Source organism: Oryx dammah, unplaced genomic scaffold, assembly GCF_014754425.2.
Source record: "Oryx dammah isolate SB20612 unplaced genomic scaffold, SCBI_Odam_1.1 HiC_scaffold_29, whole genome shotgun sequence".
NCBI lineage: Eukaryota > Metazoa > Chordata > Mammalia > Artiodactyla > Bovidae > Oryx > Oryx dammah.
The window spans coordinates 14565372-14628064 of NW_024070213.1; the positions used below are offsets into that span (position 1 = coordinate 14565372).

General features: G+C 49.5%; 1 protein-coding gene across 2 annotated transcripts; it reads left to right on the forward strand.

Moving 5' to 3' along the window:
- The first annotated feature begins 10916 nt into the window (after nt 1-10916).
- On the forward strand, nt 10917-49183 carry KCNA6 (potassium voltage-gated channel subfamily A member 6). Of its 2 annotated transcripts, none has more exons than XM_040233761.1 (2): nt 10917-16802; nt 48775-49183. In XM_040233761.1, exon 1 carries the CDS (start codon nt 12089-12091, stop codon nt 13679-13681), a length of 1593 nt encoding a protein of 530 aa, XP_040089695.1. In that variant the 5' UTR covers nt 10917-12088; the 3' UTR covers nt 13682-16802; nt 48775-49183. The 2 variants fall into 2 exon arrangements, with proteins under 2 accessions (XP_040089695.1, XP_040089696.1); XM_040233762.1 differs by having other exon boundaries at nt 10917-14754.
- The last annotated feature ends 13510 nt before the right edge of the window (nt 49184-62693 follow it).

Consider the following 62693-nt stretch of genomic DNA (forward strand, 5'->3'; position numbering starts at 1 on the left):
CCTTGTTTTTGACAAGAGAGCAGGAACCTGTTTTGTAAGGATGCGAGGCTCTTTCCTAGCACAGGGCCCCTTCCTGGCTTCGGGAAGGACCAGAGGATTCTGTTGGACGTGTTTTTCATGGAAATGGAATTCAAATTGGAACCTTATGTGTTGCAGAGCAGGGCTAGAGTGTGGCCTGCACCAGCCAGACTCGGATTCCACCGGTCTGCTGACTCGGCTTAGCTGAGCTGCAGCTTTCTCTCTAAAGGAGGGGCTTTCTGCCGGTGCTTTTCCGGCATGGACTCCCTTCTGGTGATGAGATGGTGAAATGTGATGCCTAGGGGTGAGTGAGTACGTGTGTGTGCGTGCGTGCACGCGTGTGCATGTGTGTGTGCACGTATGTTTGTGTGTGCATGCGTGTGTGTGAGTGTGTGTGTGAAGAGAAAGTGCAGAGGGCTAGTCCCACTTTGAGGAAAGTTCTGGGCTCCCCTGGACTCTACCACCCCCCCTCACTCCCCAGGAGGCAATCTATTGTCACAACTCAGCTGGGTTGGAACCTCCGCAGTAAAACCTAATAGCTGAGCAACTCTCTGCAGGTGACGTGGCTTCTCTGAGGGGTTCTCAGTTATCTCTGTCAGCATCACAAGGCAGCTGACACCTAGTGTCTTCAAATATTGATTTGTTGTCATTATAGCTCATGATTCTGGGGCTCAGGAATCCAGAAAAGTCAGAGTGGGGATGTTCTGTATCTCTTCTGTGGTGTCTGGGGTCTCAGCTGGGATGAAATGAATTACTGAGTCCCGAAACAGCTAGCACTGCTTGAGGAGTCTCTCAGTCTCTGTAAACGTGTGTGTGTGTGTGTGTGTGCACCTGTGTCTATACACTTATGTCTGTACACGCATGCGTGCTTAGTTGCTAAGTCGTGTCCAACTCTTTGTGACCACGTGGACTGCAGCATGCCAGACTTCCTCTGTCCATGGAATTCTCCAGGCAGGAATACTGGAGTGGGTTGCCCTGCCCTCCTCCAGGGGATCTTCCTGATCCAAGAATCGAACTGGTGACTCCTGTGTCTGCTGCATTGCTTCTCATTTACCCACTGAGCCATCTGGGAAGCCTGTACACCTGTATGTATACACTTCCCCCTCCCCAGTTAGGTAGATTGTCCTGGGGTTTAGAATCATGCTTATGACTATTTCATTCAACACTCTCAACCCAGCATGTAACACAGTGCTGGTATACAGGAGACGCTCAATGATTATTTGTTGAATAGATGAATGACTGCCTCTTGGGTTACCAGTGTGTGTGCCCAAGACAGCGGGTGATGAAGAGACAAGTGAACATGGTGACAGCCCTCTCAGGAGCCACTTGTCCCCTCCCCACACAGAAACCCTGCTCAGGTCACCCTGGACTAGGAGAATTCTACTTGACAGCTGGTACAGCTTGAGGAGTCCAGGACTCACACATTCTCATCCATACTCTGTCTCATATAATTGAAAATGTGCACATTAACTAATCTAGTCTTTTCACATGAATAGGTTCTGGGAATAACTGAGAGACACAGAGTGCTTTGAGATCTCGAGATGACAAATCAGTTGGGAAACATCCTCTACTGTAATTTGCTGTTAGTGTCGGAGCCTTCATCTTGTCCTCATGAGCATGTCCCCAAGCGGAGTGGTCCAGGCTTGCTCGGGAAGATGGGGGGAAGTGGCCTCTGGGTGTTGGGGGTGTCTGCCTTTTCTCTCGCTGCCTCTGAGCGCTGCAGCTGGTGATACACATCCTCCTGGGCACCACCTCCAAGAATCAGGTTCCGGGCCAGCTGCGGGGGCCGGGGGGGCGGGTGTGTGCCTAGAGTCTACCTCTCCCCCTACTAAGGGAAGGACCTAGGGGTCATGACGTGAGACTGGCGTTGGGAAACCTCTCTCTACTGACATTGTTGCTTTGGAAGAAAATGCAGTTCTTTCTACCTTCAGTGAACAAATCCCCAGAGACCCTCTGAAATGGTAACAGCCTAGGATTAGGAGCTCACAAGACAGAGAGTGAGGGTTGTAGAACGAGGGTTAGAATTTACCTTAGACCCCAAAGACCTCTCATATAAACCTCTCACTGTGCAAGCGAGGAAACTGAGGCCTGGGAAAGTGCAACGTGGGCTGAACACGGACACCCCAGATCTGGAAGTCAAGCTCCCCAACTTTGACTTCAGGGCTCAAGGCTTTAAACGTGACTGTTCTTTGCCAACTGTAAAGCACTGTGAACAAGTGAGGGCCTTATTCATGATATTATGAACACGTGTCCGCTGGTCATTGGATGGGAAACATACATGGAGAGAAAGCAGCCATCACTCCTCCCTTTTCTCCCCTAAATTTCCCCTGCCACCTCCACCCCACCCCCACCCCTTCTCTGGACTCTGACCCCCTTGCTGGTGACCTGGCCTGGGTGGGAACAACATGTACATTTTGGAAAAGAGGGTGTGGAGAACAAAGAACTTGTGTGAAGGCTGCTTGGCTGGGCTTCCAGGTCTTCAGAAGAAATTCACGAATGCTGGGGAAACTAGGCGAGCGTCATGACTCCCCTTCACTCTCCTCCTATATGGCCCTTGAGGCCCCTGAAGCCCCCGAGGCCCCCAAGGCCCCCAACTTCCAGGTGTCCCGGAAGACCAGCGCTATGGAGCAGGATTCTGGAATCCCTGCTCCCAGGATGCAGCCAGCATCCTGCCTCCACTGCGGTCAGAGCCCGGCTGCCTCTGGGAACTGTATGTGGGTGGAAATGAGGTCCTCCCTACCCCAGGCCATCTCCAGGCTTCCTGAACCACTGAGAGCAGTGGGAGGAGGGATGAATAATTTAGTAAATGGCCATCAAATATAATTTGTTCCTGGGAGTGAATTAGAGGCTGTAGTTAAAAAAAGAGAGAGGCTACCGTCGGTGGACCGGGAGTGTTGCATTATTCAGCCCCAGCTATTTCATTCCCTTGGGGAAGTGGATGAGCCAGAACATGAAAATCACACTCTTAGCTCCTCAGAAAAGGAAGCAGCGCCTTGGAGGCCCAACTACATCTGACTTAGACTCACTGGGCAAGGGACAGTGGCTCTCTGCCTGCAGGGTGCTTGGGGCTTTGTTGTTGTTCAGTCCCTAAGTTGCATCCAACTCTTTTCGACCCCATGGACTGCAGCACACCAGGCTTCCCTGTCCTTTACCATCTCCCAGAGTGTGCTCAAATTCATGTCCATTGAGTCAGGGGTGCCATCCAACCATCTCATACTCTGTCACCCTCTTCTCCTCCTGCCTTCAATCTTTCCGAACATCAGGGTCTTTTCCAATGAATCAGTTCTTCGCATCAGGTGGCCAAAGTATTGGAGCTTCTTCAGCATCAGTCTTTCCAATGAATATTCAGGGTTGATTTCCTTTAGGACTGACTGGTTTGATCTCCTTGCAGTCCATGGGACTCTCAAGAGTCTTTTCCAGGACAATTCAAAAGTATCAATGCTTTGGCACTCTCTGGCACTCAGCCTTCTTTATGGTCCAGCTCTCACATCCATACATCCTTACACTTAGGGGTGGGAAGCATATGTGCTTTGGAGGGAACCAGGCACCAGCTGTCTGGCCTCCCCCACTGCTTCCATCTATTTGTATCTGAAAGAAAGAGAGGGGAGTGGTGGATGCTAGTGGGGTCTCCTCTTTCTGTAGAGTCCTCCCTAACTTCCTCCATCTCTTTCTCCAAAGCAGCTCTGTCATTATCCAAGGGGAAGCCAAGCCCAGAAGAGATAACAGGCTAAACGTGCACACCAGACATCTCTGTTTCAACCTCTGCATCTGACAGGCTGCCTCTCAAAGTCTTTGTGACCTTGCCTCCCCACCCTGTTTGGGGACCTGTCCTCCTTGATAGACAGCCTTCTCTAATTTCTTGCTTTTTATTTTATTCTCTTTCTTTCCTCTTCCTTTAATTTTTTTTTTTTTTTTTTGGTGGTGCTGCATAGCTTGTGGAATCTTAGTTCTCCGACCAAGGATCAAACCCATGCCCTGGGCAATGAAAGTGTCAAATCCTAACCCCTAGCCCAACAGGGAAGTCCCAATTTGTTCCTTTTTAGTTTCCTGCAAGTTCCTGACCCTGGGAAGACAATCAAAAATCATTTTACTTCTGTTTTGATGCAAAGCAATTGAATTTCCTTTGCCTTAAGCTCCCATCACAAACCTGCTCAGTTTCACCACTCTTAATTATAAAAATCCTTTCATTTGTCCTCAGAACTAAAAGAACTTTTTACTCCATGGAGTCCCCAGCTAGCAAAATCAACTAGACAAACAACTCCTTTAACTGTGTCAAGGCTTCCAGATCTATCTCTTCATGAACTTGCACTTCACTCCAGTGGAGGAAGAAGCAGGGAAATGTTTTCTCCATCTTTTCTGAGCATCCCTTCTGCAGGATGATACGGTAGAGGAAGAAATAACTAACAGCAAGAACACCAAGAACAAAAGAGTTGGCCAAAATTATGCTTTTGAAATGAATTTCCTGATTTATGTTCAATGTTTTCTTGTGGCAACAGAAAATAGAACGTTAATGATCTCTGTTGGGCTTCCCTTGTGGCTCAGTGGTGAAGAGTCCACCTGCCAATTCCGGGGGCATAGGTTTGGTCCCTGGTCCAAGAAGATTTCACATGCCATGGGACAACTGAGCCTAGGTGCTCCAACTATTAAGCCTGTGCTCTGGAGCATGGGAACTGGAACTTCTGAGGCCACGAGCCACAACTACTGAAGTGTGCTTGCCTAGATCCCCTGCTTTGCAACAAGAGACACCACCACGATGAGCAGCTGGTGAACCATGGCTAGAGAAAAGCCTGTGTAGCAATGAAGACCCAGCACAGCCAAAAAATAAAAATGACGTCTGTTGTATGTATCTCGAAGCAGGAAAACACGTAGGTGAATTAGTCAGGCGAGGCTAGGTTAAGCTGTAGTAATCAACATCCCACACCTCTCATTGGGTTCCATTGAAGGATTATTTATTTCTCAGACTATGCATACCTCATTGCATTCTTGGGGCCCAGGTTGATGGAGCGGCCACCTTCTCAAGCACTCAGGATTATTATGGCAGAGGAGGAGACTCTCAGTATTTCAGTGCTGCAGGCCAGATAGGACACAGTCAGTTCAGTTGCTTAGTCGTGTCCGACTCTGCAACCCCATGGACTGCAGCGTCCCAGGCCTCCCTGTCCATCCCCAACTCCTGGAGTTTACTCAAACTCATGTTCATTGAGTCAGTGATGCCATAGATGGAACACAAATCACAGTGAATTGGCTGGAAGTAGTCATGTGACCCCACCCCACCGAACATGGACCAGGAAGGACACAGTCCTACCACGCACTCAGAAGGTAGGAAGATGGAAATATTTGGTAAATAGCAGCAATGACTACCATTGTCTGCACTCCTGATCAAAAATGTTTGACCATCACAGGCAAAATACATGTATTTTCTAAGGGAAACAACCCAAAAGTCCTATCCAGTCCAGATATCAAGCTCAAAGTACAGGACCTCCAGTGATGGGCAGTAGTCTTTGTGTTCAAAGGGACATGTTTGATAGTAGCACATATATATGGAATCTAGAAAGATGATACTGCTGAACCTATTTTCAGGGCAGCAATGGAGATGCAGACATAGAGAACAGACTTGTGAACACAGCGGGGGAAGGAGAAAGAGGGAAAAATTGAGAGAGAAGCGTAAAACATATACATTACCATATGTAAAATAGATAGCCAGTGGGAATTTGCTGCATGATGCAGGGCGCTCAAAGCAGGTGCCCTGGGACAACCTAGAGGGGTGGGAGACGGGGTGGGAGGTGGGAGGGAGGTTCAGTAGGGAGGGGACATGTGTATACCTATGGCTGATTCATGTTGATGAGAGGCAGAGACCAACACAATATTGTAAAGCAATTATCCTCCAATTAAAAATAAATGCATTTAGAAAAGGGACATGTTCTGGTCTCTAAATCATGGATGTGGCTCCTCCTCGTTCAAAACCTCAGGGAAACAAAAAGATAGATTATCTTTCCCTCGTCTAGAGCACAACAGACAAAGGTTGATTTGGGGCTTCCCTGGTAGCTCAGATGGTAAAGAATCTGCCTGTAGTGCAGGAGACCTGGGTTTGATTCCCTGAGTTGGGAAGATCCCCTGGAGAAGGAAATGGCAACCCACTCCAGTATTTTATCAGGGAAATCCTATGGACAGAGGAGCCTGATGAGCTATAGTCAACGGGGTCACAAGGAGTCGGACACGACTGAGTGACTCACACACACACACACAACCTTAATAAATATTCCCATTCAGAAAGGGGAGAGATGGAAGCAGTGCAGCCATCCCTGGACTGTGATCATGATGGTTCTGAACAGCTCTTCACAGAATGAGGTCCTCATGTGGCTGCTTGGGAGGGATTCCCAGGTCACTGTTCTTTGTCCCCCGACTTCTCCCCCGCCTTTTTCTCTGTCATCTTCCTTGGTCCTACTTGAGATGGGTGTTGCAAGTGATATGCTCCTTGGAGACAGAGCAGCTTTCTCTGCCTGCTTCTTGAACATAAAGATTTAGGACCCTGAAGATTGTTGCACATGAATCATTGAAAAACAAATAAATATAGTTTTTAAAAAAGGTTGTTGCAGGCCTTGAACAGTCCTGCATAGGTTAGTCCAGATGGCACTTCCCTTGGTGGCGTGACTGCTGTAAATCATCTTAGACTTTCTCCTCTCTGTCCAGCCAGCTCTCTGGAAATATAGCCATACATCCTGGAGCCAATAACCACATCCACAGTTTTTCCTGAGATCAACCGAACAGTGGATAATTTGAGCCTCTTAGTTTCCTTTTTTTAACAATTAAAAAGAAATTATGTCTTTATTGAATTTGTACAATATTGCTTATGTTGTTTATGTCCTGGTTTCTTGGCCATAGGGCATATGGGATCTTAGCTCCCCGACCAGGGATCGAACCTACACCCTCTGCATTGGAAGGTGAGGTGTTAACCACTGGACCAGCAGGGAAGTCCCAAGTTTATTGGTTTTCAGTTGGAGCTTATACACCTCTAGCTTCTCCCCTCTATCCCACAAGTCACTTTGTCTAATTCAAATACTTATTTTTTGAAAGCCACAACTTTAATTAGGCTTTTGTAAAACACCTTATTTTCTTCAGAGTATTAGCAAGGGGCATAATTGTCTTATGTTTGACTTGTTCCATGAAGCAAGCCTGAATCCTAGTCAGCCCTTCTGGCACAGAGGTCTTTTAATTTTTATTTATTTCTGATTGACAAGCAGTTGCCTCCACCAACCCTGAAAATCCCCATGTTTCCAGACTCTTCTCTTGTCCATCTCATCTCTGCTGGCCAAAGTAGCCACCATGTGATATTAACAATCTGGTTTCCAACTTCTTCACAGACGTGCGAGGTTTTAGGTACATTATCTGCCTTCTAAGTTATCACCAGCAATGATTTTTCAAATATTTTGCCACTCATAACATAAATGGCCCATAACAGCCTCCAGTAAAGTGTCTTTATTGCCCATAACTTGGCCCCTGATTGTTGTTGTGGTAGTTGTTCAGTTGTGTCCAGTTCTTTGTGATACCATGGATTATAGCCCACTGGGTTCCTCTGTCCCTGGGATTCTCCAGGCAAGAACACTGGAGTGGATAAACATTCTGTTCTCCAGGGGATCTTCCTGACCCAGGGGTCAAACCCGGGTCTCCTGGATTGCAGACAATTTCTTTACTGTCTGAACCACCTGCTGCTGCTGCTAAGTCGCTTCAGTCATGTCCATCTCTGTGTGACCCCATAGACGGCAGCCCGCCAGGCTCCCCCATCCCTGGGATTCTCCAGGCAAGAACAGTGGAGTGGGTTGCCATTTCCTTCTCCAATGCATGAAAGCGAAAAGTGAAAGTGAAGTTGCTCAGTTGTGTTCGACCCTTCTCGACCCCATGGACTGCAGCCCACCAGGCTCCTCCGTCCATGGGATTTTCCAGGCAACGTACCAGGTCACAAATTTTAGGTTTTGGTTATAGTAGTTTCTCACTTCTGGGTATTACAGTGAGTCAGTGTGGGTAGACTACATTTGGCCATGGTAACAAGTCCATCCCCAGATATCAGATAATTAGAACAACAAAAGATTTTTTCTTACTTACGCTTCTTCCCTATTGCTTTGTCTGGGGGCCCTGTCTCAGGTCACCTCACTCTGGGGCTCATCTCACTCTGCCAGAGCAGTCACCATCATGGATGATGCTGACCACTGCGGCTATGATAAAGCAAGCTCTGGAGGCTTTAATTAAAGATTTTGGTTCAGAAATGGCACACATCACTTCTGCTTACAGCTCATTGGTTAGAACTATTGGCCTGGTCCAACCATAAGTGAGGTAGAGTGTACAATTCCTCACCTTCCTGAAATGAAGAGTTGGAGACATTTGGAAAATATCACTGATGATGCCACAGTAGGGAAATGGGATGAAGAAGAAGGCTGCAAACTTGCAGAACTAACAAGTGCTCTTGGGATCCTCCCTGCATGATAAAATGCTCTTTATAGATTTATTTCTTGGCAGGGTTAGTCATCTCCTAGGGCTGTTGATTTGCACGACTCAGATGTCTAATGCATTTCTTTTCCAATATTCCTTTTCCACTCAACTGAAAACTGTTAGATTTTTCTCTGGTGGATTCTGGAGCATCATTATCTCCATCACCAGTCTGTAGCTGATATCATCACCATCATCGTCAAAAACTTCAGCTAAGCAGCTAATTATAAATGATCCTTATCTATAAGGTGTATTTGCGTTTGTCCTTCCTCTTGTCATTTTGGTCCCAAGGAAGGCCCACAGGGAGGGAAATGGTCATGGGACACTGTGTCAGGCTTATTATTCCTGTCCTCAACAATCTGCGGTGAAAAGCTAGAGAGAGAGGTGATTCTTCTTACCGAGAGTGTGTGTATACATACCTATAGACGGGTAGGAACTGAGGGAGCTGACCCCTTACCACTCTTTCCTTCCACGGAGGTCTGGCTGAAAGGGCAGTGGAAAGGACCATTCACAGAGATTACTCAGAGAAACAAGGCTAAGTCTCCCCAGAGGAAAACCATGAAGATCCCACTGTTGGGGTAATGACAAGCACACACGCTTGTACACACATGCGTGCGAGCGCGCGCGCACACACACACACACACACACACACCCACACCCATGACCTGTCTAGCTCATGGCTTTGGAACTTGTCTGCCCAGAATGATCTTCCCTGCTTGTAGCCAAGTCTGGCTCATTCTCTTCTTTGAATTCTCAGTTAAATCAGTACCTCTTCAGAAGGAACTTTCCCAACCACCTGAGGCTTCCAAGCAGAATTCCCAGGTTTGTGCCTAACTCAGCATCCAGTTTATTTTCTTCAGAGCCTTCAGTACAATATGTAAATATCTTCTTTATTGTTTACTGTGAAAATTTTCCATCTAGAATGTCATATATTTATTGCAAGAAATAAAAGTAGATGGTCTGTCCAGGTTACTCCTAAAACCCCAGTACCTGGCACATGATAGGCACCCAATAACTTCTCAGTGCAAGAGTATTAAATAAATGAATGATAGAGACCATCAGTGAAAATGTCTGGCTTTAGATAGAATCAGGAAAGCCTATGCTGTCATGAAACTGGGGCTCCATGAATTCTGGAGAAATGTTCACTTGTGCAGTCTGAGGATGGGGTTATTCCTCTTGTCTTCCTTCACATAGGAACTGGCACTTCTAAAGGTGTGATTTTACTCACCCTTTAATATTGGCTTGAGAGGAATGATCTAGAGAAAAGGGCTTTTCTGTGGCTAAGAAGTGAGTCTCTTTCACACAAGAACTAAAAACAGAACTCTGATTCATGAACTTGCTAATGGGTTTTCCCTCGGGGGGGAAACTTTCTGTGCACAGTGAAACCTCTCTTGGGGTAGAGCCTTATGCCGCATGTCAAGGTAACTATGGAGCTTCTCTCTGCCTGTAGCTTGGAAGCCTTAACCCAGGCGATGTTCAAAGGTCTGTTCCCATCACCATTTTAGACAGAATTCAGGTTCCTCCCCACGTTTCTCCAAGGTTTGCTTGGAAGAATGACTGGCCTAGGGGACAACCTCGTGCATAAAAATGGCAGTGACGAAAACAAACACACCAATGACTATTTCGTGGTAAAAACTGATCACCAAAAACAAAAGGACTCATGAGTAAGTCAGTTTACCACTTAGAAAAGAATTACAGGTAATTGGACAGGGGTAAAAACAAACAAAAAACCCAGGACTTTCTGTGGTATACTTGTACCTTTCCTTTTTTTTTCTTGAAAGAAAAGGGGAAAACTGAGGCAGCGAGAAGCCAGCATCAGCCCTGCTGGGTAGGTAAGCAGTGTGAAACGATCAGACCTTAACCTGTCTGATCTAGTGATGGTCTCTGGCTGAAATGTGTGGCGAACCATTCTTACCTCCTCCCTCCTGGAAGACTCCCTACAACCAAATCGGGTCCCTCCCCAAATACTTCCAGGTGGGTCTTCCTTGTAACATTGCACGTCTGTGCACAGGAGCACAGGCCATCTTTCTCACAAGATTGTAGGGGTGCAGGTGAGGCACCCAGAGGTGGTTGGCACATATTAGTTGCCCAGGAAGCACAGCTCTTAGTTTAATTAACACGCCCTTCTCAGACACTCCAGATTCGTTCCCAGGGAGGCTGGGAGCTTATGAATTTCAGGATGTATAATACTTCCTTAGATTATGCTACCTGTGAGATGCCACCATCTTCTGGTTCTTTTTTCCCTGGGACTGCTGCCCAAGCTCCCTTGGAAAACCTCTGTTGGAAAAGGCAACAGGCTACCTCCCACCCTTTTCACTTTGCAATCCTAGAAGGGTAGCCTCACCTGCCTTCCTAGGTTTGCAAAAAGACCCATGGGATTCTCTGGGGAGTGACACTCAAGTACAGTTTAAATCGGGAGCTCTCAGAACATCAAACCTGCTTCCTTTATTTTTTAAGTACAGATTGAAGAAACTGGCAAATGAGTCTTTGTAAATTCAGAAGGAGAAAAGATGACTTTTTTTTTTTTTTTTTTGGTCATTCAGTTTCGGGGTGAGTGGAGGCACGGAGCTCTGTGCAGGATGGCAGGGCCGAGTGTTTTCTTATTGATGAAATGTACTGCGCAGGTCAACTCCGCAAACCGAAAAGGGAGAAGCGGATTGCGGGGGCGGGGGGGTGTGGCAGAGGGGTAAGTGCCTGTTCAGAGGGCGGTGGATGCGGACGCGCTTAAGGGAGAGGCGTGCCAGGAGAGCGCGGGAAAGACTGCCGGAGAGGCTAGGGTGCTTCTGCTCGCCGCGCCCGGGCTTGCGCAGCCCCTGGCCGGGCGAGGGGTGTCATGCGGGAGTGGGGTGGGAGGGGGCAGCAGGCGGGGCCTGCCACGTCACTTGGAGAGAGTGTGTTGGGAAGGAAGGGCAGAGCGGAGAGCCGAGCCGCTGCAGTTGCGGCGGCTGCAGCAAAGGCTTGAGCGCTGGGAAGGTGGGTCCGCGCGCCCCGGCCCCCGGGGCGGCCCCAGGGCCCCTCTCGCAGGCTGGCGGCGCGGCTCGGAGGGAGGCGGTGGCTGCCGTGGCGGCGGGAACGGCGACCTTGGCCAGCGGAACGCGCGGTGGCCGTTGGGCGGAGGCCGAGCCCCGCCGGGCGTCTTGGCCGAGTAGGAGGGAGGCGCATCTGGGGCTCGGGTCCCGGCGGCGGCAGGGGGTCTGGAGCCGTGGGAGCTGGGACGTGCTGACACCCAGGGCGGACCCTCGCGTCGCGGAGCCCAGTCTGGGGCGGGGCGAGAGGGGCCAAGCCACGCGTCTTTTTCGGGCGTCCGGCTGCACACGCGCCAGGCTGCGGTTCCAGGTACTCCAAGCTCCATCTGGCATCCGGCGCGGATACCTGGAGGCGCGAGGCCGAACCCTCCGCGCCCTGGTCGCCTCCCCAGACCTAGCCCGGCAGAGACCAGGGCTTCGGAACTCAGGGACCCGCCGCCGGCTCGGACTGCGAGCCCCACCCTGCAAAGAGGGCGCCGCCGAGAGCTGGGAGGCGCCGCGGCGCCCGGGTGGTGGTCGTGTCGTGGGCGCCGTCCTAGCGGCGGGGAGCGCAGCGCGGAGGGGACATGCGATCGGAGAAATCCCTGACGCTGGCGGCGCCGGGGGAGGTCCGCGGGCCGGAGGGCGAGCAACAGGATGCGGGAGACTTCCCGGAGGCCGGCGGCGGCGGCGGCGGCGGCGGCTGCTGTAGTAGCGAGCGGCTGGTCATCAACATCTCGGGGCTGCGCTTCGAGACGCAGCTGCGCACCCTGTCGCTGTTCCCGGACACGCTCCTGGGGGACCCCGGCCGCCGCGTCCGCTTCTTCGACCCGCTGAGGAACGAGTACTTCTTCGACCGCAACCGGCCCAGCTTCGACGCCATCCTCTACTACTACCAGTCCGGGGGCCGTCTGCGCCGGCCGGTCAACGTGCCGCTGGACATTTTCCTGGAGGAGATCCGCTTCTACCAGCTGGGGGACGAGGCCCTGGCGGCCTTCCGCGAGGATGAGGGCTGCCTGCCCGAGGGTGGCGTGGACGAGAAGCCGCTGCCCTCCCAGCCCTTCCAGCGCCAGGTGTGGCTGCTCTTCGAGTACCCGGAGAGCTCGGGGCCCGCCCGGGGCATCGCCATCGTCTCCGTCCTGGTCATCCTCATCTCCATCGTCATCTTCTGCCTGGAGACGCTGCCCCAGTTCCGTGCAGACGGTCGAGGTGGAAGCAACGGTGGCGGCGTCTCCCCAGTGTCCAGGGGCAGTCAGGAGGAAGAGGAGGATGAAGGTGACTCTTATACCTTCCATCCTGGCATCGCCCCCGGGGGAATGGTGGCAGGGGGCTCATCCTCACTAAGTACTCTTGGGGGCTCCTTCTTTACCGACCCCTTCTTTCTGGTGGAGACGCTGTGCATCGTCTGGTTCACCTTCGAGCTGCTGGTGCGCTTCTCCGCCTGCCCTAGCAAGCCAGCCTTCTTCCGGAACATCATGAACATCATCGACCTGGTGGCCATCTTCCCCTACTTCATCACCCTGGGCACCGAGCTGGTGCAGCAGCAGGAGCAGCAATCGGCCAGTGGCGGGGGCGGCCAGAACGGGCAGCAGGCCATGTCCCTGGCCATCCTCAGAGTGATCCGCCTGGTCCGCGTGTTCCGCATCTTCAAGCTGTCCCGCCACTCCAAGGGGCTGCAGATCCTGGGCAAGACGCTGCAGGCCTCCATGCGGGAGCTGGGCCTGCTCATCTTCTTCCTCTTCATCGGGGTCATCCTCTTCTCCAGCGCCGTCTACTTTGCAGAGGCCGACGACGACGATTCGCTCTTCCCCAGTATCCCGGATGCCTTCTGGTGGGCGGTGGTCACCATGACCACCGTAGGTTATGGGGACATGTACCCCATGACGGTGGGGGGCAAGATCGTGGGCTCGCTGTGTGCCATCGCTGGGGTCCTCACCATCGCCCTGCCAGTGCCCGTCATCGTCTCTAACTTCAACTACTTCTACCACCGGGAGACAGAGCAGGAGGAGCAAGGCCAGTATACCCACGTCACTTGTGGGCAGCCTGCCCCGGACCTGAAGGCAGCTGATAGTGGACTTGGCAAGCCTGAATTCTCGGAGGCCACCCGGGAGCGGAGACCCAGCTACCTTCCCACACCACATCGAGGGTATGCAGAGAAAAGGATGCTCACTGAGGTTTGATGGGTGCGGGCAGTGCCTGCATGGAAGGAAGACACCAAACACACCCTTCCTTAGGGACCCTTCTCATCCTCCACTACTCTCACCCCAGCTCCAGGTGACCTCCTGACTCCCTCACCCCACAGTGGTTAGTGCCAGGACCATACACCTGGACTGTCAGCCTTGTTACTTGACCCCTGCAGCACCCCAGGTTTCTCCATCTAAGTGACATTTTTGAAATTCTAATGGTGCCACCCATTCGTGCCCATCTTATGTCACGTGGATGAGATTTCCATCTGACCTTCCCTCGAGACTCTTGATTTTTCATGTTTGGGACTTGTGATGTCTCTAGGAAGAGTAACGTCGACAGGCTGGAAACCAGGCATACCTGGGTCTTGTTTCTCCTTAGCATCCTTGGCTTTGGGGCACGCACCCTCCCATCGTAGCTTCTGGCCACGTGCTAACTAGCCGAAGCCGGTGGACAGAAACAGAAACAGCCTGTTGTTTTCTTCCAGTGCCCTGTAACGTCAGCTGGTCATTCTGCAGAGAAGCCTTAGGAGAGCCTTCAGTTGCACAGCCTGAACATATGTTATCTGTCTTTAATCTTGGATGCAATTAGAGAAACTACGATGACACTTGGCCATTTGGAGGACATGAGAGGTCAGTCCTGGACCAAAAGGGCCAGTGGATTCTTCTAGCGTGACCTGGCACGATAGACGTTAGTCTCTGTTCTCCACTTAGCTCTCTCGACTGATTCCCCTGACTCTCTGGCTTCCAGGAAGGCTCCTCCTTCTCAGAGCCAAATACTCTGTGTGTTTAGGTGCCTTCCTGTGCGGAGGAACGGACAAAGGGGAACCACGGAGCTGCGAGAAATGGCCGAACGGAACCCCGTACCTGGCCTGACCGCTTCTTAGAGAAGCAGTGTCCCTTAGACAGTGCCATCTCGGAGCGGTGGAGGAGTCTTTTTGCTGACAGCAAATTCCTTTCCCTCACTTCCCCCAGCCTTCTCTAGCCCTCCATCCTTCTTCCTGGGAATCTGACTTAGGTTTGCAGCCGAAGGCTTGCTAAAGCAGACTCCAGCTTAAATCTGCCGCCAGGTAAAAGCACACATTGGATGCTAGCGTGGGTTTCTGTTTGCATTTTGCGGGCAATGAGACAGGAGGTTTAGAGTAAGGAAGAAGCATTGTTCTTTTGCCGACAGCCTCACTGGTAGAGTTTTTTTTTTTTTTTCGCTGAGTCAGGTAAACATTCTCCTGCTCCAGCCCTGGAGCCGAAGCCGCTGGCTGTCACCAGGGAGATGCCCAGTGGTGCCCCCACCTGGTCTGAGCTATCTTCTTCCATCATGAACTGAACTGCTCTTCCTGTACCACCTGCCCATGTCCCCTTTTTCTCCTCTTTGCACTGCCATTCATTTGCTGCCTTGATCAACTGTGATGTACTGTTCTGAGCTCTCCTGGGTGCAGTTCAGAAACCGAAAGGACTGTTAACATGTTTTTAGTTTTATAATCTAGGCTTTAAGACTCCTTGATGAGAATTTTTTTTTTTAAAGCTTTTCTCGAAGAGCCAACTTACGAGGTACAGCCTCTTGAGGGTTTTCTTGAGAGACACTGTGTCTGGATGTTGCTGCACTTTACAGGGTAACTTGGGGGCCACAGTTCCTCTTTGTGCCTCGGTGTCCCCACCCATTTGATGGGAACATTGACGTCTATCCCCCCACCCCCACTTCTTGGGGAATGGCCCAGGAACTCAGCTTGGATCCTGGGGGTGATGCTATGCAAATGCGTGAACTTCTGTAATGATCTCTAGCTCATTATCCTGCTTCCCCGTGTCCCATAGGCAAAGCCTCCTCCCAGGGTTCCCACTTTGGGTCCAAAGCCCACGTCCAGGCCATTCTGGGTCCTTAGCTTTTTAAATCCCTCCCTTGCCTCTTGAACTGGGCCTTATTCTTTGCTTCTTCCCCTTCAGCAAGGAAGGTGCTCTTTGGAGCGATTCAGTGGCATCCTTTTACAGCCAGCACCATCTTGACTGGGTGCTTGGCTTCTCCAAATCTGAAATACAATAGGAAATGCTCATGATTCAGACACCTGCTCTGAGGCTATGAAGTGCCAGTTTTCCACATCTGTTCTGGAATATTACTCCTGACAGTTCAGGGGGATGGGGGGAAGAGAAGGCCCACCCAGAGGCAAAAGGGATGCTCACGTCGAGAGTGAATGTTGAAACACGGATGTGTCCTTCTCAGAATGGGTGTGTGTGTGTTTTCATCATCCTCACCATTTCAAGTCAGAGCATGCCCGAGTGGAAAGGGTTTATGAAGAGCTGGGCTCTCCGGGGATTCTGGTTGCCATAGCAACCTTCCAGACTGTTCTATCTTCTGATTTGGGCAGCCACGGAGAACGAGAGACGATGTATTCCCAGCTTCTGAAATGGGGACACCCCTCACATAACGTTGTTTAGGGGCTGGCAGGGCTGGGACGGGGATGTGTGCCCTTTGGAAAAAGAGGGGGAAGCAGGTCCCCAAAGCTTCCTATCTGGACCTTTCTTCCTGGTTTCCCCAGCCCATCACTGGAGCTATCTCATCTCACTCCTGAGTCTTCAGAAACTTGAATGCTAGGCAACTGCCAGTTAGACCATATTCTCTCTTTCGAAATGGCCTTGAAGGGGACTAGCTTCTCAAGAGGCAGCTGCTACTAGTTTTAGTCCATAATAGCACCATGGAGCACTCACATTGGCTCCCAGCTCTAAGACAGAGAGATGATGCTTCTTCCCAAGGAAATGTCTAGCTCCTGGGAGGGACCTCATAGATGGTTCTTCTTAAAGACATCCAAGACAAACTGGGAGGCTGTGACCTGACCTACTTCCTCTGATGGATTTCGCCAAGTGACCCCCTTTGACTCTGAGCCTCTTGATGTGGATTTTGTTCCCTGAGCACCGAGGGAATCTGTGCTCCGTGTTGCCGTGACAGCTGGGGTGGCGATTTCACAGCTGTCAGCAGAGGGGTTCAGGTCGTTGTTACACCTGAGTTGGGCCGGCAGGAGCTCCCAGAGGTCTTCCTGGATCTGTCAGGCTCAGCTGAGACGTGGGGGGATTCCTCCTGCCTGAGAAGCCCCAGGAGAGAAGGGGACAGCTGGCCGTCTTTGCACCCGAGGTAGGTTCTGCTGTTGGGGAATTTGTTCTGGCTCAGTATTTCGGGTCAAATGAGAACAGGAGTCTGGGGGCGGGGGAGCGCAGAAAGGGGGCAGGAGAGCATGCATCTGGGGAGAATGAAGGCTTTGACTGTCTTTCCTAAGCAGCCTCCTCGCTCGCTCGCTCTCTTTCCGTGTGTTTCTGTCTCCGTCTATATTACTCTCCTCTGTTTCCGCTTGCACACTGCTATCTCCCTTCACCCCCCTTCTAAATTGCCTCCCCCTTTTCCTCTGCATTCCCCCCGCTTCCTTCTTCTCTGCAGTCTCACTTGCTCTGCTTTTCTTTCTTCTCACCTTTCTGGCTTCCCCTCATCTGCCATTTGAACCTCTTCTTGCTTCTTTGTGCATCTTTCTCTTACTTTCTCGGGAGCTGGGAGCACCTTGGGGCGTTTCAGTTGGGCTCACTCTTTGCATTCGAGGATGGCTGTGACCTTGGGTGTTTGCTCAGAAGGTTGTTCTCCAGCTGGTGGACTCTCTGTTTTCCTGCCAGTACAGCATCCTGTCCTAGCGTGCTCACCTCTGGGGGTGGAATCCTGAGTTTCTGGAGCAAGATGAGATTGCTGTGGGTTTAGAAAACATCTCTGATGAAATTTCCTGAATCTGCAAGTAGGAAATAGAGAAGGCGGGTTGGAGAGAAGAAAGAGGACCTCATATATTTCAGATAAATATTTTTGCTTGTGTAGCACTGGACTCTGCTCACTCCGGGTCCCCAACCTTGAGAAGCTTGCGGAAGAGTTCCAGACAATGCACTATAGATACAGTGAAATAAACACAGAAAAGAGGATGTAGGAGGAAGGCATAGAGTGGAATTAACCTAGAAAAAGCCTTAATTCAAGGCTGGCCTTCTGAATGCCCTGAATTCACTCGAAGGTTCTCAGAGCTGTCTCTCTCATATCCTGAAAGCAGAGTTCGTAAATCCCAGTGGTGTGAAGTGCAGGGGACGACTCTCCTTAGAAAGGTGGCTTAAGATTCACCAACCGGTTTCTAAGGAGGCTTTTTCTTTGTGCGTCTCTTTGCTGGAGGTCATGTAGACTGAGTCCCACGTGTATCAGGATATTAGGTTTTTGGAGGGTTGTTGTTCAGTTGCTCAGCTGTGTCTGACCCTTTGCAACCCCATGAACTGCAGCACGCCAGGCCTCCCTGTCCTTCACCGTCTCACGGAATTTGCTCAAACTCATGCCCATGGAGTTGGTGATGCCATCCAACCATCTCATCTTCTGCTGCCCCCTTCTCCTTCTGCCTTCAGTCTTTCCCAACATCAGGGTGTTTTCCCATGAGGGTAATGGACATTTGCTAAAAGAGGATTGCTGTGACAGTTGTACTTGATAAGTTAACTCACAAAAGTCACTGAATTTTTTTTTTTAAGTGACATGAGGCTAATAACCCCAGAGTTTCATGTCTTGTCTGGGAGATGGTTTGGTTTTATAAATCTAGACGTTAAGCCTCTTTAAAGATGGACCAGATTGCATATTTGAGAAGGATGACAGTTTTTTTCTCTGCCGCATGGGGACACTTTAGAGCTTTCATGCTGCTCCTGTCCAGTGCTAGGAACCGTTTGTTTTGTTTTGAATTTTGACAATGAGACCATTGTGGGATTGACGTGCTCCTTTCTTTTGGCTCTGAAGACAGACTAAGCCATTCTGGTCCATGCAGATCCCGGTCAGCTTGTCTTGAACTATGATAAGCACGTTGAACATGACTCGTGACAGCACAAAGACAATGAACTTGCCCCCCCCCGCCCCCCCCCACAACCCGCCCAAAGCTAAGGGGTTTACACTTTGCTGGCAAAACCTCACAAACAAATGCAGAAAATTCCACCTCATCTCTGTTTCCCTGGAAACTCAGAGTTCCTTGAGAAATTACATAGGAGCCAAGGTGTTATTCTCCTGGTCTGCCCCCCACTCTCCAGTGGCTGATTGGGTGTCGCAGGCTTATGGCGCATTCAGAAAACAGAAGTGGGGGTGAGGGTCTTCCCTTAGCTGGTCCTCCTCTTGGAGTGCTCATCAGATGTCATTGCTCTCTGCTCTCACTTGTCTTCCCTCCTCACTGATCCCTTCCTTCCCCTCCCCGCCCTTGGTGCTTTTCCTTACGTGACACCTTCCAGTCCTGCTATTTATCATGCCTTCTCTCGGCTGTCTGAGACCTTGCTTTTGGCAATGTTTTGTCCCCGGCATCTCTCCATAAATGCCAAGATAGATTTCCAAGGAACGCGGTCCTCCTGGGACAATCTGGCTGGAACCTGCCGAGCCGGCTCTGATTGGTTCTGACTGTGAGTTATTGCCCAGGGAAGCAAAGTTTGGTCTAATTCTAGCTTGTCAGGGTCACTTAGAGAAGGAAAAGAAACCCGTTCTTTGAACTGAAGGATTTCCTCTCTCACTCCCATTTGATGCTGGGCTGCCCCGGGGTGCGAGGCTCTCTTGGGGCAGAATCGGGCTGGAGCTTGGGGCTTCTCCCGAGAGAGAGCCTCTAGATGCAAGCCACTGGGAATGAAGACAGATGGGCTCCTAGTTCCTGTGTTATCATGTCTCACGATGAACCACTTTCCTGATCTGGGCCTGAGGTCCCTGCGGGGCTGGAGACGGTCATTTCTTTCCCCTCCCTTTGCTCTGAATTCCTAGAGAAGGGCGTTCTTTTCACCTCTTTGTTCCATCTATTAAAAAAACCTTTTTGTTGGAGACTACTTGATTTACAATGTTGTGTTAATTTCAGCTGTACAGCAAAGTGATTCAGCTATGCCTATATGTATATCTACTCATTTTAAAAGATTCTTTCCCCATATAGGTCATTATGGAGTATTGAGCAGAATTCCTTGTGCTATAAGTAGGTCCTTGTGAGTTATCTTGGTGCTCCCTAGGAAGGAGATGAAAACCTATCAGTGAGCACCTTGGAAAGGTTTTCCAGAATGAGTAACTGCTTCTTTCAGAACAAGAAAGAAAAAGAGGCAGACACCTCAATACTGGTATCTCACCTTGGCCATCCGTACTGGTCTAACCTTGGCCATCAGCATTAGCTATCGGAAGCCTAGCCCTGGTGGAATTTATGACAATTAAAAAAGTTATTTTATTGAAGTATAGTTGATTTACAATGTGTTAATTTCTGCTGTACAGCAAAGTGATTCAGTTATACATATATAGACATCCTTATTCATATTCTTTTTCATCATGGTTTATCTATGACTTTTTTTTTTTGAGCACAGCTCTGACCTCATCCTTGTTGCTATGGAGAGGGTTTCCTTTCGTCTGTCACGCGCCCGGCAGACACTCTTTGCCTGGCCCTAGAAAACGTCTTGGAGCCTTAAGTGGCCTTCACCACAGGTGCAGGGAATGCAGACAGACCCTGTCTCTTTGGCGAGAGTGAAACCAACATCTCCAAGGAGCTTGCAGCCGAGCTGTCTACGGTGCTGCTATTTTTGACATGCTTGCTTGCTTCCAGGACTTGACAACCGCTGTCTCCAGGAGACAGACAAACCCTGCTTTTGGCAGCAGACATTTTGCCTTGGAAAAAAATATAGGAAGACAGTCCTGCAGTCAGGAGGGGCTGGTGCTGTGCCTTCCCGCTCCTCCAGGAGGCTGGGACCTGGCCTGTGGGGTGGTGGGTCTGAGGCTGGGGCGGCACCCCCATCTGGGAATCCACCCTGCCCCATGGGAGTGGTCCTAACAGGAATGAGAATGGCATCTTTCGTTTAAGAAAGCATCTCAGTTCAGTGCTTCAGACATCATGTCTTATAACAGAGGTTAGGAGCCTGGACTCTGGAGCCAGTTTTCTGGGTTCAGATCCCACCTCTGCCGCTCACCGGCTGAGTGATGTGAACCAAGTTCTGGAGCTTTCTGTGCCTCAATTTCCTTCTCTTTAAAATGGGGGCATAATGGGGCCAATCTCATAGGGCTGTTTCAAAGATTAGATGAGTTAATATGAGTACCCTGTTTATGTAACACCAAGTAACACTACGTACACAGTGTGATGTAAGCAAGCACCACACAGAGGTTGATATTATCATTAGTGCTGTTATCCTTCAACAACCAAATGCAACGGGAAGGCTAGGCATTGTTTTCCTCTTTGGCAGAGAAGGCAGTTGAGGCTCAGTGGGCAAGTTCAAGGGCACCTGGCTATCGAGTGGTCCGCTGCCCTCAGGTGAGACATGATGAGCAGAACCCAGGAAAAGTCCAGTGGATATTCAGCAAGAAGAGAGAATGAATCATGGTTCCTGAATGTGCACACAGCTTTTTGTTTGGCCATGTCTCCAAGCATCCCTAATTCCCCAACCAGGGATCAAACTTGTTTTTCCTGCATTGCAAGCATGGAATCTTAACCACTGGACCACTAGGGAAGTCCCCTGTTTTGTTTTTTGAAAAAAATTTTTGGCCTCACTGTGCAGTATGCAGGATCCCAGTTCTCTGACGGGGATCGAAAACCGAGCCCCGTGCATTGCAAGGCAGATTTTTAACCACTGGACCACCAGGGAAGTCCCCGAGAGGCTTTTACTTACTTGCCAGTTTGTCTTTTCGACTGGAAATCCACAGGTTCCCTATGCTGTTTTCGTTCTGGGGCTCTGAAGGCACAGAACTGCTCGTGCATCTTTCTAGAGGGTCTTTCCTCACCCCATCACTGTTCTCCTCCCCTCATGCGTTAGCAGCCTGGGAGGGTGGGAGTGACTCTCTTCTAGAGCCTTCCTCTAACACTTCCTTTGAATCCTCTCCTTTGGGACAGATGCAGGGTCTCACAGGTGGCCCTCAGGACAGAACCCATAAGCTGGACCCGGGCTCAGAGTTTTCGTCTACGGTTCTAGCGGCTTTCAAATCCCACTTCCCTGGTCCTCACCCTCAGCGTCCTTTTTTGTCCCACCATGTCCTTTCCCCTTTGCATTGGGGTACCTGCTGACATTCCTTGGTTGTTTTCCACTGTTTTTTCCTCCTTTCAGGGGCTTCCCCAGTGGTGCTAGTGGTAAAGAATCTGCCTACGAACGCCGGAGACGCAGGAGATGTGGGTTCGATCCCTGGGTCGGGGAGATCCCTTGGAGAAGGGCATGTCATCCCACTCCAGTATTCTTGCCTGGAGAATCCCATGAACAGAGGAGCCCATGGGGGTCACAAAGAGTTGGACACGACTGAGCGTCTGAGCAATTTCCTCCTTTCAGAGGGTACAGGAGATCCTAGGGTCGAAAGAAGCTGCTCCCCCACCTCCTTTTGTTTTCTGGTCCGCTTTCACTGTGACTGAAGGGCAGCTGCTGGCTTGGGGGTCTCAGTTCCGGGCCAACAGCTGTACGCACCCTTAGCTCATTCCTGAGGCCACTGCGGTGTCCCGTGGGGGACTTGGCCCCAGGCAGGAAATGGGACTGCCCTCCCCATCCTGAATTCAGAACTTCCTGGCTTCCTTGCTTTCAGAGTCAGAGAACTTAGGTCTGAATCATCTGTTAGCTGCACCTTGTTTAAATCTCTCCATTCTTCTGTTTACCATCTGCAAAATAAGGAAGCGAATTCCACTCAGCCCACCTGGTGGTTGCAAGGTTGCAAGCGAAAGCATTTCCCAGGCCACACACTCTCAGGAGAGCCTGGCTCCCCGCTCTGCCAGGCAGCCGAGAGGGCTTCAGTGACACTGATCAGCCACCCAGAGTGACCAGCCACCTGCACCTCAAAGAAAGGGCGTCCCAGGTGACTGCAGTGTTGTTCTGTGAAACCAACATTGAAATGAAATACAGCCAAAAAAAAGACTCAAGATATCAACTTTTAAGCTCAAAGGCTCTTTTCCTAAAGGATTCATTGCAGAATCTCTAAATAAATTGTGCATAAAACATGATTTAATATAGAGAAATTAAAAGATGCTTGCTCCTTGGAAGAAAAGCTGTGACAAACCTAGACAGTGTATTAAAGAGCAGAGACATCACCTTGCCAACAAAGGTCCTCATAGTCAAAGCCATGGTTTTTCAAGTAGTCATGTACAGATGTAAGAATTGGACCATAAAGAAGGCTGAGCACCAAAGAATGGTTGCTTTTGGACTGTAGTGCTGCAGAAGACTCTTGAGAGTCCTTTGGACAGGAAGGCGATCAAATCAGCCAATCCTAAAGGAGATCAACCCTGAATATTCAATGGAAGGACTGATGCTGAAGCTGAAGCTCCAGTACTTTGGCCACCTGATGCAAAGAGCAGACTCACTGGAAAAGACCCTGATGCTGGGAAAGACTGAGGGCAGGAGGAGAAGGGAACAACAGAGGATGAGATGGTTGGATGGCATCACTGATTCAATGGACATAAGTTTGAACAAACTCAGGGAGATGGTGAAGGACAGAGAAGCCTGGCGTGCTGCAGTCCATGGGGTCATAAGGGGTCAGACATGGCTTAGTGACTGAACAAACAACAAAAATCACAGGACCGGAGTCAGACAGAGTGAAGTTTCCAGAGGCCATGGTAGCTGAGTCATAAATCAGACGGACACTCGTCGGCTGCTTGAAGGCAATTTGGCATCCCTGGGAAGAGAGAAAAGTCTGGTGTGCTTGGGAAAATTCGAGTGGCTTGTGAGGTCTGCTCTCTGCTGTAGGGGATGTGTCAGGCTTTCCAGGAACTACATACATTTGTGTGTGGTGAGCCCAGCTTCTCATTCACCCCTAGACCTCAGGCAGTTGCTCTCTGCTCATCTGGAAGGGTGTTCGTTTTCTGTTTTATTTTGGTTTTAAAAAGTTTTTTTTTGGGGGGGGGGGGTGGGGGTAGACCATTTTTAAAGCCTTTGCTGAATTTGTTACAATGTTGCTTCTGTTTTATGTTTTGGTATTTTGCCTTCATGGCTTATGAGATTTTAGTTCCCCCACCAGGGATTGAACCCACACCCCGCTGCACTGGAAGGTGAAATCTTAACCACTGAACTGCCAGGAAGTCCCTGTCTGAAGTCTGGGAGTGAATGACAACCTGCGCTCCTCATGTACACACCTTCCTTTTAATTTTACTTTCAGTTCAGTTCAGTCGCTCAGTTGTGTCTGACTCTTTGCAACCCCATGGCTTACCTGTCCATCACCAATTCCTGGAGCTTGCTCTAATTCATGTCCATCAAGTTGGTGGTGCCATCCAACCATCTCATCCTCTGCCGTCCCCTTCTCCTCCTGCCCTCAGTCTTTCCCAGCATCAAGGTCTTTTCCAACGAGTCAGTTCTTCACATCAGGTGGCCAAAGTATTGGAGTTTCAGCTTCAGCATCAGTCCTTCCAATGAATATTCAGGACTGATTTCCTTTAGGATGAACTGGTTTGATCTCCTTGCTGTCCAAAGGACTCTCAAGAGTCTTCTCCAACATCACGGTTCAAAAGCATCAATTCTTTGACTTGGCATTCAGCTTTCTTTATAGTCCAATGCTCACGTCCATACGTGACTACTGGAAAAACCATAGCTTTAACTAGATGGACCTTTACCTCTACCCATGGGGTAGACATAGCAAAGTAATGTCTCTGCTATGCTGTCTAGGTTGGTCATAGCTTTTCTTCCAAAGAGTAAGTGTCTTTTAATTTCATGGCTGCAATCACCATCTGCAGTGATTTTGGAGCCCCCCCAAAATAAAGTCTCTCACTGTTTCCATTGTTTCCCCATCTGTTTGCCATGAAGTGATGGGACCAGATGCCACGATCTTTGATCTTTGTTTTTTGAATGTTGAGTTTTAAGCCAACTTCTTCCCTCTCCTCTTTCACTTTCATCAAGGGGCTCTTTAGTTCTTCACTTTCTGCCATAAGGATGGTGTCATCTGCATATCTGAGGTTACTGATATTTCTCCCAGCAATCTTGATTCCAGCTTGTGCTTTATCCAGCCTGGGATTTCACATGATGTACTCTGCATAGAAGTTAAATAGGCAGGGTGATAATATACAGCCTTGATGTACTCCTTTCCCAATTTGGAACCAGTCTGTTGTTCCATGTCCAGTTCTGTTGCTTCTTAACCTGCATACAGATTTCTCAGGAGGCAGGTAAGATGGTCTGATGTTTCCATCTCTTTAAGAATTTTCCACAGTTTGTTGTGATCCACACAGTCAAAGGCTTTGGCATAGTCAATAAAGCAGAAGTAGATGTTTTTCTGGAACTCCCTTGCTTTTTTGATGATCCAGCAGATGTTGGCAATTTGATCTCTGGTTCCTCTGCCTTTTCTAAATCCAGCTTGAACATCCGGAAGTTTATGGTTTACTTACTGTTGAAGCCTGGCTTGGAGAACTTTGAACATTGCTTTACTAGCATGTGAGATGGATGAGTGCAATTGTGCAGTAGTTTGAACATTCTTTGACATTGCCTTTCTTTGGGATTGGAATGAAAACTGACCTTTTCCAGTCCTGTGGCCACTGCTGAATTTTCCAACTTTGCTGGCGTATTGAGTGCAGCACTTTCACAGCATCATCTTTTAGGATTTGAAATAGCTCAACTGGAATTCCATCACCTCCACTAGCTTTGTTCATAGTAATGCTTCCTAAGGCCCACTTGACTTTGCATTCCAGGATATCTGGCTCTAGGTGAGTGATCACACCATCGTGGTCATCTGGGCCAAGAAGATCTTTTTTTGTACTTTACTCTTTATTTTTTCTTTCTGCATCTGCTCTGCCCTGGTACATAGTTTTACATATGTGCAGCATTCCAAATAGCTATCGCAAAGTGCCTAACCTGAGATTTCACAGCTACTTCTGACCACATGTCCTAAATCAGAGATGATGGGACACTAAGAAATACTGGACACGACAGTTATGTCTCAGTAAGGGTGGAAAGAATAGAAAAAAATAAAACAGAAGAAATGCTGGAAGAGTTCACATGCAGCGTTGGATTTTTGTTTTCTTCTGAGGAATAATGGGTCTGGTCTCCTTGGGCTTGTGTTTCAGTTTTCTAACATTGGTCATAAGCACTGAACACAGTCGCTGCTTCAGAAGGGTGGAGTGATCCCTTTGTTTTAAAAAATTAATTATTATTTATTTGGCTGCAGTGGGTCTTAGTTATGGCATGCAGGATCTTTGGTCTTTGTTGCAGCACGCAGGGTCTTGAGTTGAGGCATGTGGGAACTAGTTCCCTGACCAGGGATTGAAATCAGGCCCCCTGCAGTGGGAGTGTGGAGTCTTAGTCACTGGACCACCAGGGAGGCCCCAGGCTGGGCGCTCTTGCCCGGTGCCCATGGAGGCACTGTGCCTGTAACGCTGGGCTTCTCATGGGAGGAAGGCCTCTTCCTACGTGTGCATTTGAACCCTGGGCTGGAACATCAGAGGCTGAACCATGGTGCCCTGGTCTCCTCCATCTGGTGACCTGTGGCCGCTAGCTTGTGTGGCTGCTCTTGGAAGCCTTCCTGTGGGATCGTGTTGGATTCAGTCACAGCGGACTGGTAGATGGGGGTGGGAGGAGGGTAGTTATCAGACACAGACAGTGGGAGGGAGTGGAGGTGAGGGCTGGCAGCTGGGGAGGAGACAGTCACAACTCCAGACGAGGGATGTCGCTGCAGGGGAGCAGGAACCTCCCAGCAATCAAGAACACGCTCAGTTAATGTGCAAATATAACACCCTGGGGCTCTCTGCCATCACCCTTGTATAGGTTCTCAGCACCCAATGTTAGAATTATTGCAATGTTAGTCGCTCAGTCATGTCTGACTCCTTGTGACTCCATGGACTGTAGCCCACCAGGCTCCTCTGTCCATGGAATTCTCTAGGCCAAAATACTGGAGTGGGTAGCCATTTTCTTCCCCAGGGAATCTTCCCGAATTAGGGATCGAACCCAGGTCTCCTGCATTGCAGGCAGATTCTTTACCATCTAAGCCACAAGGGAAGCCTAGAATTATTGCAATACGACCATTCAATTTGGGGGAAAAAGAACACCTTAAGTTACATACTCTGTTCAATTACATGGGCAGGGAGACAGGTGAGTGTGAAGCAATAAAGGTTTTCCATCTAAAATGACTAGAATGAGAAAAAGGCAAACTGTGGTGTTGGGCTATTTCCCATTTGAGGATGACCTCCTGCATCTCTGATGTCAGATAACTACGTGTCCCCCATGCCTGCCGGCTGGGAGCGGGACAGAATTGAGAGAGGGCATTCCTAAAGTGGGACCATATGGCTTTTCTGGGTCATCACTTGCTCGCAGACCGGACTCTGCATTTGTCGGCTGTCTGGGACATCATGACCCCGCTGTCAGCCCCAGACCCCTTCTTGTCCTTCTGAGATTATTCCCAGTGAGTTTCGGCTCCCAGGGGAACTCTTGTGTTTGTGAGATTTACTGGCTGAGAGTTAAATCATTGTAGAATTGGATCCATGTCCAACATATTGCCTTGGGAGGCAGATAAGAAAGTCTCCCTTTTTTCAGTGCTTTACGGGTAATTTCATTGCGATATTTCAGGGCTAGAATTCAAATGGAAAGTCTCAAAAGCAATTTGAGCTGCAATCAGCTCAAAATCCTCTGGATTCCAAGAGAGGTGAGGTCATCTCTTACCAGGGACAGCTTTCACTGCAGAAAACCCAAGTTGAAAAAAATTCTATAACCCTTCCTTCCATTCCCCCTAAAATATCTGCTGTTTCCAGGAGTGTGGAAAAAATGAAATCAGGTTGGACTTAAAGGAAATCCATCATGGGCCTTCCATCTTAATGCTTCTCTGCCTCACTTTTTCCAATAGGTGCACTTCTAAAAAGTTGCTGTTTTTGTTGTGTGAATGTGTGTGCATGTGTGTGTATAAAAATAATAGATTCACTTTCTATCAGAGGTGTTTTCAATAGTAGGGAGCCTTTTCACATTAAAAAAATCACAGTATAGCTAAACTTACATGAGGATATCTGGTCTATAGAGAAAGGAACCTTGACTAGTTCGTGGCACACTTGCTATGAACACCATCCTAATTCCCTTTCTCTAATGGTGGGTAAAGGAATACTCTCAGAAAGATTTAAGAAAGAAAGAGCCTTTCTATTTGTTGGCAGAAGCAGGGGATACTTTTCAAAATGCATCTTCAAAAGTGGGAACTTGAGGAGACTTTTACCATTTTCATGCATTCTTACTGCATTTTGACTCTAGGTGCTGAATCTGCCAGTATTCCGACGTGTGCGAGTTCGGTCACTCAGACCTGTCCGACTCTTTGTGACCCCTTGGGCTGTAGCCTGCCAGGCTCCTGGTGGGTTGCCATTTCCTCCTCCAGGGAGCCTTCCTGATTCAGGGATCGAACCCACATCTCTTGGGTTTCCCGCATTGGCAGGCAGATTCTTTACCACTGCGCCGCCTGGCAGCATTGCATTTTCCGTCCCCGTGGCCGTGTCAGGTGAGGCAGGATGGGAGATTTGAGGACACGGTTCTGAGCCCCTAGTTTCTCTGTAAACCAAGTCGGAAGAGGTGATCTCAGCTAACCCGGGAGTCGGCGCCCAGTGCTGCCACCCTCTGGCTCTGCTGCTGTGTGGCCTTGGGGGTGTTGGGAACCTCTCTGAGCCTTTTCTTCCCGGTAAAAACATCCCTCATGGTGGCCAGTGGAATGTACTGAGGCAGAGCTGGCCCAGGTGTGTCACACGGCCTGGCAAGCATCCAATCAGAGAGCAGTATTATTTCCATGGTCTCTCTTTTCTTGCCCTGGTTCAGTGGGATGTTGAGGCTTCAACTGGCAAGCGTCTGAAAACTGTCCAACCTTTAGGAATGATGGAAACCACTCGGAGCTCTCATAAATTAGTCTTTTGGGAGATATAAGTATCTATAATAGTTTCTCTTGCTTTGCAAATTTAGATTGGCTGACCATGATCCAGCTATTCAATCATCAGATACTTGACTGTCACAGAGGAGACTCATGGAAAGGGGTTTAATGCCCTTTTCAACTTGAAAACTACTTCCAGGCTAAAAATGCCAGCAGAAGAGAGTATCCAAGGATTCTAATAAATCCCTTTAAAAAGGACATAAGCAATGAGGCAGCATATCCCTGGGAGCAGTGAGAGCTTCCAGCTCCCTTAGGAATTAACTGAGCATGTGAGTAAGTGAGTGTAGACAGATCTGGGGCTCAGCTGGTTACCTGCCTGGCTTCTGGGCCCAGGTGGGGTGCTACCTGGGGTGCCCAGCAGCTCATTGATGTGCCTTTTGTTATGTGTTTGGGGTCGATGTTCTTTGAAATTACAACACAAACTGTTGGAAAATATGATTCAATTTACAGAGACTGTATTTCTTTATATGCAGCATTTCAGGAATGTGTTTCATTTGCATGGAAGTCAGTTGAGCTCCATGGTAAAAATGTAGAGAATAAGACAAAATGACATGGAATAATTGAATAAGAAGAGACTTCCAGAAGTCAGGGAATACAGTACTCTGCCTTGCACTCGAGTAAGTTCCTAATTTTCCCAGGCCTATTCTTTTTAATATTTGCTTATTTATTTGGTTGCACCTGGTCTTAGTTGCAGCATGTGGGATCTAGTTCCCTGACCAGGGATCAAACCTGGGTCCCCTGTATTGGGAGCCCAGAGTCTTAGCCACTGGACCACCAGGAAAGTCCCCCAGGCCTCTTCTGAGACTTCCTCAATGAGAATCCGTATCCCACACCGCTTCAAGGACATGTGTTTGGGCTTCACAGCCTTTGTTGTCCGGACTTTCTCCTCCTATGTCAGTTACACATCGCCTGTGGTACTTTAACTTCCTCGTATTTTTTCTTCTGCTGCAATGTATACTCGGCTGACCATATTACCTAGAATAGCTCCTTCTGCCAGTTCCTCAAGGTGATCTGCAGAGCACCAGTCCAACATTCCCACGGGAACAGAATCTCTGGGCATGATGCCCGTTTCAGAAACGACGGTCCTAGTGCTGAAGAATCTGCCTTGTGATGCAGGGAATGCAAGTTCGATCCCTGGTCAGAGAACTAAGACTCCACATGCCGAGGAACAGCTAAGCCTGCACACCACGACTACCGAGCCCACGTGCTCCAGCACCCACGAGCAGCAACTGGCGAGTTTGTAGGCCACAAAAAAAGATCCTGCACAAAACAAGGAAGATCCCAAGTGCTGCAACTAAGACCCGACCCAGCCAAATAGCCCTGCCTCTGAGAGAGACAGAAGGCATATGTGCAGAAGATTAAAGTCTCTGAGAAGTCCTGCAACAAGTAAAGCTATTTAACTTCTCAAGTCAGTGCTGTTCAAAGTTGTTTTTTTTTTTTAACCTCAGAAGCTCCACCTCTTTTTGGAGAGAACTTCTATTCATGTCCCACAAAAAACCCCTGTAATCCAAGGAATATTAATATATTTTGAGAAACTCAAAGAGATCTGAAATTCCTGGCAATGGATTTTAGTCCGTGAAACCTCAGCCCTTTAAATAAGGTCTTCTCAAATGGATCGTTTGGGGCCTCCTTAGCAACCGTCTTCAAGTTTTCCACACTCCTCTTAAGTTTGTGCAGAGGCTTACAGAATCAGTGAGTTGATAAGGCTCTGAATAATGCGGAAGGAGACATTCCCTCCCCTGGTGACCTTTCTCTTAAGTAGAAGTCCTTGAGAAAAAGAACTGGAAGCGTTGTTCTTCATTAGAGGTGAAGTTTATGTTCTGCTTTGCTTGCAAGTGGCCACACTTCACATACACTTCGCCAATGGATGACTGACTTCAGGGTTGCCTTACGGTGCTAGCAGTTTGATTTCCACGCACGTTGTTAACCAAATCAGAGATTGCACGCCTGTGTGCTAAGTCGCTTCAGTCTCGCCTGACTCTGTGCGAACTCATGGATTGTAGCCCACCAGGCTCTTCTGTCCATGGGATTCTCCAGGCAAGAATACGGGAGTGGGTTGTCATTTCCTTCTCCAGGGAATCTTCCCGAACCAGGGATTGAACCCAGGCCCCCTGGGTCTCCTGAATTGCAGGCAGATTCTTTACCGCTGAGCCACTGGGGAAGTCCCTTCAGTGCTTAGAGACAAAAGGAGAGGATGTGGTTGCTCTTGACCTGCTGTTGCCTTTGTCTCGGCTCCTCTTCTGGACATCCTGAACTGTGAGGAGGAGCTTCTGATAACTGATGGTTTTGTCTTTAAATCCACCAAGAGTCAGAACAAGTGGACTGTGGAAAAAGTGGGGATCACATTTAATTCTGGGTCTGTCACTGGCTTCAGAGAAGGCAATCGCACCCCACTCCAGTACTCTTGCCTGGAAAATCCATGGACGGAGGAGCCTGGTGGGCTGCCGTCTATGGGGTCACACAGAGTCGGACACGACTGAAGCAGCTTAGCAGCAGCAGTAGCAGCAGCAGCTGTCACTGGCTTGCTGTGACCCCGAGCAGGTCGCCTGCCTGGCACTGGGCGGGGATTAACTGTCGGTATGATTGTGTCCCAGAGTCTTCATCTGTACAGTGAGGTGGTTGCATTAGACAATTTTTGAGCTTTTGCTGGAAAAGTCTATGGGCGCTCAAGCCTATTCATTAAATGTACAGCTGGTTCCCTTGATCACTTGGCCAACTTTATTGCTTGACTTTTGCCACTAGAGTGATCTTTCAAAGAGAGAGTAGGTGTTAACTTACAACTTCAACTTTACATAGCATCATTCAGTTTCAGAGGTTATCTACTCCAGTCTCTTATTTTACAAAAATCAGAACTTAACACTTTAAAAATATACTGAGCTGGTTATAGCAAAGTCTTGGAAGCGGTCATAGCTTTTTATATGATACTGAGTATGATAAATCTCTTCCCTCTGCTTCTCAGTTACTTTCCCTCTCTCTCCATCTTTCCTCCTTCCCTCCCTTCCTTCCTTCCTCTTTGCTTAGATGAAGTCTTTCTTAGTCATTAAGTGATTTCTTAATCTTTTAAATCTCAGAGTAGCAAAATAAGCATTCCTCAGTGTTGTCTGTGTCAGAACCTTGGCTTTACGACTGGAAAGACGTGGGGTGTGGACGGACACTTCTATGTTAAGGAGAAGCAGGGAATGCAGACCAGCAGAGATGCTGATCTAGTATCCTCTTTGCTCTCTGGCTCCCCACTTGCAGAGGAACCTGCAGAAAAGACAAAGCCAAGTAGGTACAGCTCTTTGGTGTCTTCAAAGTAGGAGCTGCCTCTTTCTGTTTCTGGGTAACCCCGAGGGCGGTGTTGGACTGTTTGCTGGGATGTTCCCACTGAGCCATGTAGTTTCTCTGATGGGAAGGTCTGTCCAGCTCTGCCCTTTCAGCTCAGTCCCAGGAGCTGGGGCTGCACTTTGGGACCAGGGTCCTTGTTGAGCTGGCTCCCAGTCCTGCCCAGCTCCCAGGTCCTGGTGCTTTTTGGTGTTTGTGCCTCATCTTTATCCCGTTTTGCCTCGCTTCCTACTGTGGGTGCAGCCTGACAAGCAGCAGAGGTCTGGCCAGAGACAGAGAAAGCCCATGTGGACTCCGAGTGTACTGTTTGAGCAAACGGCTTGAAACAAACAGTTTTATTTACTGACTTTGAAAGTTGTATCTGCTCATTATGGAAAACTAGTGCGATTCAGAAAAGCATAAGGAAGAAAATAAAAGTTCCCACAGTCCCATAACCAGAGGCTTTCAGTGTTGGTATTTTGCTGGGCTTTCTTCCAGACCAGCTCTGTCTCTGCATCTCTCTGTTGAGATCCAATTTGTATTTCATTAAAAAAAAAAAGCTCCATATTTTGTCTCTAATTGTCTCATGCAATTATCATATAGATGCACCATCATTTTGGTAACCTACCGCTTACTGTGGGTCATTCTGGATGTTTGCTAGCTTTTTGTTCTAAATGATGCTACGATGGACATTCTTCCTCTATATAAGTGTTCACATTTATGATTCTCTCCTTAGGCTGTGTTCCTCCAAGAGTCAAGTAGCATAGATAAATTGAGAAAATTATTTTCTATACCTCAGCTTCCTCACCTATCGTAAAGCAGCAACAGAAACAAGAACAGGAGACACTTCACCCACGTGGCGGGTGCAGCCACATTTCTAAGCGTGTCACCTGCACCGATCTGTTTGCTTTCCCAGCAGCTCTGTGAGAAGCTCCACCCCAGAGGAGCCACTGGTCCAAGTCTCACGGTCCAGGCATTCTAGCTGTAGCGTCCTTGCTCTTAACTTCCCCGTGAGATGGGGAACAGTCCCCTGATCTCTATCTGGTCCTAAGGTCATCCACATCATTTGTTTCTACACTAGCCGTGTTCCCAAGTAACACGGTTGCCTGGTGTGAGTTCTTGACTCCTTAAATCCTCGAATCCTCTTCACCCTGGCATTTGTGTGTTTAATGGGATTGGTGTGTGTGTGTGTGTGTGTGTGTGTGTGTGTGCGCGCGCAGGTACACACACTTATGTAATCTTTGGAATGGAGCAGAGCCAACAAGAGAGTATGGGGCAGAAAAGCCTGGATATCTGTTGACAAAACAACAAAGCGCGGTTATTCGGTGTTATTCGTTAAGGATAACTCATCTCAGCCTGTATGGCTGGGAAATTGGTCATGTTAGAATTGGGCTGTCAGTCCAGTGGAGCAGGAATGGGGTGGGGAGAGCTGTCCAGTACCACCCCGTCCCCAAAGCACATCTCTGCATATATTCCCTGAAGAGGGCACGTTCCCTTCCCGAGCGGCTCTGTCCAGAGCAACGTGATGCCCGCAGGTGTGACTGTTCATCCTGCAAGGAAGAGGGGATCACAGACTCGTCACAGAATGACGGTCCGGGCTGCCTCATCATGGTGTTCAATACAGAGACCACTCGGCCTCCCAGAAACCCCGACAGGATCTGGGAGAAGCTGAGGGTCTGCTTCTCTAAGATGTGTGTGCCGCATGACTGTCTTCAGGAAACCTGAGGAGATCTGAGGTGGTGGGTCTCCACCTTTCCCGTGCTTCAGAATCCCCCTGATGTGTTAGTCACTTCAGTCATGACCGACTCTTTGTGACCCCATTGACTGTAGCCCGCCAGGCTCCTCTATCCATGGGGATTCTCCAGGCAAGAATACTAGAGTGGGTTGCCATGCCCTCCTCCAGGGGATCTTCCCAACCCAGGGATTGAACCCAGGTCTCCTGCATTGCAGGCAGATTCTTTACCTTCTGAGCCACCAGGGAAGCCTGAATCACCCTGCTGCTGCTGCTGCTGCTGCTGCTGCTTCTGCTGCAGAGTCGCTTCAGTCGTGTCTGACTCTGTGCGACCCCACAGACAGCAGCCCACCAGGCTCCCCTGTCCCTGGGATTCACCAGGCAAGAACACTGGAGTGGGTTGCCATTTCCTTCTCCAATGCATGAAAGTGAAAAGTGAAAGTGAAGTTGCTCAGTCATGTCTGACTCTCCGCGATCCCATGGACTGCAGCCTACCAGGCTTCTCCGTCCATGGGATTTTCCAGGCAAGAGTACTGGAGTGGGGTGCCATTGCCTTCTCTGGAATCACACTAGGAGCTTTATTTGAAAAAGTACCGCTTTCTGCCCCTTTTGCTGTCTTAACGCCTTCTCGCTTCTCCAGTTTGAACCACTGATCTAGCATGGAGTCAAGAAGCAACACTTAAAAAAAAAGCTTCTCGAGAGACTGTAGGGTACAGCCATGTTTGGGGACCACTGGTCTAGGAGGTTCTAGCGCTCATGCTCTTATACCTTCACCTTTAAGTGCCCTTCACATTTTACAAAGCTCGTTCACAACAGGACATCACAACAGTTCACTGAGACCAGCAGAGCAGGCATTTTTATGACTTTCCTCAGCCCAGAGAGTTTGACTGAGTTGCCCGTGGTGGCACAGCTTCCCCACCAGTCAGAGCAGAGATTCCCTGCCCAGCCCCGGCCAGTCCCGCCCAACCCTTTGGAAGGGGCAGCCTCCCTTCCCCTGGAGATCTTGCAGGATGGAATTATCTCAGCCCCCTTCTTGTGGAGCTTCTCACCCACATCCTTCTACTGCAGCCCTGCCTCCTCCTCAGAGAGCTCCTCGTGAAATGGTGCCAGTCACCTCTTTTCCCCAAGCTCCACCCCCACATAAGAGATGATGGCCCCAAGGACAGAGGTCTGACCCCCAGCCCCAGACCTAGCCTTTCATGGCTGATCCTCTGCGTTAGTGCGTGGCAGGAGCAGCAGAGCTGCGTCCGGCAGCAGCTGTCTGGGACTCCCTCTGCTTTTCCCCTGCTGCCACCTCCTGTCTGAATTCTCCCTCCACCACCAAAGCTTCTCTCCTACACCTACTCCCCTCCCACCCCACCCCCAGGATAGCCTTCAGGCCCAGCTGAGTCCTTCCTGTGAGCCCCTGCAGTGGCGGGTCTCCTCTCTGGACATCTGGGACAGACTGGTGCTTGACAACGTGGACCAGTTTGAGGAGGACAGAAGCAGGTACCTGTGTATGCTCTTCTCTATCCATCCTCCGCCAGGAACCAGCTATTGGCTCACACTCTCCCCCGACTCAAAGCGACGACTTCTGCTTCTCTTTCCTCTTCCTTCCCTTGTTTGAACCTTTCCTCTCTGTGCAGGCGGGATCCTGGACCAGCTCCCAGGGACTGCAGGCTCCGAGTCAGAACCCTGCAGCCTTGGTCCTGGGATGCTGAGAGGGGGGCGGGGGTAGGGAGGAGGCGGGGTTTTGCGCTGCAGGCTGCGGAGCTGTCCCGGGGGGAGGTGCAGGTGCGGAGGCCCTGCTTCCCTTTACTTGCTCAGCATCCTTGTGACAGGTGACGGCACCCCCTGGCAGATACCAGCAGCGGCTGCAGCATCAGAGCAGGTTCCAACCCTGCCTCTCTGACTCGCTAGCCTCAAGACCTTCTTTCTTCTTTGATGCTTTGTGTTCCTCAGCTATAACGTGGAGAGCATTGTGCTTAAAAACTCGAACAAAACTGACTTTCTGGGCACAGAGAAGCAGGGCAGGGGATGGCAGCAGTTCTGAGAATCGGTAGGATGGAGGAAACACCTTATTCAATGTCTGGTACCCACTCATTCTTTGTTAACAGACATTTATAATGGGCCCACATGAGCCAAACCCTGGAGAATCAAAGGTGAGCAGGGCTTAAAATCTTGAGGAAGGAAGTACACAGCAGACATGCATAGATAGCTGGCCATAGCACAGTGTGCTCAATGGTGGAAGCTAGGGGGACAGGCTTTCCATGAAGCCTGCCCTGTCATTCCCTCTCATCACCCCTGGGCTCTGATTGTGGGTTGCTGGTGTTGTTCTCTCAGTCGTGTCTGGCTCTCTGCGACCCCATGGACTGCAGCACGCCAGGCTTCCCTGGCCTTCACCATCTTCCGGAGCTTGCTCAAACTCATGTCCATTGGTCGGTGATGCACAGGCAGACACTGATGCAGGAATCAAGGGACAACTTTATTAGCATCAAAGCAGCCCTCAGAGCCTGCAGCTCGGGGTGCTGGGGTAAAAGGCTGAGTTGAAACATGCAGCTGGGACTGCAGGCAAAGTGGAGAGGGACTCTTACTCCTTACTACCTTGGAAGGAGCTTCCAGATCACATTGCAAAGGACAGAGCAGGAAGTTTGAACCACTTTTGCCCATGACCGTGATGGAGGGCTTCCCTTGTAGCTCAGCTGGTAAAGAATCCATCTGCAATGCAGAAGATCCTGGTTCGATTCCTGGGTTGGGAAGATCTGCTAGAGAAGGGATAAGATACCCACTCCAGTATTCTTATCCTTCCCTGGTGGCTCAGCTGGTAAAGAATCTGCCTGCAATGTGGGAAACCTGAGTTCGATCCCTGGGTTGGGAAGACCCCTTGGAGAAGGGAATGGCTACCCACTCCAGGATTCTGGCCTGGAGAATTCCATAGACTGTATAGTCCATGGGGTCACAAAGAGTTGGACACAACTGAGTAACTTTCACTTTCACTTCATGATGCAAGGCTCAGGGGTCCTGCTCTCTGGGGCTCACTTGCCCCCCCCCCGCCTTACCTCATGTCCACAGAAGGCTGCAGTGGTTCCAGAAATCATGTCCTCATACCACCATGTCCAAAGGCAGGAAGAGAAGAATGAGAAAACAAGAGTCTGACCAGCTCTCTTAGAGGTGACTTGCAGAAGGAGGAGAGAGAGCAAGACTCTGAAAATTGCAGTACATCTACATTCCCAGCGGTTTAATCCTTCCTTGGAAATCATATCCAAGATGCTTCTGGTAAGAAAGGTAGAGAATTCTCCTGAAGGCTGGGGGGAGTCAGGGGAGATTTCCCAAAGAAGTCAGTATATCACCTGGGCCTTGCAAGATGAATAGGAGTTTTCAGGATTGAAAATTCTCAATAGAAGGAATAACTTGAGCAAAGGCACAGGGACTTGGGACTTCCCTGGAGGTGCAGTTGTTAAGACTCTGCACAGGTTTGATCCCTGAGCTGGAAACTAAGATCCCACATGTTGCAAAAAAAAAGGTTCAGGGACCCAAGAAAAGGAGGATGTGTTCAAGGAACTGGGAGCTGGGGACACATAGGGTGGGACAGAGTGTACCGCAGAGGCTGGAGAGATAGGTTGGACTCAGGTGGTGATGAGCCGTGACACTGTTAGGGGCTGGATTCATTCTGACACCCGTGGGAGCCGCAGGAGCTGTCAGTCAGAGGCAGGACCTGCTGAGATGTCTTTTGGGGATGATCCCTCTGGCTGAAGTGAGGACTGGAGTGGAAATGAGGCTCGAGACCCAGTGCTATGCAGTGGCCGGCATGGCACGTTGTGGGGAAGCGTGGTGGGAGTGGTCCGCCGAGGTTTCGTCACTGACATTGTTCATCATTGCTGGCACAGGTGACCTCTGGCCAGGTTATTGTGGACAGGGCAGTCCTTTATTGCCCGTGCAAGGGCAGACTTGTCTTAACACACTGCTCCTGGTGTGCCCCCGAAGGAAGGCTCCTACAGGAATCCAGGTAAATAGAGGAGGTTCTGGTCATGTGTGCCAGGAGCTCTTGGATGGACAGCCTGAGCACTGGCTCTGCGGTTTGGAGGTGGATTTGAAAAGAGCCTTTGTACTTGGGGTGCTGCGGCGCCAGGCTGCAGAAGCTGTCTGCCTCCAAGAGTTTCTTGAAAGTAGAAGCTGCCCACGTGTATGTGCTTGGAGGGCACGGAGTGGGAGTGGGGTGGGGGGAGTTGTCACCATCCTGCTGACCTCAGGGGCACAGGCCTCACAAACCCCATCCCCTCTGGCCACCCTGTCTCCCCTGGATCCTCTCTGAGAGCCCGAGAAGCCCTCCCTCCACCGCTGAGAGCCAGTGGGAAGGAACAGCCACTCTTTTGTCCCTGGAACTTTCTCCGTAAAAGAGTCAGGGCTGCCAGGAAATCATCAAGGGGAGGTGTTTGACAAGCAGGGTTATTCAGAAGGAAAAGCTTTGCCTGCCAGCCTCCATCCTCCAGGGTTCCCTAGGCGCCGTCTCCTACCTTTGCTGCCTGGGGAGCTGTAGCATCATGCCATCCATGCCCGGAGTAGGGGGTGGGCAGCAGGGATTAATGTGGGTGCTCTCAGTGGGGACCTGAACCTGAGGAAAGCAAGACTGCTTCCCTTGACCTCCGATGGCTCTGTAGCCTAAATAAAATGTGATTCAATGGACCAGGTGACTTAGTTGCCTCTGAAAAGTGAAGAAATCTCCCTGCAATGCAGGAGACCTAGGTTCGATCCCTGGGTTGGGAAGATCCCCTGTAGAGAGGCATGGCAACCCACTCCAGTATTCTTGACTGGAGAATTCCATGGACAGAGGAGCCTGGAAGTCTACAGTTCATGGGGTCACAAAGAGTCAAACACAACTTAGCAGATAACACTGTGAAAAGCAGGACACTTTATCTGTTTGCTCCTGGCCTGCCTGACTGTGAACAGTCTATTTTTATGGATCTGTTGTACCTCGGTTTCTTGGAGTGAAGTTGGGTTACTGTGAGAAATAACAAACTAGATGCATTGTACATTGGATGCCATTTCCTGGGTAAATGCGCATGAACAATTCTGCTACATTTTCATATAATTATACGAAACAGAAGTGACTTATTGGAAATCTGGTGATAGCTCACGTCCAGCTTAGACAGTGTCCTTATAAAGTGGAAAATCTGCAGCTTTCCAGCTAATTTCACCAATGGAGTCAGCTTTGACTAATGCTTCGGAGGGTCAGTTCAGTTCAGTTCAGTTCAGTCTCTCTGTCGTGTCTGACTCTTTGTGATCCCATGAATCACAGCACGCCAGGCCTCCCTGTCCATCACCAACTCTCGGAGTTTACTCAAACTCAAGTTCATCAAGTCGGTGATACCATCCAGCCATCTCATCCTCTGTCGTCCCCTTCCCCTCCTGCCCCCAATCCCTCTCAGCATCAGAGTCTTTTCCAATGAATCAACTCTTCACATCAGGTGGCCAAAATATTGGAGTTTCAGCTTTAGCATCAGTCCTTCCAAAGAACACCCAGGACTGATCTCCTTTAGAATGGACTGGTTGGATCTCCTTGCAGTCCAAGGGACTCTCAAGAGTCTTCTCCAACGCCACAGTTCAAAAGCATCAATTCTTCAGTGCTCAGCTTTCTTCACAGTCCAACTCTCATATCCATACATGACCACTGGAAAAACCATAGCCTTGACTAGATGGACCTTTGTTGGCAAAGTAATGTCTCTGCTTTTGAATATGCTGTCTAGGTTGGTCATAACGTTCCTTCCAACGAGTAAGTGTCTTTTAATTTCATGACTGCAATCACCATCTGCAGTGATTTTGGAGCCCCGAAGAATAAAGTCTGATGCTTTGGAGGTTACACGATGCTAATGGGCATTTGGCATGACTCAAGTGAGCCCCAAACCTGCTCTCAGATCTGCTTGGAAATCAGAGGAACATAGTAGCACTGAGGGGACTTCCCCCATCCGCTTTAGTTTTTAATTTTTAAAAAAACTATTTTATTTTTGGTTGTGCTGGGTTGTCACTGCTGTGTGCTGCTTTCTCTAGTTGCAGAGAGCGGGGTCTGCTCTCTGTTGAGTTCACAGGCTTCTCATTGCGGTGGCTTCTTTGTTGAAGAGCGTGGGCCCTACATACGCAGGCTTCCGTAGTTGCAGAGCCTGCTGAGTGCAGGCTCCAGTAGTTGTGGCGAACGAGCTTAGTTGCTTCGAGGTCTGCAGAACTTCCCAGACCAGGGATGCAACCCACATACATTGCACAGCAGATTCTTAACCGCTGGACCACTAGTGAAGCCTCTCCTCCCACTTTAAACAAGGCTTTGTTTGTGTGCTGTTCCTATGCTTGGCTTCTACCAGGGCTATTTGTGGGAGGTAAGTTTCTGTTTTTTTTTTTCTTTCTTTCTTTTTTTTTAAACTCAACTGGTAGTACACCAAAGCCCAATAAAAGAATTCTGTCTCTAGTGCGAGACTGGAATTTAGAATTCTAAGTCTAGACAGGATGGTAGTGTGGCATACTGGTGGAATGTGGGGCCGATGTCTTGGTTTCCTATTCTGTCCATCCAGCAGGGTGATTTGAGGGTAATTATTTAGCCTCATGGTGCCTCAGATTCTTCATCTGTGAAACAGAGAAAATAATGTCTATCTCAAAGGACGAGTGGGCTTATTCATGAGATAACGTATTTAAAATATCTTGAACACACCAAGTGATGAGCAAAGTATAGCTATTATTTTAATTGGGCTGCAGAACGTAGGTGTTAGTGATTCTATAATTAAATGGGTCCAGTTAGCTTTCTTTGGGTTACAAGAGACTAAAATGTCTGGCTCAAACTAATTTATTCCAAAAGGGAAATCTACTACTCATAAATTCATTTAAAACTGGGCTTTGGTTAGCAGAGATACCATAGAATAGGCCGAAGCATGGACAGCTGTAGGGGTTGAATGACTCTGTTGGTGGTTTAGTCGCTAAGTCCTGTCCAACTCTTGCGACCCCATGGACTGTAGCCTCCCATGCTCTGCAGTTTGTGGGATTTGCCAAGCACTAATACTTACATTCATGGGATTTCCACTTGTGTTAATGGGACTTCCTAGGCAAGGAGTGGGTTCCCATTTCCTTCTGTAGGAGATCTTCCCAACTCAGGGATCGAACCTGCGACTCTTGCGTCTCCTGCCCTGCAGGCGGATTCTTTCCGCTGAGCCCCCAGGGAAGCCTGAATGTAAGGCTTACAGAGGCCTTCCATAGTTAAGGCCCAAATTTTAACAAAATGAAAGTACCAGAATGCCTAGATAATGTAATGAATAACTCTAACTGCTGAATTTTTGTAATGTATTGAAAAAAGCTGACTATGAGATATTTAGGCTGTCCCGAGGAGGCCAATGCAAGAAGCAGGAAAAATCACTAAATACAGGACACATCCTATGTGTGCTGGACGCATGTCAACCTCCTCTTTAGGCTCAGGGTATATCTACCCATGAAATTCTATCTGTACCTATAAATAATGTTTTTCAGGTAGTGCTATTAGACTGAATAAATTTCATTCTCATATCCATTAAATTAACCAGAGCCTGTGTTGGAACATTCAAAATAAGTCTAAGGTCCATAGTATGTTACTTGAAAATAATACAATTCTTTTCAAAAATTGGGCTTCAGGTACAGTGTGATCCAGGAGATAGATTTTTTTTTCATTCCTCTTAATGTAATTCTGCTGTTCATATGGACTGCAGATGGTGATATGATGGCCAGTAGCTCTAGGCATGTATCCTCCCAGGTTCTAGTCCCATAAACAGAGTCTTTTATTGATCGGAAAAAAATCCATGGTCTGATTTTCATTGGTCAGAATTTCACCTCATTTTCTTATCTAATTGGACATATCTGGGTCATATGCACACTCTTGGATCCAAAGTTGGGGTCAGTTTTATCCAAAGCACACGGACTGAGCATGGAGTGTGGAGACTGTTTTTCTAGAGGAGAGTTGGTGTTCCATGAGGAAGAGAAGGAATAACATAGATGTTGGGTAACTAAAAATGTATCAACCACCCTCCCCAAACAAACAAAATAGTGACTCTCTAATATATCCAGGTTCCTCTGCGCCTCTTTTAGCAAGAGAAAAATATCATAGCTTAGGTAAATCAGCACCAAAATAGGACAAGGAACACGGCTCTGACTTTAAGTGAGGTGTTTCTAAAACCACACGTGGGCTTCCTGCTTTAGCTTTTTATTTTATTTTTTTTTTCTTTTCAAAGAAATATTTATTTATTATTATTTTTTATTTTTTTAAATTTATTTATTTATTTATTTTTAATTTTTACTTTACAATTCTGTATTGGTTTTGGCATAGATTGACATGAATCCACCACAGGTGTACATGCGTGCTTTAGCTTTTTAGATTACCAAAGAATACTTTTGTATAATTCTTTTTTAAAAGTTACTGGTACATTTTCCCCCAACTTGTAATCGCTTTACTATTTTATTCTGATTATTAGGATAACATAGTTGACTCTTGAACAATGGATTTGAATGAAATGGGTCCACTTTTATGCAGATTTTTTTTTCAATAAATACTTGTACTACAGTACATAGTCCGAGGCTGGTTGAATCTGGGAATACAGAGGGCTGACTGTAAAGTTATAGTCAGATTTTTGATTGCGTGGAGAGTGGACACCCCAGAGTCCTTCGCTGTTCAAAGTTCGACTGTATATGCAAAAAGGTGTATATCGCAAAATAAAGGTCACCAATAATCCCACAGTCCAGAGGTAATTCCTGTCATCATAGTATAATTATTCCAGATGATTGGTGTGTGTGTGTGTGTTTATATGTGTCCTGTACATATAAAACACTTAGCTAAAAATAAAGTCAAACATAAACTTATTAATACTTTATTACCTTTTAAATTCAATTACACATTCTGGGCTTCCCTGGTGGCTCAGATGGTAAAGACTCTGCCTGCCAATGCAGGAGACCTGGGTTCAATCCCTGGGTTTCAAAGACCCTCTGGAGAAGGAAATGGCAACCCACTCCAGTATTCTTGCCTTGGAAATCCCATGGACAGAGGATCCTGGCGGGTTACAGTCCATGGGGTCGCAAAGAGTTGGATGTGACAGCGACTAAACAACAACAAAACATTCATGCATCTTTTAAAAAATTAAAAATATATATTTTTGGTCATGCTGTGCAGCATGTGAGATCTTAGTTCCCCAACCAGGGATGGAACCAGCACCCCCTGACAAGGAAAGGTGAAGTCTTAACCACTGGTCCACCAGGGAAGTCCTCTAAAACATGTATTTTTAAAGATGCTTTCCTCTTACTGCTTTCAAAGTCTAAAGGAGTTCAGGCTTTCGAAAAACAACACAGGCAGCCTCTGCTTATGAATAGTATAGTACAGTTTGTCTGCTGAGCTCAAACGCTTCAGAAAGAACTCAATTTAAAGATATATACCCTTCATAAATTGAATACTTATCTCTCAAAGCAATAGATGTCCTAAATCATCTTTTCGGCACACAAAAGCACCTTGTGGGGACATAAAGTGTGCCTGTTGGCATTTATATACATGTACATGTGCATAGGAAGCAGACTGGAGGTGTATTAACAGCAATAATAGTCATAGCTACCAGTTACTGAACACTGTGCTGTACAAAAATATGATCGTAAATCCTCACACTGGAAGGCAGCCTCCATTATTACTATTGCCACCTATCAGATGAGGCCACCACATAAGTAACTGGGCTCAGCCTGGATCTGTGTAGCTCCAAAGGGAGAATGACTCTGTCTGAGTGGAAGGGATGTGTGTGAAGCTCAGTTTCCTTTTATGATTTTCCTGTATAGTTCCTCCACTGCATAAAATGAGCATGTACGCTTTAGGATCAGAAAGGTTATTTCCACCTTGAAAAATTATAGTGCGTGGTCAATGAGACGGAGACCAACAGAAGGAATCGCCAGCTCTAGGTGAGACTGTTTATGTCACCAACCAGCTTTGAGCTGGGGAGGGTGGCTGTTCACTAGATGCGCATTAAATGGTATCCTGTGTAGCTTGTATTTTGTGGCTAATTATAATGTTCACATGCTCTTTAAAAAAAAAAAAACTTTTAACTTTATGTTGGAGCATACTTGATTCAGGGCTTCCCGAGTGGTTCAGCCGTAAAGAATCTGTCTGCAATGCAGAAACCTCAGATGTGGGTTCGATTCCTGGGTCGGGAAGATCCCCTGGAGGAGGGCATGGCAACCCACTCCAGTATTCTTGCCTGGAGAATCCTGGAGGACCTGGTGGTCAGAGGACCTGGTGAGCTACAGTCCATGGGGTCACAGAGAGTCAGACACGACTGAAGCGACTTAGCATGCACACACTGTTGATTTAAAAGGTGGTGACAGTTTCAGGTGTACAGCAAAGTGATTCAGTTTTAGATTTTCCTGCTTAGGTTGTTACATAATATTGAACAGAGTTTCTTGTGCTATATATACAGTAGGTCCTTGTTGGTTGTCCATTTAAAATATACCAGTGTGTACATTTCAGTCCCAAACTCCCTAACTCTCCCTTCCCCCCTACCCTTCCCTTCTGGTAACCACAAGTTCTCTAAGTCTGTGAGACTGTTTCTGTTTTATCAGTGAAATCATTTATATCATTTCCTTTTAGCTTCCACATATAAGCATTATCATAGGGTATTTCTCTTTCTCTGACTGGCTTCACTCAGTATGGCAATCTCTAGGTCTGTCCGTGTTGCTGCAAATGGCATTATTTCACTCTTTTTCATGGCTGATATATATATCACATCTTCTTTATCCATTCCTCTGTCAATGGGCATTTAGGTTGCTTCCATGTCCTGGCCACACACTCTTAAAGATAATGGCGAACCTTAAGCCTTGGGGGAGACTGGCAGTCTCCCTTTCAGTGTCTGGAGCATGACGGAGCCCTCACTTTGCTGCAAGCCACATCTCTATCTCTCTGGGGATGCACAGGGTTTGGTGACATACCCCAGCGAAGCAGAAACTTTGATCAAGCTCAAAGTTTCAAAGAATGCCAAATTCCACATCACTCACAGATAGGCTGAGTGGTTGGAAAACAGTTGGTGAGCCTACCTCTGAAAACAGTGATAAGACCAGCGAGTGTAGACACGAGATTGAAGTGGTCAGTGGTTCACACTAGGTCCAGCAAGAAGCCGAATCGTCCAGATTCTTTTGGTCCTTGCCTTCCCCTGCCCATGTGGCATGGTCCATGTTCTCGAGACTGCAGCCCATTTGAAGATGTGACCCCTCTCCCTGCCAACAGAAATTGCCAAGAGTTGATTTTAGGGGCAAAGGAAGAGGTGTTTGAAAAATACATGCACGAGAATTCTCAAATTTAGTTGTTCAACTGTGCTACATTGGAAACATAAGAATTTAAGACTCCCCCTGATTATTTTAGCTTGTGTCTGAAGGGGAGTTAAAGGAGACAACCTGACAGCCTTACTCTTTAAAAGGAACTTTAAAGAATGTTTGATTTTTCATACGATTCTGAATAAGTAGGAAGAAATGGATAAATTAAAACTTGCTTTACTCAGCAAAGGGTTAAATTAATACTGAATTACCAGGTAGTCCCTAATTGCACAGGAAGTATACACAAATGGTGCTCAGCATTAGCTGTTCAAATTTAGAACCCGCGATGCCCTATCTTATGTTGGGTTTGGAATTTCGTGCGTTAGCTGCAACAAACGGTCATTCTCACGGTGGCCCTGTCTGTTGGCCTGTGGCACCGTCTTTTCTGTGTAGTCGTGTGCATGCAATAATTCAGCTACTCCGTCGCATGTTTTGCCTTTGTTTTAGACAATTGAGGGGGACACAGAAAAATTAAGAGCACCAAGCGATGATGTTAGCAGAGCTGAGACAAGATAAGAATCATTAGATTTGCCGGAAGTGCTGTATCTTTAGCTTCAATCAGCGGTTCACTGGGATGCAGCCAGTTGAATCTGTTGGATTATGAAGGGAGGAAGCATATTGAAAAATCATGTGTGAAGTGCTGGAAATAGACCTGGATGCTTGTATCTGCCCGCCAAAGTGTGAGGAAGGATTTCATCAGACCTTAGCACTCCGGGATAGAAACCCCACACAACATATAATCTTTTGCACATTTTACATAAATACACATTTCCAGAAATTATGCATGAAGATGGGAACTGCAAGTTTAGAGAGGTGAGAGCGGAAGGGCTTTAAAAAAAGCACGCAGTCTCCGTATCCTAGAGTTTTAAGGCAGAAAGGAGTGTTATGCGCCCCCAAGCAATACATATTGATTGTTGCTGTAGCAAAAGGTAGTGGCTCAACAGATTCATATTTATTCATTGGGCTCCTGTGTGTGCTTGGCAGTGGTGATAGAATGATACATGAAATGAGAATGATAAATAAAATGATAAATGAAATCATGAAAAATGATTTCTTCCTTTAACAGAATTGATGATAATCATGAGGTGTGTGTATGCTGACGAGGCATAAGGAAGCAGATGTTAATCTAGTAAACCCCAACGTAAAACTACGACTGTGATCAGTGTTACAAAGCAGATATCCACATACCTGAGCTACAAGGGCCTGAAATGGGGGGATTTGACTTAATGATATTTGAATGATGAAAAGGGAATTGAACAGGCAAAGGTTCCAGAAACAGCATTCCAGGCAGAGTGAACTATATCCAAAGGCCCTGTGATGGGATTAACACAGTGAGTACAGAGATGGGGTTGCCAAGGGAACAAGGGAAAGGGTACCCATGGAGCAAGGCGGTCTCACCACAGTGCAGTGGGCTGGATGCACTGTATGGATCCAGGTGGACTGGTCACAGAATTTTTGTCGGCATCCAGGTGGATGATGGCATTAGAGCCCTAATGAGAGAGACAGAAGGAGGTGAACGGATTTGACAGCAATGGAGGAGGTGAGCACTTCCAGCCTTGGGGTGAATCAGAAATGTGGTGGGTTAGAGAGAAAGAGGTGGACGAGAGGAAGGAGGTGATTTTTTAGGATTGATAGTGCAAAAGAATAGGAAATCCAATACTCACTTCTTTAGTATTGCGACGAAGTATGATTGGAGCTTGGGGAGGTGCAAACAGCATATTTAAAACATTCTCATTTTTATTCGAGACACACACACAGACAATTTGAAAAGCCGCATAATGCCGTAAGGCTTTTAAGGAAACCCGGCAGGCTCCACCTCTCTTCTCACCATGAATCCAAGACCTCAGAGGCCAGCGCTTTCAGTTATTTTAAGTTACTTTCTGGCATTTCCCTTCGTTTTTCTCTGTAAATACTTACGTTATTTCCTAATTTGTTTTTTCAGCTAATAAATATTGATAAAGCACCTGAGCACAGTACACACAGTAAAGAAAAATATATATAGTAAACAAAAACACACATCATACAAATACACACGGTGAACAAAACCCCCCGCCCTCACGAAGCCATCGCTCCAGTGTGGGGCATGCGTAAAGGTTTAAATAAAACATCGCTGTCAGCCTCTCACCGTATAGAGGTAGTGCTCCGTAGGGATGCAAGTGTTGGTCGCTCAGTCGTGTCCAACTCTTTGCGACCCCACAGACTGTAGCCCGCCAGGCTCTTGCGGTTATAGGTAATATGGTGAAGAATAGGCATCCATGGGTGTCCTGTGGGCACTGTTGGGGAGGAATGTAGAGATCAGTAGGGGAAGGGGGGTAAAGGGATAACCCACCCGAGAAACAGCATCTGAGCAAAGACTGGAGAGATTGAGGGGAGAGCCCTGTGGGTGTGTGGGAAGAGGGCATTCCAGGCCAGGGCAACAGCGAGTGCAGAGCCCCTGAAGTTGGAGGAGGTTGGGGGTCACTGAGGGTCCAAACAGCAGAGAAGCCCTTGCTGCTGGAGCGAGGTGAGTAGGGAGGGCCCTGGGGGTGAGGTCGGCTTGGTGGGGTGGGGAAGCCCAACGGGTAGGGTTTTGTGGGCTGCTGGAATGACCTCAGCTTCTACCCTGAGTGATGAGACAGCACCTCATGGCTTGGCTGGAAACCATATTCCCACTTTCCCTGCTTCCAGCATACTTTTTGGTTAAATCAGTCTTCAGGGTTCATACCATGATCACTATCAAATATTATTTCCTGGATAGCCAGCATCATTTGTTTTAGATTCCACATATAGGTGATGTCATACGATATTTGTCTTTCTCTGTCTGACTTTCTTCACTAAGTAGGATCATCTCTAGGTCCATCCCTCTTGATGCAAGAGGCATTACTGCATTCTTTTGCATGGCTGAGTAGTATTCTGTGGGATACGTGTACCACATCTTTATCCATCCATCTATCGATGGACCCAGGCTGCTTCCATGTCTTGCCTATTGGGAATAGTGCTGCTGTAAACACAGGGTGCAAGTAACTCTTCAAATCAGATAAACTCCCCCTCTTCTGACCGAGTGGCAGAGGGGTAGGGGCTTGGTTTTGTGGGAGTGGGCGGGATACCTGGAGGAATTTGTCCAAGGCAACCCTGGCCTAATCTGGAAGGGCTTTGTGGGAGTTACAGGGACATGCCGGCACATCCAGGTGGCTTTTTCAGCCCAGGGCATCGTAGATACAAACTTTGAACGTGGACTGGGCTCCCAATCTCACATGCTTTCCAGTAGAAAACAATGATGTCTGATATCACATGGGACAGACTGCAAAGGCTTCAGGAATCAGAGAAGAGAGAGATCCGTTGTGTTGGTGTGGCCAGGGAGGCTCCGGGAGGCTCTGGGGCTCAGCTGGGCCAGGAGGGATGGGGAGGGGATGGAGGAAGGTTGGGGCGAGAGGCAGGAGGTTCTGGTGGGCTGAGGATGGGTAGCCAGGCTGTGGCGAGAACGCTTTCATGGAAGGATGGTGTGCCTGATGGATGCCGAGGGTCAAAATGAGCCCTGGAACCCAGGAGAACGGTGTCAGCATCCAAAAGAAGACAGCTCAGCTGATAAACTGTATGAAGCTTCGTCTTCCTGGGCCTGGGAGTTGAATGAATTGCTTGGACCTGATTTTGGAGACTGAGGGGCTGTTACAGGTGGAATATTTGTGGCCATGTATAAAGGCAGCTTCTGCAGGAGGCTTTCAAGGCTCAGCAGTTACCAATGGGCTGTGGGGACTCTTGTGGAGCCTGTGGTGTGGGAGGTGTGGTTTGAGCGAACCAGAGAGTCCAGGGACGGGGCAGGTGGGGGACCATCATGCAGAGGAACCAAGAAAGAGGCTGGAGCTCCGTCCCAGGTCTCCTGGGGCCACTCCTTACGCAGCCAAGCCTCCCATCACTAACTCACCTCCTTTTCTTCTGATTTGTCCCTGGCAGGGAAGAAAGAAAGAGGCTGGCCCAGAATTCCAAACCAGGAGACCTACACCTGTATTTCTGATAGCGGCTGGACAAAGAGGACCGGGACCCTCAACTTCTCCAGAAGACGAGACACCCCCCATCCTTGGGTGGACGGGCCTGACTCTCCTCCAGTGGCCTCCCATGAGCCATGACTAGGCTGGAAAAAACTGGGATGGGACCCATGGGCATTTAAAGATGGGACTTGGGATACTGGGCTGAGGCTGGGGCAGGGAGGTGAGACAGAAGAACTGAGGGTGCAGACAGAAGAAACCAGGTGTGGAGGGGTCAGGGGTCGAGTGATGCCGGCGAGCGCATGGCTGTGCTGCAGGACCATCCAGGAAAGGGGTGGCCATGGAGGACTCACAATAAACACACCCGGAGTCTCGGAGGCTGTATGTTTCCGTGCGTGAAAACACCAATGGCTAAGTTGAGCAGATGTGTCAAGTCGTGACAAAGGCAGGCAGGTACCCGATGCTGGACACTTGGCCAGCATCCCAGGGGCCACCCACAGATGGCATCAGAAAAAGTGGTTGAGTCCCTTCCGCGGTGACCCCACCCTGGACAAGGGGACGTTCTCCAAGGAGGCTAGGTGTGTCACCCGAGGTCAAGGAGTGGTCTGCCTGCAGGCAGATGTCGAGGCCAGGTGATGAAGCCGTGCACGCGGTCTCCCAGGACAGCAGGGGCTTCTTTCTAGGATGTGACCCACTCCTGGCCTGTCCCTTGGGGAAGGAGAGCAATTCCGCTTCTGGGACGTCCCTCCTCCTCACCTCCCTCCCTCCTTGCAACATCCATCCAGGGTGCTCTGGGGGGACATTCCCACGAGCGCCCACTCATCCAAGTGTCTTGTCTTCTTGGTGATAAAACGCATGAGGCTGGTTTTCTTGCCTTGGGCTTACTTTTCTAATTAGGTGTTGCCAGGGTTACTGTCTGCTTTAATGCCGGGCCCTCCCAGATCTGAGTGCTGGGTCACCAAACTGCTGCCTTGGCACCAGGGACCATCTTCTCAGCCACGTGCCCACCTGATGTCTGGTAAAGCCCCAGACGTGGACTCGTCACTCACAAAGTTCACCGGAGTGAACGAGTAAGGTTGTGAATGAATGAATGTAGGCTCTGGTTAATATACACAGTTAGCACTTGTTTAGTCGCTAAGTCATATCTGACTCTTTGTAACTCCATGGACTGTAGCCCACCAGGCTCCTCTGTCCATGGGATATCCCAGGCAAGAATACTGGAGTGGGTTCCCATTCCCTTCTCCAAGGATCTTCCAGACCCAGGGATCGAATCTGTGTCTCCTGAATTGGCAGGCAGATTCTTTACCATTGAGCCACCTGGGAAGCCAGAGTTGGGGGGTGGAGACCAGGTTAATGTAGGGGGACAGGAGAAGGCTGACCTGGAGGCTGCTCTCTTCGAGTGGAGAGCAGAAGTGGTCAAGGAATGAGGGAGGTGTTCTGGATGAAAAGGCCTGGGGGTGAGAGACTTGCTGGCATGTTCTAGGAGCGCAAGGGGGCCAGCATGGCTGGAGGGCAGTGAGCCCGCAGGGCACAAGGTCAAGATGAGCTAAGCGCCGAGGTCCAGCCAGGCAGGGCCTTGGAGGCACTGAAAAGACTTTGCCTGGACTTGGACTTGGAGGGGAAGCCATTCCTCCAGGGTTCTGAGCGGAGAAGGGATGTGATCAGACTTAAAATTGAACAGACTTTCCAGTTAGGAAGCTGCTGGGATAACCTCGGTGAGAGCGGCTGGTTGTTGAACTCTGCTGTCCACAGTCGGTGGGTAGTGATGAGAAGCACAGATTCTGCATAACTTTGAAAAGAGAACCAACAGGAGGGATTGGGTGTGGGGTTAAGAGAAAGAGTGAAGGCAAGATGACTTCCAGCCTGTGGGGGAGAGACAGAACACCAGAGGCTGGACTGTGCTAGAGAATTCTGTGGCTGTGCTGGAGACCCCGCAACCCCCTCCCAGAAGCTGGGATGAGGGGTGACCTTACCCTCCAGACCCCACCCCCCTCACAGCTTGACTCTGCCCCCAGCCCCACTGCCCCCGCTGGTGGGTGGGTGAGGGTCAGCTGCTTCCTCCCCGCCATCTGTCTCCCTGACCCCATGTCCAGGACAGACTGCGTCTGTGTTTCTGTGATTCATTGTAGTCTCTCCCTCCTGGGAAGGTTGGGGACCTGGCTGAACTTGGCCTTGGTAGTCAAGGTATTGTCGCCTCCCAGGGCAGCCAAGCCGGAGTGGGTACACAGGAAACCAGAATTGCCTGAGGCTGAGACCTGGGGGATGGAAATGGTGGGATGGTTGGGGCGCTCCAGTAGGAGAAACAGAAATCGACCTGAGAAAAGAAACAGCAGCAGGAGGCTGAGAACACCTCTCTCCTGGCTCCTGGAAGGGCCCATCCAGAGTGGACAAATGGCCAGTAGGTCCCCCTCAGATTGCCCTGCTCTCTGCCATCGGTGTGCACTTGGGATGCACCATTTCCGGGGGTGGCGCTTGTCTTCATTTTTTAAAAAATTTATTTATCTTAATTGGAGGATAATTACCAGGTTGTGATGGTTTTTTGCCATATATCAACGTGAAATGCCACAAGCATACATGTGTCCCCTCCATCCTGAATCCCTCCCACTTCCCTCCCCACCCCCATCCCTTCAGGTTGTCACAGAGCATCAGCTTTGGGTGCCCAGCATCATACATCAAACTCTTGTCTTTGTTCTGAGGTGAGATAGCAGGAATATGATTTACGAGGCCACTTGCAGGCGCTGTGGGCTGGTGTCAGGAGGAACGCTGCTTCCTGAACTCAGCTGTGCTGGCTGGTGTCTAGGGAGCCCACTGTGCCATCCGAGGTGAAGGTTCTTGGGGCTGCCCTCCAGCTCAGCTTAGCTTTCTCAACACAGCAGAGCGGCAGGTGCTGAAGGCCGAGAGTCTGGAGACCTGAGACCCAGTTCCAGCTCTGCCACTAAACTCACTGCATGACGCATGTTGAGACTTTGCATGTCCTTACCACTTGAGAAATGTGGAACCGGACCCAGCCATCTCTCACGTCTCTTCCCAGTTAGAATTCTGAGATGTTTAACTCCATCACTTGAGTAACTGAGAAACGAATTGATTTCTGGATACCTGACGGCAGACGAAAGCCCTCTCATCTTGCTTAGGGAGATCATATGTATTCAATTCTTATTAAGCATCTATACCTGCAAGGTCCGTATAGTCAAAGCTACGGATTTTCCAGTAGTCATGTACAGATGTGAGAGCTGGACCATAAAGAAGGCTGAGCACCAAAGAATTGATGCTTTCAAATTGTAGTGCTGGAGAAGACTCTTGAGAGTCCTTTGGACTGCAGGGAAATCATCACTGAATATTCATTGGAAGAACTGATGCTGAAGCTGTAATACTATGGCCATCTGATGTGAAGAGCCAACTCATTGGAAAAGACCCTGATGCTGGGAAAGACTGAGGGCAGGAAGAGAAGGGGACGACAGAGGATGAGATGGTAGGATGGTATCACCGACTCGATGGACATGAGTTTGAGCAAGCTCTGGAGTTCGTGATGGACAGGGAAGCCTGGCGTGCTGCAGTCCATGGGGTCACAGACACTTGAACACTACTTAGTGACAGAACAACAACATACCCACAGGCATTGTAATAACCAGGCAATGGGCTGTGTCTGTTCTGGGATCCAGGCAGGAATGGCTTGTTGATGGATTGCCTGCAACACAGGGTTGTCCTGATTACAGGAGTTAACGCAGAAGCAGAGCCTGGCTGCCATCAGCACATGTGGATGTTAGTAACAGTTAGTCACTGTCATGACTATTATGGGCTGGCCGCAGAGACAGCTTTTCCTGCTCAGTTCAGTTCAGTCGCTCAGTCGTGTCCAACTCTTTGTGACCCCATGGACTGCAGCACACCAGGCTTCCCTGTCCATCACCAACTCCCAGAAATTGCTCAAACTCATGTCCATTGAGTCAGTGATGCCACCCAACCATCTCATCTTCTGTCGTCCCCTTCTCCTCCTGCCTTCAATCTTTTCCAGCAGCAGGGTCTTTTCCAATGAGTCAGTTCTTTGTATCAGGTGGCCAAAGTACTGGAGCTTCAGCTTCAGCATCAGTCCTTCCAATGAATATCCAGGTCTGATTTCCTTTTGGATTGACTAGTTTGATCTCCTAAGGAGGAGAATCCCTGGGTCTCATTTTCTCAGGCTTCCAAGTGCAAACCCTGATTGACCCCTTGGCCCAGAATGCTTGGCCCTGCGGGTGGCAGAAGGGCCTCCTCCATCTCTCAGCTCAACCTCAGACTATGATGCTGGCCTGGTGGTGGGAGAGTGAGGCTGAGGTGCATCAGACTGTCATCACGCTCTTCCTGGAAGTGCTGGGTGACTGTCAGGCTCCCTCCAAGTGTAGGAGATTGTGAGCAATGCTGTGCTTCCTCGTAGGTGAGTGGTAGACCGTGGGCTCATCAGAGAGTCGGGGAAACTCAGAGCATCTCAGGGATGGGCGACCAACTGGTTGACAAGCATGCACTGCCCCCCGAAAACACATGGAGGAAGACAACCCCCAGAAAAGTGACAGGGGTTTGTCCACGGTGGGCAGTGAGTGGCTGGAAGAGACCTCCTGGGTGGGAGGTTAGGGCTCAGGGCCCTTGGGCTTGTTGCTGATTCTGAGGCCTGCAGTCACAGCCTCCTGTTCTGGAGGTGAAGACAACTTCCTCCGAATTCGACTACTTGAGATGACTTGTGAGAATCTGGACTGAGCCCATCAGCTCCATTCCTTCCCTGCCGGTCCTTGCTGCTCCCTTTCTGGTCCCCAGTCACCTGCCATTGCAGACATCGCCACTAGAGGGAGCCGCCACTGCTTCTGTTTCTCCCATTGGTGGGATGGGACACTCCAGGGCTGCCCTGGGAGCCGGACACCTCCTGGCTCTCGGCCACTCCGAGGGGTCCCTGTGTGTCTAGCCACACCTGCTGATTGAGTCCGTTCAGGGCTGAGAGTGTGCACTGCTTTCCTGGGGCCGCCAGGGTCTCTACCCAGCAGTCCTGATGTAGCTGGATGTCCAGGGAGTGGGGATGACCTCCTCCCCGCCGCCCCTTTGTCCATCCATGCAGGAGCCCCAGGAGGCGCTTCTCAGAGAGCCAGGGAAGATGCAGGGAGAGCACAGGCTCCAAAGGCTCCCGGATCCCTGGCCTGGGAAGTCCAGTGGGTAACGGGAGGGGTCCCCTGCCTGTGAGTGTCCCCTACCTCCTGGAAGAAACTGCCCTGAAAACCGCACTCAGAGGCCTCACATCCCAGGGACTTCTGCCTGAGTTGCTGTCAGTGATGGGAAGTCATCCACAGGGCTCAGGAGATGACGTGGCAAAGAGACCAGGTGTCTTTAGGAAAGGTGATTTTCCAATTCAGATGCCACTCGGTCACAGAGATTCTCTGGAATCCCACCAGGCTGAATTATCCAGAATGCCCACCTGCCATCAGGGTGAGGAGGGGAAGTATGGATAAGTGACCTTGTGCATAACCTTGTATCCTCCAGGGCAAGACTTCACCTCTGGGCCTCAGTTTCCATCTTGGTCAAACAGGGGTTTCTATTTCTTTCTCAAGTTGTTTTAGGTGTAAGTTTCGCTTGTTAGGTTTATATTTCGATGCTCTATAAGGCCCCTCCCGCAAGGGGCAGCAGTCTGTTCAGTCTGTCCTCTGGCCCTGTGGCTCATTTGCCACCCACTCTCTGCTTTCTGTGGTTTAAAGGCTGTTAAAAGTCATTGTCCTTCCCCACGTGAGCTTCTTTAAAAAGTCCCACTAAAAATAAAATTAGACTGACCTCTTAGAACCAGTGAACTCATCAAAAATGATTCTGAGCCCTCTGTGCTTAGATGTCGACAGTAACTGATCATTTCATGGCAATAGGCTGGAAAAGCTCAACAGCAGGGGCCGGGGTTTCCATTTTCTGTGTCAACGATCGCTTGCCCGCTGTCTAGTTTCTTCCCTGACCCTGCTGGTTTCTGAGGGGCTGGGACCAGCTCGTGTGGGCTCTGCCATGCTGCCTCGTGGCTTGGTGACAGGGTCCTCATTTCTCTGAATTTCCAGGCACTGCTTTGACTCTTAAAGATCCCTCAGTGAACAAGACTCCATCCCAGACTTGGTTGTGGTGGAAAAGAAAGTGGATGACAATGGAAGGAGGTTGAAGAGGTTTCCTTAGAGGCAAGGAGAAGAAATTCCTTCCAAGTAATACATTGTTCTGGGCAACGCATGATTGATTGGAATAAGGAAGACGTGCTTTTTCAGTTTTCTTTTTGTCTAGTGCTTTTAAAATGTTTTTGGTTTTTAATTATTTCTTTATTTGGCTGCACTGAGTCTTTGTTGCAGTGCCCGGGCTCAGTACTTGCAATGCACAGGCTTAGTTGCCTTGAGTTATAGGGGATCTTAGTTCCCCATCTAGGGATTGAACCTGCGCCTCCAGCATTGGAAGGTGGATTCTTAACCACCAGACCACGAGGGACGTCCCTGTCTAGTGCCTTAATAGTCAAGAAAGACTCCAGACATTAATGGGAGCAGGATACCAGGGGCATGCGCTATCCAGGGTAGGCCTCCTCACCCTTCACTGTGGATCCAGATCATCCGGAGACCTTGTTAAAGTGCAGATTCCTGGGCTCCAACTCCCAGAGTCACTGAAACAATAGGTTTGAGAAGGGGCCCAGGAACTTGTATTTCTATCAAGCTCTGGGTAACACCGAGGCTGCAGGTCAGGACACCAGACTGGGGGGGCGGCACTGGCCTGGGACACAATGACGTGTCATCTACCTCCAGGGTGGCGAGCCCTGTGAAGATCCTAACCGGGGATTGTCGCACTCATAGGGAACAGTCACCGCCATGGATACTAGCACAGCTAAATCTCCAAGGAAAGGGGAGGTCCCCACTCCCCTCCCATTGTTATTCACAAGGCTCTGGTGCTGACTAAGCAGAAGTGAAAGTGCTAGTCGCACAGTCGCGTTTGACTCTTTGCGACCTCATGGACTGTAGCCCTCCAGGCTCTTCTGTCCGTGGGATTCTCCAGGCAAGAATACTGGAGTGGGTTGCTGTGCCCTCCTCCAGGGCATCTTCTTGACCCAGGGATCCAACCTGGGTCTCCTGCATTGCAGGCAGATTCTTTACTGTCTGAGCCAGCAGGGAAGGCTGAAACTCTTGGCTAATTACCATGTTGCCAGGAAGCATCCCAGGTCCGTGCTCTGAGCTTCTGGCCCCTGCTGGCCACCAGGTGGGGCAAGGTGATTTCTTTCCAGGTCTGAGGGGCTGACAAGAGGAAAAGATGGGAGCGGAGACTTCCAGGTAGCCCTCTGTGTGTGCCGGCCTCCACAGTACTGCTGCCATCTCCGTGTGAACCAACTCCATCCACATCTAGGGTGTGGTGGGGAGGGGGGGCTCTTGGCTTTTCAGGTTGCTTGTTTCTCTTCCTGTTGTCTCCCAAGTGCATCCTCACTCACCCCCTGTGCATCAGTGACTGTGGCCTGAGATGAAAGGGAGATGGCTCCTCCTGTACCAAAGATGGAAAGACAGGGGGAGGAGAGGGACCAGAATGTTATGAATGGAGGGACCAGAAGCCTCTCTTCTCTGGCTGCGGCCTGGAAATTTCTCCAGCTCCCTGTGATAGCATTTTAACCTGCGCAGACAAGCAGACTCCCTTTTTTGTGGATAAAAACAAAAAGGTGTGTGTGTGTGTGTCTGTGTGTTTGTGTGTCTGAGTGTTTAGACTACAAGCTTCCACTCCACATACACCCCTTAAAGTATTTCTGGGTAAGAGATGTGACTCACCTGGTAAAAGAACCCGCCTGCTGAGGCAGGAGATTCAAGAGACACGGGTTAGATCCCTGGGTTGGGAAAGAGCCCCTGGAGGAGGGCGTGCAAGCCCACTCCAGTATTCTTGCCTGGAAAATTTCATGGACATCACAAACAGCCAGACGTGACTGAACACACACACACACACACACACACACACACAGCATCCTTAGTGAGCAGAGCCACATCCCTGCGCTGTCAGCTCACTCCCTAGATAGCTCTACTGCCAGCCGTCCAGATCATCTTAAACCAAAGACCACGGGGTCCCCCTTCCCCTGCACTGATGTCTGGGATATAAATTCTGACTTTCCTAGTGACAGCGTCCCAAAGGGTTTCTTTGTCCCTTGCTGACTGTGGAGGCAGTCGCTCTCCAAGACGGAGCATCGGCCTCATCTCCGCTGCAGCTCTTTGGATGGCAGGGACTCTCAGCATGGGATTCGAGGCTGCCCTACTGCCGCCCCTGAACTTGCATCTTTGGGGACACTGCAGGGCCTGTCCCTTCTAGCACCTGCCCACCTCCACGGCGCACTCCAGCCGCTGCTGCTTCCAGTACAGCCTGCCGGCTGGGACCAGGCAGGGGTCCGGAGGCCCGCAGTCAGGAAGCATGCGTGGTCCACGGCCCTCTCCGCGGAGTGAGATGCTGATGCGGGTCCTTGAAGGACCCTGCCCTGCCCCCTCCCGCTCCGCCGTCCCCAGCGCTGTAACTGACCCGGAACGTCAGAGGCAGGAAAGTCGCTGCTCCAGTTGAATTTTGCTGCAGTTTCTTTTTTTTTTTTTCCTTCCTTAGATGCTGAGAGCTATTTTCAGCCACAGATTTTTTTTTTTTTTTTTTGCAGGGGATCCACAGTCTATTTTTAAAGCCCTTACAGAGGCTAAAGCATCCAGTGTCCCCCAAGAGAACTTTTGGAGTTAGGTGGGAGAGGCCTTCCTGAAGATGAGAGGGTGGTCTGGGAAGGCCTAGGGAGGGCTGGCAGAGGCTGAGCCCCAGGTGGTGGTGGGGGTCTATGGAGATCCCACCCTGCTTCTCCCTCCATCGAGCAGCCTGGGAGCCAGGACAGTGCGCTCTGGCAGTTGCAACAACACTGCCTTCATATGTGCGATTGGTTTAACGTACTGTGTTTCCTTCTCTGTTTCTTGAATTTCTACACTCACCTCTCTCCCCATCCCCTCCTTCCACAGCCCCCTGGCAGAGGAGAGCTTGATTATGGAAGGTTTGGGGCAATGAGTCCAGTAGGAGGCCAGCCCTGGGTGAGGAAAGAGGCTGAGGGGGCCCCAGGTGGTGGCCGGAGGTGAAGAAGTGGCCTGGCAGGGATCCGTTGACTGCAGGCTCCACAGGAGGGGCAGAAAGAGGAGGAACCAGGGACCCAGGGCAAGGCTGCTTCTAGGAAAACTCAGGTTCTGTTCCGAGCTGCCTGGACAGAGATGCTGATGGGCAGAGGTGCTGAGGGGGCCAACAGACCTACCCTCCAGCTCCCTTAGGCTTTCTCACAACGACCTGTGGAACTGGATGGGGCAGGTGGGGAGAAGAGCTGGGCTGGAAAATTCCAGACACAGTTGGTGAAAATGTTCCACAGCTGAATGGAAGTCTCTCTCTCTCTCTGCTCTGCACCTAGGGAAGGACAGAGGACACCTCTCAGGAGGTCCAGGTCCTTCCACACCTCTCCTTTCTCCCTCCTCCTGGAACAGAATCCATCGGGCTGCTTTGAAAGTGATCAGGGCCTTGGTGCCCCCTGGTCCTGCCCCCTGCCCTTCCCCACCACCTCTGGCTGCACCCGGAGGAGAGGAGAAGGGAGGCAGGAATGGAGGGAGTCTTGGATTCCAGCTCATTAGCTGACCATCGCCTGGCCAGTTGGCCAAGTGCTCTGAGGATGCCGCTGTGGGTCCATTGGGGTTGGCAGCACTACCCTCCCTGGACTCTGTCAGCACTGCAGACCATCCAGGTTGGCCTGGCCTCCCTGCTGTGGGAGGGCAAGGGGCCCAGTCGTGGGTGCCCCAAAGAGATGCCCATGCTCTGCAGCTTCCCCACCATGACCCACCTGGAATCAGGCCAATCTCAGCATGCCCTCCTCGCCTGGTACGTTGGGGTCAGGCTCCAAAGAGCCCAGGGCCCCCTTTTTCCGGAGTGTCTGCTCCATCACTCTGACTTTATCAGTGGGGCTCCCCTGCCCACTTCCATGTGAGATCGTCATCCCCTCCCCTTACCTATGTGTCCCTCCTGGCTGAGGTTTCTCACCATCAGACACACACACATCCTTCCATCTCCTATTCATTATCTGCCTCCAGTAACATAAGTCCCATCAGAACAGGAATTTCCTTTCCTCTGTTCATGACAAGTCCCTCAACGCCCAGGGCAGCACTGGCATATTTTAAGCACTGAATGTGTATTTGCTGAATGAATTAATAAAAAAAATGAAAATGTGCCGTGGTGGAGGCACCCCTAGGGAGGCTTTCTCTCTGACTCCCTCTCCCCCAAGCCGAGCATTCAGGGAGGTGACCAAATGTGGACACCTCCCTTCCCAGCACACACAGACGAGATCAGTTTTGGCCCCAGAATAACAAGCAATTCAGAAGCTCAGCAGGAAGGGACTGAAGAGGTCCTCAGAACTAAGCTCCATATTTGTGCAGAAGAGGGGATCGAAGCCCAGAGAGGTGAGGCCACCTGCCCAGAGTCACACAGCCCGTGAGAGACAGGCAGCAGAACCTGGGTCCCCTGCTCCAGGGTTATGATTCCGGGAGTCCCAAGGACCATCCGCCCACTCTGCCTCAAAATGAGAGGAAAGCATTATATTCCCTCCCAGGCCAGGGAGCAAGTGCTTTCCTGACCCTAAGGGGTAAGTGTTAGTCTCTCAGTCGTGTCTGACTCTTTGCGACCCCATGGACTGTAGCCCACCAGACTTCTCTGTCCATAGCATTTTCCAGGCAAGTATATTGGAGTGGGTTGCCATTTCCTCCTCCAGGGGATCTTCCCAACCCAGGGATCGAACCTGAGTCTCCTGCACTACAGGCAGATTCTTTACAGTCTGAGCTACCAGGGAAGATTTCCCCCAAACTCAGGGTGGACAGATCAGCAATGTCCCAGGCTCCCAGCCAGCTGGAGGGCTCATTGCTTGTGAAGATGTTGGCTCTCAGCAGGACCCAGACCAGGAGCAGTAAAGAACCCACTTGACAAAAAGAGACACTTTGCATCTCCAGAAGGTGACTGATGGCTGCGTCCCCTTGTTCCCAGTGGAGCCAAAGTCCTCACCAGGGCTCATCGGCAGGAGAACTGATCTGATGCCAGAGCAGCAGTCGCCCTGACTCCCACCTGCACTGAACAGCCAGTTATCCTGGAGAAACAGGGCAAGGGGAGTGTTCCATGCAGAGGGGCCCTGCAGTGAGCTGAGCACTCAACTGGGTGAGCTCACTGAACTGGGGTACGGGGCATGGGGGACACCTGCTGGGACACAGCTCCAGGACTGCCAGACGCTGAACCAACACTGTGAATGCAGACACCCTGGGGCTCCCTGTGAACTAGATCCCAGTCGTTGACACAGGCCCCTGAAACCCTGGGAAAACCTTATGGGTGGGTATTAGTGATGGCTCAGATGATAAAGAATCTGCCTGCAGTGCAGGAGACCTGGGTTCAATCCCTGGGTCGGGAAGATCCCCTGAAGCAGGGAATGGCAACCCACTCCAATACACTTGCCTGGAAAATGCTATGGACAGAGGAGTCTGGTGGGCTACAGTCCATGGGGTCTCAAAGAGTTGGACATGACTGAGTGACTTACACTTTCACCTTCACTTCACTTAAAGAAGCACAGAGGAGTTACAGTCCCCAACATCTCACTGTTGATAAGAGGGGTGGGGCCGGGAGTCCAACACTGACTCAAGAAGACCCTCATGCCAGTCTTCTCTTTGATGTTGATGAAAGTGGTGGATGCTACTCTTAGGGAATACTTACTTGTGTGCTGTGCTGTGCCAAGTTGCTTCAATCATGTCCAACTCTGTGCGACCCCATGGACTGTAGCCCGCCAGGCTCTTCTGTCCATGGGATTCTCCAGGCAAGAATACTGGAGTGGATTGCCATTCCCTTCTCCAGGGGATCTTCCTGATCCAGGGATCAAACCAGTGTGTCTTACATCTTACCTGCATTGGCAGGGGGTTCTTAACCACTAGTGCCACCTGGGAAAGCCAATCCCACTCAAAGCACTTTACATGTATTAATCCATTTACTGCCCATTTAACTGCCCTGGAGATAGGTTCTATTGTAGACGAAGAAGTGGGGACATTCACTTGGGTAATTTGCAAACTGCCCTCAGGTAGTAAAGAGTGAAGAAGGATTTACAGAACGGGACAATGTGGAATTGTTGCTGTTTAGTCACTAAGTCATGTCTGACTCTTTGCAATCCCATGGACTATAGTCTGCCAGGCTCTTCTGTCCATGGGATTTCCCAGGGAAGAAAACTGGCGTGGGTTGCCTTTTCCTCCTCCAGGGGATCTTCCTGACACAGGGATCAATCAAACCTGTGTCTTCTGATTTGGCAGGCAATTTCTTTACTGCTGAGCCACCCATGTGGAAGCCCAGTGTGGAGCTGAGCATGGTCTTATTTCTCTAGGGCTGGGGACCAACCTGGTTACATGTCAAATCACAGTTAAGAGACAAACGCCTGTATTTCCCTTGTCCATTCTAAGAAGAAACTCTGTTCCTTGAAGATTCCTCCCACATGGTTTTGAGTGTCCCCAAAGTGCCTCAGATGCTCTAAGACTCTTCCAGCAGCAAGTGCGAGATCCCATCATTGTTTTCCTCTCATGCCATGATTATCCCTCATTCTCCTCCATCATCTGCTGCAGCTCCCGCCTTGAAATGTTTCCCACATGAGCCTGAATGGAAGAGCAGCTTCACCCCAGGCTGCTCTGTGTAGCCCATGCATCACAGATTTTAAGGGAAAAAACTCCCAATATTTACTGCTTATCAAGTCCATCCCCATCACTTCTCCCCAGCCCCCAGCCGGGATTCAGGTACAGGTCCTGGGAGCTGGGTGACCTGAGTGATGCTCAGAACCGTACGCCTCCTCTCTTCCCCACTGATGCTGCCATTGGTGCTAGTCTAGAATTTTTTCCTCCCCAGCAGACAAGCTTCCTAAAGTCTATTGCCTGCTCTGTCAGATTCTCCTTGATGGTCCTTCAGATGTGCAGATGGCCTGAATATAAGGTGAAGGAACTCCTCTTCTCCAGCCTTTATTTTAAAATGAGTCAGGTGGGGAGGAGCCGGTAAGCTGGGGACTTTCAATACTCATATTGGGCTGTGGAAGTCTGTGGCACTGCAGCAAGAGAACACGGGGAGTACTTTCTAATTTTCACAGCACTTTCACTTTCCCTGGGTCATCCTCTCCCCTTTCAAGTCATCTGTGATGAACCACCAGATCTCCAGGGTGCTTCTGCTGCCCTGGCAATTTCCAGAGCAGCACAGTTCCAACACTGAGCTTCTGGTCAAAGATGCAGCTTCTGGGAGGGTATGGTCTGCTAAGGGCTCTGGCTGAGCTAACACTGAAACGTGCAGGGTGGGAGAGCCCTGGGCCAAATTCCATTTGTAGGAACCACTGCGTGCCTCTGTGTGTTTTAAAATAAGGGTTCCTGTTTGTCTACTAGGTTATCTATCTGACCATAGTGTAGGTTTTTATAAGGGACTTGGGAGGTCCACACTGTTGACTTGGTCCCAGGAGTCTCCAAAGTCTGTCCTTGCCCATATAGCAGGAAGGGAGTGAAGAGCACTGAACCATGTCCTTCCCTGAGATTTTTCTGGTTCAAAGACATTCCACTTAAGGACAGAAATCAGAAGAATGCACAGGCAGAGACTGACTTACAGTCTTAAGGTGCTGCTTCTGGGAATAACAGTGATGATGACGATCTGAGGCTAATAAAAACAGTGATGTTGATGGTGATGACGGTCATGATGGTGATGATGGTGATGATGGTGGTGGTGATGATGATGGTAGTGATGATGGTCATGATGGTGGTGATGATGGTAGTGATAATGATGATGGTGGTGGTGGTGATGATGGTGATGTTGATGATAACAGTGGTGATAGTGATGATGGTGGTGATGGTGATGATG

Excerpts from the sequence above, each read along its gene's own strand:
- KCNA6 (XM_040233761.1), top strand. The coding sequence starts at position 12,089 with ATGCGATCGGAGAAATCCCTGACGCTGGCGGCGCCGGGGGAGGTCCGC.